The sequence below is a fragment of the Dasypus novemcinctus genome, chromosome 26 (assembly GCF_030445035.2).
Source record: "Dasypus novemcinctus isolate mDasNov1 chromosome 26, mDasNov1.1.hap2, whole genome shotgun sequence".
Classification (NCBI taxonomy): domain Eukaryota; kingdom Metazoa; phylum Chordata; class Mammalia; order Cingulata; family Dasypodidae; genus Dasypus; species Dasypus novemcinctus.
The window spans coordinates 43752577-43824665 of NC_080698.1; the positions used below are offsets into that span (position 1 = coordinate 43752577).

General features: G+C 37.2%; 1 pseudogene; it reads right to left on the reverse strand.

The window, feature by feature from the left end:
- Positions 1-22897: 22897 nt before the first annotated feature.
- On the reverse strand, positions 22898-36133 carry LOC101431072 (bisphosphoglycerate mutase-like; annotated as a pseudogene).
- Between the last annotated feature and the right edge of the window lie 35956 nt (positions 36134-72089).

Genomic DNA, 72089 nt, shown 5'->3' on the forward strand with positions numbered 1-72089 from the left:
ATGCTTTATTGGACAAAACAGACTTCAAATGAAAAAAAAGTTATGAGATACAAAAGGCCATTATATGCTAATAAAAGGGACAATCCACCAAGAAGAAATAACAGTCATAAATATCTATGCCCCAAAACACATAAGACAAACTCTGGCAAAACTGAAGGAAGAAATAGATATCTCTACAATAATCACTGGAGACTTCAACACACCAGTCACATCATTGGATAGAATAACTAGACAGAAGATCAAAAAGGAAACAGAGAACTTCAACAATATGATAAATGAGCTAGACTTAACAGACACTTACAGAATGTTGAACGCAGACTCAGCAGATTATACATTCTTCTCAAGTGCCCATTGATCTTTCTCCAGGATAGACCACATGTTAGGTCACAGTGTAGCTTTCAGTAAACATAAAAGATTGAAATTATACAAAGCACCTTGTCAGATCATAATGAAATGAAACTGGAAATCAATCATAGAAAGGAAAGAGGTAAATTCACAAATGTGTGGAGGCTGAAAAACACACCCTGAAATAATCAGTGGGCCAAAGAAGAAATTGCATATGAATTAGTAAATATATTGAGATGAATGAAAATAACACAACTTATCAAAATGGGATACAGCAAAGACACTCTTGAGAGGGAAACGTATACCCCTAAATGCCAACTTTAAAAAAGCAGAAAGGGCTAAAACCAAAGATCTAACAGAACAATGGAGAAACTAGAAAGAGAACAGCAAATCATTCCCAAAGCAAGCAGAAGGAAAGAAATAATAAAGATTAGAGCAGAAATAAATGAAATTGAGAACAAAAAATAGAGAAAATCAACAAAAGCAAAATCTAGTTCTTGGAGATGAGTGAAGTTAACAACTCCCTAGCTAGACTAACAAAGAAAAAAAAAGGAAAGATGCAAATAAATAAAATAAGAAATGAAAGGGGCTAAGTTACGACTGAGCCACAGAAATAAAAAGGATCATAAAAGGTTATTATGAGAAGCTGTGCACCCAAAACTAGACTACCTAGATGAAATGGACAAATTAATGCACAACCTACACTGATACTATAAGAAATACAAGAACTTAACAAAACAATCACATTTAAAGAGATTGAATTAGAAGGTCAACCACCACACCAGGGAGCCAAGAGTGCCTACAACTGAAAGCAGGAGAATTGCATCCAGCATCCATGTGGAATCTAAGCCCCCTCTTGATATAGATGTGGAGTGGACACAACCATTCTAAGGTCCACAGGATGGAGGAATAGAGTATGGATTAGAGTGGACTTATTGATATTCTATTCATGAACTATTGTGATTAGTAATTAAAGAAAATGTGGCATTGGTGTGGAGAAAGTGACCATGTTGGCTACTGGGGGTAGGGAGTGGGAGGAAGAGATGAGATGTGGGGGTGTTTTCGGGACGTGGAGTTGTCCTGGGTAGTGCTGCAGGGACAGTTACCAGGCATTGTATGTTCTCCCATGCACCACAGGGGGGACTGTGGGAGAGTATGGGCTATGGTGTGGACCATTGACCATGAGGTGCAGCAGTGCTCAGAGATGTATTTACCAAGTGCAATGAATGTCTCATGATGATGGAGGAGGTTGTTGTTATGGGGGGAGGAGTTGGGTGAGGGGGATGGGAGGTATATGGGGACCTCATATTTTTTTAATGTAACATTAAAAAAATAAAGACAAAAAAATGTGCAAAGTGTAAAAAAAAAAAACAAAAAAACTCCAACAACGTCTGGGACCAGATGGCTTCACAGATGATTTCTACCACACATTTCAAGAAGAATTAAGACCAATCCTGTTTAAACTCTTTCAGAAAATTGAAGAGGAGGGAAAATTACCCAGCACATTTCATGAAGTCAATATCATCTTAACACCAAAGCCAGATAAGGACAGTAAGAAAGTTAGAGACCAATTTCCCTAATGAACATAAGTAGCAGTTTGATACGGTTTATGAATACCAAAAATAGATGTTGGATTATGTTTGTAAACTGGTCTGTACCTGGGCATGATTAAATTATGATTAGGGCTGTGATTGGGCCATGTCAGTAGGACATTGAGTCCCCACCCCCTTGGTGGGCAGGGACTCACCTATAAAATTACACAGAAGACCAGAGTTAGTTGGAGTTTTGATGCTGGCATTTTGAGCTGGAGCCTGGGAAATGAACACACAGGAGAACACAGAGGCATAGCAGAAGCCTCAGGGAGAAGACAGAGCCATATGAGTGACAGTCTACAGTTGGCCTTGTGGAGAGATCACAGCAGCTGAGCGCAGGGAGAAATGGAGCCCTGGGAAGAGAGGAACCCAAGAAGTCTGAACTCTTGGCAGCATCAGCATCAGCAGCCATCTTGCCCCAACAGTGGCAATAGACTTTGATAAGGGAAGTAACTTCTACTTTATGTCCTGGTAATTATAAATTTCTACCCAAAAAAAAATACCCTTTATAAAAGCCAACAGATTTCTGGTATTTTGCACCAGCACTCATTTGGCTAACTAATACAACATAGATGCAAAAATTCTCAACAAAATAGTTGCAAATAGAATCCAACAGCATATCAAAAAACTTATACATTATGACCATATAGGATTTATTCCTGGTATGCAAGGGTGGTTCGACATGAGAAAATCAATTAATGTAATACAGCACAATTAAAAAATAGAAGGAAAAAAAATCACATGATCATCTCAATCAAAACAGAAAGGGCATTCAATGAAATCTAGCATTCTTTCTTGTTAAAAACAGTATGAAAATTAGTAATAGAAGAAAAATGTCTTAATATGATAAAAGGCATATATGAAAAACACACAGCCAACTTTGTCCTCAATGGGGAAAGATTGAAAACTTTCCCTCTAAGGTCAGGAACAAGACAAGAATGCCCACTGTCACCACTGTTATTCAGCTTTGTACTAGAAGTTTTGGCTAGAGCAATTAGACAAGAAAAAAATGATAATAAAACACATCCAAAAATAAAAAGAGGAAATAAAACTCTTACTATCTGTAGATGACATGATCCTATATTTAGGAAATTCTGAAATGTCTATGACAAAGTTATTTGAGCTAATAAATCAATTCAGCAAATGGCAGGGTACAAAAGTAGCACACAAAATATCAGTAATGTTTCTGTACACTAGTATTGAACAATTTGAGGAGGAAATAAAGGAAATACTCTCCTTTACAGTAGCAACAAAAATGACTCAAATACCTAGGAATCAATTTAATTGATGAAGTATGGGACTATATGCGGAAAACTATAAACAATGCTAAAAGAAATCAGTGAAAACCTAAACAAATGAAAAGGCATTCTGTGTTCATGAGTTGGAAGACTAAATATCACGATGATGCCAGTCCTATCCAAAGCAAACTAACTTATAGATTCAATACAATACCAATAGAAATACCAAAAGCCTACTTTACAGAAATAGAAAAGGCAATTACCAAATTCATTTGGAAGGGAAAATGCACCTGAATAGCCCAAAGCATTTTAAAACAGAAGAGTGACATGGGAGGAATTTCACTGCCTGACTATGAAACATACTACAGAGCTACAGTGGTCAAAACAGTGTGGTATTGGCATAAGTAGACACAGTGATCAGTGGAATAGAATTGAGAGTCCAGAAATAAACCCTCAACTCTACAGCCAACTGTTTTTTGACAAAACTATCATGTCCATGTTAATGGGACAAAACAGTCTCTTCAATAGATAGTGCTAGGAGAACTGGGTATCCATACCAAAAGAATGAAAAAGGAACCCGATCTCAATCCCAATACAAAAACCAACTCAAAATAGACCAAAGACCTAAATATGAAATCCAAGACAATAAAACTACTAGAAGAAAATGTAGAGAAACATCTTAAAGAGCTTGTGGCAAGTGGTGGTTTCTTGGACCTTACATGCAAAGTAAGTATAACAAAAGAAAAAGTTAGATAAATGGGACCTCCTCAAAATGAAACACTTTTGAACCTCACAGGATTTTGTCAAAAGGGCAAAAAAGCAGCCAAATTCATGGGAGAAAATATTTGGAAATCACATGTCTGAATAAGGGTTTAATATCCATGATATATAAAGAGATGCTACAATTCAACAATAAAAAGACAAATGACATGGTTAAAAAAATGGGCAAAAAACTTGAGTAAATATTTGTCCAAAGATGAAATACAAACAGTGAAAAAACCACTTGAAAAAATATTCAACATCACTAGTAATTAGGGAAATGCAAATCAAAACCACAATGAGATATCTTTTCACACTTATCAGAATGACCACTATTCGAAGGACAGAATTACAAGTATTGGAGAGGATGTGGAGAGATAGGAACACTTATTCACTGTTGGTGGGAACGTAGAATAGTACAGACACTGTGGATGACTGTTTGGCCGTTCCAAAAGAAGCTGAATATAGATTTGCCACATGACCGTGCAATACTATTACTGGGTATGCACCCAGTAGAACTGAGTGCAGTGACATGTACAGTCATCTGCACACCAATATTCCTAGCAGTGTTATTCATTATTGCCAAAAATTGGAAACAATGCAGGTGTCCATCAACAGAGGAAAGGATAAACAAATTGTGGTGTATTCACATGGTGGAATATTATGCAGCTGTAAGAAAATATGAAGTTGTAAAGCATACGACAGCATGGATGAACCTGGAGGACATTATGTTGAGTGAAGCAAGCCAGACAGAAAACAACAAATACTGTATGATTGTGCTACTCTGAACTAAATATATTGTATAATCTCATGGGGCTAATAACTTGTATATGGGTCATTAGAAAATGGAATGAAATTAGAGAATGGAAAGCTGAGGTTTAACTTGTGCAGACTTGGTAAAAATGTGTTAATCTTTGGAAATGGCTAGAAGAAGTGAAAGCCCAATATAATGTTTGTAACCAAGTATATAATGTGAGTATGAAAGTGGTTTAAAGGGAAAGTCTAATGTCATGTATATTAAAAAAGGAAAGCTAAAAAATGTAACATGGAACTGTATAGCATAGTAATACTGCATGTGAAATATGAATACGTGTAAAATTGCATATATAAAACTACTTTTCTTTTAGCTAAACAAATATATGTTAATACTTCAAGATGTTAATATCCATCCAAAAATTACGCTAATTGAAAGAAAGCAGATACAAAGTACTACATATTATATGATGCCATTTTTATAATATGTAAATATAAATCAATCTATAAAAATGAAATTAGACTAGTGGTTATGTAGGGCTGAGGAAGGACTGCTAAGGAGGTGTGGAGTTTTTCATTTTGGAGTAATTAAATTTTTCTAAATTTTTTTTGTGGTGATAAATGCACAACATTGTGATTATACTAAAAGCCATTGATTATACACATTGGCTAGATTGTATGGTATGTGACTATATCTCAATAAAACTGCTTTGTAAATAAATAATTATGCAAGAATAGCCAGAAATAGCAGCTATGTACAGCAGGGGAAGCATAGAGAGATTGAAAGGTGAAGAATTTTGTTTGTCTGTTTTTTGTTTATCATTATTATTATTACTGAAATAATGAAAATGCTCTAATAATAATTGAAGAGAGAAATACACAACTATGTAATTATACCAAATATCATTAATTTTATACTTTGGATGAATTGTATGCTTTATTAATATTTATCAATAAAATTGATTTGTTTAAAACATCAATTTTATTTCTATATAGTAGTAATGAATAATCTGAAAATGAAATTAAGGAAACAATTCTATTTACATAACATCAAAAAAGCAAAATAATTAGCAATAAGAAAAATCACAAGACTTGTACACCGAGAACTACAAAACGTCATTGAAGAAATTAAGAAAGGCCTACATAAATGGTAAAACATCCTAAATTCATGGATTGTACGACCTGCCTTTTTAAGCTGGCAAAACACTGCAAGCTGATCTGCAGATTCATTGTGATTTCAATCAAAATCCCAGATAACTTTTTGAAGAAACTGACAAGCTGATTATGAAATTATATGGAAATTCAAGAGATGCAGAATGGCTCAAATAACAAACTAGGAGGACTCACACTTTCCAATTTTAAAACTCACTACAAACCTACACACATCAAGGTAGTGTGGTACTACCATAAGATATACATATAGATGAATAGAATAGTATTAAATCCAAAATAAACACTTACACTTATAAACAATTGATCATTGGTAAGAATACCAGATAACTCAATAGAGAAAGAAAAACCTTTTTGATAAATAGTGCTGGAACAACTGGATATCCACATGCAAAGGAATGAAGTTGGATACCTACCTCACACCATATACAATAATTAACCCAAAATGGATCCAATGGGAAATCAAAATGAATCATGGGAAAAAGGCATCTGATGAACAGGCAGAACTCAATGCTCACATAAAAATAATGGAGAAAGAGCTGAAAGCTATCTGGAGAAAGAACCAAAAGCTATCTGAGGGACCTGCTTTGGGGGTCAGCAAACCGAGAACAGTGCACAACTCCCAGGAGGGTGACCCTGGAAGAAGAAGCCAAAACAATGAACATGAATTACCCAGGCCCCACAGAGGCTGTGGAGGGCTCTCTTCCCTCACCCCAAAGATATTAAGCAAGGGTAAAATCCCTTGCACCCTGTAGCTAACTGAGAGGGGAACAGGCATCTTCCTCCCTGTCAGCTGTTTCAAGGAAAAAGAAAGGGGAGTTGGGGTGCTTTTCTTTTCTTTAGTGAATTTGGCTGGCAGAACCTACTTTGAATCTCCTCTCTAGAAATTCAACACAGGAAAAGAGGAAAGCCCAGACCAAAACACCTCTGGGAAAGTGTGCTGGTGAGCACTATCTGTTGGATGGTCTCAAAATAGCATGGGCAAATACTGTTCTTGGTACTCTTTCTATTCTACCCCTGGGAGAAAATCTGCACCCCACTAGTGAGTCCCTGGCCCAATTTTGATAATGTAAGTCAGGCAATTTTAAAGATAGAATAAATTGAACCAAATATCAAAGAAGAGCTGTGGAAAGAAATAGAATAAAACATAGGCAAGAGAGAAATTGGCCATCAGAGTAAGTTCACCAACATATTCAGTTGCCTAGACATCAGCTAAAAATAACAAGCCCTACTAAGACACAGGAAGAGATGGCCCAGCCAAAAGAACTAACCAAATATCCTGAAGAGATACAGGATTTAAGACAATCAGTGATAATCACACAACCCTTCTCAATCACTTCAAATAATTTAAAGAAAATATGACTAAAGAAATACAGGATATTAAGAAGACACTGGGTGAGCATGAAGAACAATTTGAACAATTTGAAAGACTGCAAAGAAAAGTAACAGATTGTATGGGAATGAAAGCCATGATGGATGAAATAAAAAATACTTTAGAGGCACCTAAGAGCAGACTTGAATTGCTTGAAAACAAAATTAGTGATTTTGAAGACAGACCTTCTGAACTGGAAAAGACAGGAGAATAGTAAGAGAAGAGAATGGGGGGAAAATGGAGCATAGTGTCAGGAAACTGAATGACAATGAGAAACACACAGACATTCATGATATCAGTGCCCCAGAAGGAGAAGAGAATGAAAAAGGAGCAGAAAAATATTTAAAGAAATAATGACTGAAAACTTCCAAATTCTTATTAAAGACATAAATATCAATATCCAAGAAGGAGATCATATCACAAACAGAATGAACCTGAAAAGACTTACCCTGAGATACCTACTATTCGGAATGACAAACATCAGAGGTAAAAAGAGGATTCTGAAAGCATCAAGAGAAAAGCAAAGCATCACATACAAGGGGTACTCAATAAGATTAAGTCCTGACCTCTCATTAAAAACCGTGGAGACAAGAAGAAAGTGGCATGATGTATTTAGCATACTGAAGGAGAAAAACTGCTGACCAAGAATTCTGTATACAACAAAATTGTCCTTCCAAAATGACAGTGAGTCCAAATTCTTATGAACAAACAAAAACTAACAGAATATGTTACCAAAAGACAAGAATTATAAGAAATACTAAAGGGAGTGTTGTAGCCTGAAAGGAAAAATCAAGGGTGAGATATTTGGAGAAGAATGTAGAAATGAAGATTATTTGGAAAGGTAAACTAAAGAATAAGAAGAAAGACAGTAGAACGATATGACAACAGAGAGCTGAAGGACAAAATGGATGAAGTAAGTAATTCCTAACAGTAATAACACTAAATATTAATGTCTTGAACTCACCAATCAAAAAACTTAGACTGATAAAGTGGATTAAAAACATGAGTCATCTATATGTTGTCTATAAGAGATCCACTTCAGACATAAGGGCACAACCAGGTTAAAAGTGAAAGGTTAGAAAATAAGTAATCCATGCAAATAATAACTAAAAAAGACCTAGAGTAGCAATACTAACATCAGACAAAATAGTTTTCAAATGCATAACTGTTATAAGGGATGAAGAAGGTCATTATAAATTTTAAAAGGGGCAATTCACCAAGAGGAAATAACTATATTTAAATATTTATGCACCTAATCTGAGTGCCCCAAGATATATTCGGCACACACTGGCAAAACTGAAAGGAGAAATAGATGTCTCTACAATAATAGTTGGAGATTTCAATACACCACTCTCAGGATTGGATAAACATCTGGACAGAAGATAAAAAAACAGAGAACTTGAATAATATGATAAATCAACTAGACTTAACGGACATCTATAGAGTATTGCATGCCAAAAGAACAGGATATAAATTCTTTTCAAGTGCTCGTGGATCCTTATCCAGGGTAGACCAAATGTTGGCTCACAAGATAAGACTCAATAAATTTTAAAAGTTTGAAATTATTCAAAACACTTTAATCATAACAGAATGAAGCTGGAAATCAATAATGGACAGAAAAAGGGAAAATTCATATGAAAATTCATAAATATATGGAGATTTATCAACACCCTCTTAAATAATCAGTGGATCAAAGAAGAAATTGCTTGGGAATTCAGTAAATATCTTGAGACAAATGCTGATGCACGCAAGGAGTGCAGTGCCACACTGGGGTGTCCCCCTCATAGGTGAACCCCACGCGCAAGAAGGGCGCCCCGGGAGGAGACCTGCACAGTGCAAAAAAAAAGTGCAGCCTGCCCAGGAATGGCGCCACACACACGGAGAGCTGACACAACAAGATGACCCAAAAAAAACGCGACAGATTCCAGGTACCACTGACAAGAATACAAGCGAACACAGAAAAACACACAGCGAATGGACACAGAGAGCAGACAACTAGGGTGGGGAGGGCGGGGAAGGAGAGAAAAATAAATAAAAAATAAATCTTTAAAAAAAAAACTATGAGACACTGCAAAGGCAGTGTTAAGAAGTAAATTTATAGCCCTCAAAGCTTACATTAAAAAAGAAGAAAGAGCTAAAATTGATTATCTAACTACATACCTGGAGGTACTAGAAAAAGTACAGCAAACTAATCCCAAACCAAGCTAAAGGAAAGAAATGGTAAAGATCAGAGCAGAAAGAAATGAAATAGAGAACAAAAAAATAATGTTGGTTCTTCGAGAAGATCAACAAATTTGACAAACCCTTAGCTAGACTGATAAAGAAAAAAGGGGGAAGATGGAAATAAAATCAGAAATGGGGGGGGCATTACCATTGGCACCATAGAAATAAAAGAGATCATAAGAGGATACTATAAACAACTCTATGTCAAAAAACTAGACAATATTGAGAAGATGGACAGATTCCTAGAAACACACACACCACCTATACTGACCCTAGAAGAAATAGAAGACCTCAACAAACCAATAACACAGGAAGAGATTGAAACAGTCATCAAAACCTCACAAAGATGAAAAGTGTGCGACCAGATGTCTTCACATATGAATTTTACCAATCACTCAAAGATGATCTAATACCAATCTTGCTCAAGCTTTTCTGAAAAACTGAACAGGGAAGAATGCTACCAAATTCATTCTATGAAGCCAACATCACCCTAATACCAAAACCAGAAAAATACACTACAAAAAAAAGTTACAGAACAATATCTATAATGAATATAGATGCAAAATTCCTCAACACATTACTTGAAAACAGAATTCAAAAGCACATTGAAAGAATTATGTAACATGATCAAGTGGGTTTTATCCCAGGTAGGCAAGGATAGTTCAACACAAGAAAATCAATTAGTGTAGTAAACCACATTGATACACTGAAGAAGAAAAATCGTGTGATTCTCTCAATTGATGTAGAAAAGGCTTTTGACAAAATACAGCACCCTTTCTTGGTAAAAGCACTCCAGAAGATAGGAATAGAAGGTAGTTTTCTCAATATGATAAAGTGCACATATGAAAAACCTACAGCTAGCACAGTACTCAATGGTGAAAGATTGAAAGCTTTTCCACTGAGATCAGGAATAAGACAAGGATTCTCACTGTCACCACTGTCATTCAATATTTTGCTAGATATTGTAGCAAGTGGAATTAGGCTAGATAAAGAAATAAAAGACACCCAAATGGGAAAGGAAGAAGTAAAACTTCTACTATTCATTGATGATATAATCCTATGTCTAAAATCTCTTGAAAAATCCATAAGAAAGCTACTAGAACTAATAGACTACTTCGGCAAAGTGGCAGGATATAAGATTAATATGCAAAACTTAATAGCATTTTTAATCCATTTATAATATCAACTAAAACAATAAAATATTTAGGAATAAACTTAACCAAGGACATAAAGGACCTATATTCAGAAAACTATAAAGCATTGTTAAAAGAAATTGAAGAAGATTTAAATAAATGGAAGGACATTCTGTGTTCATGGATTGGAAGACTAAATATCATTAAGATGTCAATTCTATTCAAACTGATTTACAGATTCAATGCAATCCCAATAAAAATCAAAACAGCCTTTTTTGTAGAAGTGGAAAAACCAATTATCAAATTTACCTGGAAGGGTAAGGGGTCCTGAATAGTCAAAAAGATCTTAAAAAACAAGACCAAAAATGAAGGACTCTCAGTTCCTTACTTTAAAGCATATTACCTAGCAGCAGTGGTAAAAACAACATGATACTGGCATAAAGACAGACACATTGACCAATGGAACTTAATGGAGAACTCAGAAATAGACCCTCACATCTACAGTCAAGTGATTTTTGACAAAGCAGTCAAGCCTCCCAGCTGGGCCACAACAGTCTATTCAACTAATGGTGCTGGGAGAACTGGATAGCCATATCCAAAAGAAAGAAAGAAGACCCCTGTCTCACAACTTACACAAAAATTAACTCAAATGGATCAAGGGCATAAATAGAAAAGTGTCAACCATAAAGCTCCTATGAGAAAATGTAGGAAACCATCTTCAAGATCTTGTGATACGTGGTAGCTTCTTAACCTTATACCCAAAGCATGAGCAACAAAAGAAAAAAATAGATAAATGGGACCTCCTCAAAATTAAACACTTTTGCCCATCACAGTACTTTGTTAAAAGGGTGAAAAGGCAGCTGTCTCAATGGGCAAAAATATTTGTCAATCACATATCTGGTTAGGGTTTAGTATCCATTATACACAAAGAGATGATACAACTCAACAATAAAAGACAAACATATGACAACATGGATGAAACTGGATAATATTATATTGAGTGAAGAAGCAAGCCAGACACAAAAGGACAATGCTGTATGATTGCACTATTATGAACTAACAATATTGTGTAAACTCATGGAGTTAATAATTAGGGTATAGGTCACCAGGAAAGAGGAGGAAAGAGAATGGGAAGCTGAGGGTTAATTTGTGCAGAATTGGTAAAAAGGTTGTAAATCTTTGGAAATGAATAGAAATTATGAAAACATATCATGGTGTGAGTAACTAGCAGTGCTATTGTATGGGTATGATGTTGAAAGGGAAACTCTAAGGTCATGTATATGCTGGAAGAAAAGCTAAAAACTGTAATATAGGACTGAATAAAATAGTAAAACCTCATGTAAAACATGAATATTGGACATATTATATATATAAGACTGCTTTTCCAAAATATAAATACAAATATAGTAAAGGAAAAAGAATAGCAGCTCTGTATGGCAGGCATAGAGAGATTGAGAGGTGATGAGTTTTATTTGTTTTTAGTTTATTTTTGTTATTGGAACAATAAAATGTTCTTGGAATGATTGGGGTGATAAATGCACAAATATATGATTATATTGAATACCATATGAGATGTATTACACTGAATACAATATGAAAGGTGCTGAGTGGGGATGGAGGAAAAGGCTAGGGACAGGTTATGGAGTAGAGACATTTGTCTTTCCTTTCTTCAGTGGTGGTGTGTGTCGGCATGGTAAAAACTTTGCAAAGGTGGTAGCATGTTGTATTTCCCCCAAGTCTCTTATTTCTGCTGAAGTTACCATCCATGGATAGAAACTTATTGGGCTATAGTTTTGCACAATTCAACATTAATTGATTTAACAACAAAAAAGGCTGTATGCAGGAAACCATTTTCTATCAATAATATGTTTTCCCTCTCAAAATGAGAAAATGTGAGAAAACTGATTGTGGACAGCCTATGATTTCTCATGCCAGACCTTGGCAAGGAGGTGGGGGTAGTCTTTAGCTAATTTCTAACTCTGAAAGTTTGATGACAGCTTAAATATTTTCAGTTTTAATAAATGCTTGTACAATATTACCACAGTTGGGTGATTCCTTTGAGTGCCATCCTTGACTAGGATTTAGCCAATGAATGACTCAGTACTCAGTGAGTCACTGACTTACTTTCATTTTGAGCCCTTTATGGAAGCAGAAACTTGTAATTAGTTTGTTCGATGATTTGGTTGTTTCCTTGCTCAGTTAAATTTTGTGCAGTGTTCCAAATGCTCTTTGAAGAGTCATAAAATGGAAACATCTCTCCTTCTTTTAGCACTAAATTTCAGCCTCCTCAAAGGGAGACAAAGGATTGAACCAATATAACCAAATAAGAGCATTTTCTAAAACAATGCCTATACATAATATATCATGCAGGTTTTAAGTTTCAAGTAAAACAAACATTCTGACTCAAACTAACATAAAATTTAAGCAAGTTATTATTTCCAAAAATAGGAGATCCAGAGGTAAGGCAAGTACTAGGTATGGCACCAGCTATGATATAATTTTGTTATCAAGGACCCGGGTTGCTCTGCTATCTTCAGCTTTAGCTTTTTTTGAAGGCTGGTCCCTCTTGTGTTTGCAAGATGGCTACCGACAGCATTTCCTACCCTTTAGTCCAATTGAGCCAACAAAGGACACACAAAACCTCAAATGGATAACAATTAGAGGGGGCATTCATGTATTTTGTTGATGTAGACTAATCTGACTCTATCCCTGGACTTAAGGCCACCTCATCCTATGTCATGTTTTTCTGCCTAAACAAGTGTGTTATTTTATAGAGAAGAGGAGAATAGGTGATCAAAAACTCTTGCCATATGTCGTTCAATTCTCCATCTGAAAACAGGGCAAAGGATTTAAGATTTGGACTAGTTGATTTGTAAGATTTTCATATGATGTGTAAAGGAGAAACTATTAAATTTAAGCTTAACCAAATTGAAGTTCAAACTTAATACCAAATTTGAAACTCAGGGGTAATCGAATTAAACCTATTGAGTAATTTCCTTTTATACCTTGGAAGGCAATAAAACATGATATTTTCATTTGTTTGGAATATTTAAGAGACCTGGGTTTAAATATATATTCACACCCCTTAGCTGCATAGCCATTGGCAAAGTACTCAAACCTCAGTTTTCATATCTGTTAAAGGGGAAAATTGTGCCTTAATTCAGTAGACTGACAACTAGCAATTGTCAAACTGCTGGCACACAGTTTTCCAACTTTCTACAACAAAAGATTGAACCAAAAAACAACCAGAGCTACGACAAAGCTTAGTAACCCTTTTGTTAAAATTTGACAGATTTTTGAGTTTTCCAAGGCTTTGTGTAAATTAATCCACAGGAAGCCCATGGGGTTAATTTACTGGAAGAGTGTTTTCCAGTGTTTTCATGAAAGATCTTCTCAGTCTTCCTCACCTAAAGTTCACAATGGGAATGGTTTAATTCATATTACAAGGACATTAAAGCTTGAATTACATGAAACACATCTAGCATTTGCTATATTAATATCAGGGGAGAGCACAGGGAAAGCAAAACTCAACTCAGAAGTGTATGTCATATTGACATTCCTGGGAGGTTTGGAAGCTCAGTTATCAGTGGGAGGTAAAAAGTGGCCAGGCTTCAAATTATGGAATATATTCTTTTAAAAATTGCTTTGTAACCTAGAACAGGATTATAAACAACTATTTTTGTTTTAATCATTCATTCAATTGAAAAGAACATAGCAGAATGATACCCTTTGCTTTATGTATCATAGAGTAAAAGTTTTGAGGCATATAAACTATGTTGGTTTTCTCCCATTCTTTTATAATATAGTTTGGTTAGATTGGTTCAAAACATCTTTGGTTATATGAATGAAATACACTTTTTATTTTTAAATCTGTACTCTCAAATCAGCTTCTGAATAGCAAAATCAAATGGTGGCTTTACGTGGTGGCCTTTCAGCATGCCATTTATTTATGTATTTACACAACCTTTTGAATTCAGCCTGATAAAACTAGGTATTAGTAATTTCTTAAAGCTAGTTAAAGCTTCAGCCAAAGTAGCAATTTGAAAATCTCTCTGATCCACCATCACATCAAAGCTATTTAGTGTAAGTGGTTCTGTTTCTTTTGATACATTGAATATTTTCAGCTAAAGATGAGACTCTAAAAAAAAAAAGGAAGCATCCTGTGATTTAGTGGAAGGAGAGAAGATGTTGAGGCAGGTGTTGAAGAGCAAAATCTCCTCCTGTTCTAGACCCTCAATATAATTAATTATACTCACAAGAATCCAGATAGAACTTCAGCCCTTGGCACCTGCTGCTTTCCATTTGCATTTTGCAGATATATTTCTTTCTCTTGGAATTGCCCTATTTTGTCACCAGTACGACCCGTTACTGGTAGTTAAATATTTATATTCCCCTGCCCTCTGTTATATTGCATAATAATACATGTGTGAACATTGCAGATGATTTGATTAAGTTTTATAGCTGCATATATCAGCTAAATGTCTTCTATATTCCAAAAATTAATATGTGTGAACATGTATCTTTATATGCATATGTGTGTTTGCATGTGTATGTGTCATATTGAAAAATTGAGTGGAAATGGAATATATGAGGAAATTTTAAATTTAAATTAAACATGCCTTTACATACATGATAAAATATGGATGAGCTTTGAAAACCTTATGCTAGGTGAAACAAGCCAGTCACAAAGTACTGCATATCATATGATTCTACTTATATGAAATGCCCAGAAAAACCAGATCTACAGAAACAGAAAGTAGATTAATAGTAGCACAGGCCTGGGAAGATAGGGAAATTTAAGTGATAATTTAGGGGTGAGGGACTTCCTTTTGGGATAATGAAAATCTTCTAAAGTTGGCTGTGATGAAGTTTGTACAAATCTGAACATTAAAAACCACTGAATTCTACACTTCTACACTTCAAATGGTGACTTATATCTCAATAAAGCTGGTTTAAAAATTGCCTAGCTCTATTTCTTTGAACCCATAGATTTCTGTTTGCTAATAAGATTTCTCATTTTATTCAATAAACAGTACTCTGCAGAGATATTCTATAATATGATTATCTGCTTTTGGTGATGTCATTCTCTAGAACTAAGTGATAGTAAAAGCTGGGATCATTTAAAAACTGACTCACTACAAGACCTCAGATAATAATGTTTTCATATGAAACCATACATACACACACCACACACCACATACCACATGCAGGTACACCAATCTAAGTCCATGGAGAAGGAGTCAGAAACTCTGTAATTAATCTCTGGCTGTTACTGAATTATTAAAGTACTACAAGAAGTCTCTCTGAAGGGGGTTTCATTTGGTATAAACGTCATGAGTTGTCTCTGAAATGAGTGGACTTTTCAAATGCACGGAATCACTGCTACATTGCCCACACTAGCATGAGCTGTCCCTGTGTGGTTTGGGGGGCATGGTTACATTTTCTTTGCTTTTAGACAAATGGTTCACATTAGAAATAAAGCTGTTTGAATATTGTTATTGACTTTATTGCCTAATTTTAAATGGATGATTTATTGGCTAAGTTTTCCTCCTTTGCTTACCTTAAAAAAAAAGGCTCTACCTATTTATTGAATCTGATACACAATGAAACATATAAAGACAAATGTGGAGACTGCAAGCATGCTCCAGTGCTTTCAAAGTGCTTTGAAAGTTTTCAGTTCATTTTATCTTCACAGGTTAATCATTGTTACACAAATGGAGAGGGAGCAACAGTAGAAATACAGAACAAGTTAGCCTGACTTTAATTTTTTATCTTTTGGGGAAAAAATGTAAACTCAAATATCCACATAAGCTAGCAGATAATGTCAGTGAGTGAGCTGAGCAGGGAAGCACTATGGTGAACTGAGGAGCATATTTCCTACCTCCAGGAATAGTAACTATGCAGATTCAATCATTTGTTGCTAAGTGAGATAGCCTGCTCTTTTGAGTTTTTAAGCAAAGCTAAAATTTGAGAGTTTTATATGAACTGGGATAAATATTAAGGTATAAGCTATTTTAAACAATATGGCCTACCTTTAAAATTTTTAAAATACTATATAAACCATAAGTAGGCATTTATATTATGAATTTTAATAAATATTTAAATACAATCTAAACTTAAAAATTAACAGTAAATAGAAACAGAACTTTTGAAATTTTAATAGTAATTAAAATTATAATAAATAAAAATTAAAATTAAAAAAAATTTTAAAAATTTGTGAAGTTAAAATTTACTATGCCTGTGGGTGAGATTTCAGGCTTCCCAGGTGATTATTGCAACCTCTCCTATAGGAAGCGCTGTGAGCAGTCAGCAGAAGTTTTACCTAGGGCTTTACTGATTCCTTGAGAAAATGCTTGCTGTTCTTGGTTATTTGGGAGTTCAATGAAGTGTCTTCATACAACTAGGGAAATCTCACCCTCTCATTGTGTGGATGAGAAAACGCATGTTCAAGGAAACAACAACCTGGTAGGAAAAGAAAAAGAAAACAGAGAAAAAAATGAAGACAATTCCATCATTGTTATGGCTCTCTTCAAAAAACAAAAAATGGCAACATGAATTATTCTGTCTTTGGACCAATGTCTCCACATGAGCTCCTACCTCAGGCAAAGTGAAGGCAATCTCATCAATCTAAAATTTCCACAGTATAGTTCAGCCAGTATGTAGTGGAAGAGAAAGCTGAGACTTCTCTCAGGCTATGTAACTACCAAGTGGGAAAGCCATTCAAACCAAAGTTTTCTGACCCAAGAACTTTTTTTCTTCATCCTAAAATCCAGGTTGATTGATTCCTGAATATTAGCAGTGTTGGAAGAGTACGTAGAATTGGGGTCTTAACATGACTTTTCCATGTTCTTAACCTCTTAGAACCTCACTTTCCTTTTTTATAAAAACCAGATTTTTGCATTAACTCATTTTTAAGTTCTCTTCCATATCTAATAAAGGAATTATTATTCAGAATGCTGATATAAACGAGTTAAATATTAGAATGACTGGTACTTTTTATCATCACTGGTTTAAATTGCCTAAAGGATTTAAGGAACACTTTCAAGTAATAAAGCAATTTAGACAGTTTAAATCTACATTTCACGGCTCTGAGGTTTTTTCCTACTGAGGATGCACATTTTGTAAGAAACTGAACACTACAAAAATTCCTGAAGGGAGATTTTATCCAGGCTTATCTGACCCAGATGTGAAAGTGACATGACAGGGGGAAGCTAAATAACATTTTTACCTTGAGGAATAGAAGTAAGGATTAGAGACAGATTAGTAATGTAAGCCAAAGCCAAAAAGGTTTACAAAAAGAAAATTTGCAAGGTCAGAGCCTGGAGGTTATATAATCAATTTACTCCTGGTACACAATTTTGTTGGATATGTTGGCTAATTTTGCCCATTGGTAGATAGCTGCTCTTGTAATTTGCCTTAATCTCAGGTGAAAAACTTCTGATTCCACAAAGATGCATGCATCATATTTCAATTGAAAAACAAAACAAAACAAAACATTTTTCCTACAGAACTTGACTTAATACCTTGATATAAAGAATATTTTCAGTTGACAAAATCTAAGTAGAAGTCTTTGTAGAAGGCTTTGAAACAATTCTGATAGGAAAAAGTGTTATCAAATAGGTTAAAACGAAGGAAATTTTGCCATAATCCCTTGCGTGTTCTGTTTTTGTAGCATGGTAAAGGTTGATCCATATTCTACCAAAATTCAGATCAACAGTCTGTTGTTTACATAGAATTATTTCCTGACTGCTAATCGTAGAAATTTTAAAGCTACATATCAACTTCCTTTTTATAACCTTTGAGCAGGGGTTCTTAACCAGGGGATCTGTGAGCTTGAATTGAAAAAAATCAACTTTTTGTCTTTATTTTCTCTGACCTCTCCCTGAAATCTAGTATTTCTTTCACTAATGAATGTATGCAATAAATAAATTAGTGTTCATTTCACCTGACTGGCAAATAGGTCCATGGAACCAAAAAGGTTAAGAACCCCTGCCTTACCGTGTCAGATTGTCCCTTATAGATCTTGTTTAATAGATGGGAAATAATGCAATCTGTTCATGACGCAGTATATAAAAACATTATGTTTACCCAATAGCTTGAGTATAGGAGAGAATTCAACTACCCTTCTTAAATCCAAGGAAAAATAAAGTGGCCCAGTTTAGGTATAGCATCATCAAACTCTCTAGTTTTATTGCTGATACATCCCCAATCTTTCTATTTATGGAATTTAATTTTAGTAGAGAAAAGGGTAGACAAGCACATCTATTATGCTCTTTTCTAATATATTTATGAACCTGAATGTTGTGGATTGAATCATGCTGCCACAAATGTATATGAACCTTTTGTAAATAGGACCTTTGAAGACGTCATTTGTTAACATGTGCCCAAACTGAATGATGGTTGGTCTTAATCCAATTATGCCTGAGGTCCTCACAAACAAAAGAAACTGGACATAGCGAGGAAGCCATAGGGAGCAGCAGAAGCTGGAAGTCACCAAACATGAAACAGAAAGGGAAGACACCACCATGTGCATTGCCATGTGACAGAAAACCTAGGAAACCCAATGATTGCCAGTCAGCTAAAAAAGACAGAATCCAAGTCTCTGAATTCATGAGCCAATAAATTCATCTTGTTAATCCAATCCATTGTATGGTATTTGTTTAAGCAAGTGGTAAAATGAAACACTGAGCTTTACTAAAAGGGAAGTTTTATGCCATTTTCAGTGTCATGCAAAATCAAACCAGGAAAGTATTTTCTTTTGACAGTTTACTTCAATGAATCTAACCCAGAGAAAAAATTAGTCTAGCTTATCTTATAAAAGTATGCATGGGCCTTGAGGTTTTTGATCATCACTGCTCAAATCCTTACCCCTGTATGACTTTTTCCTCCACTCCTCAGTCCTGGAACTGTATGATAACTTGCTCAGAAATTCTTCTTTCAGGATCTGTCTTTACATAGGAACAACTTGGCAATATTTGTACAACAACCAGAAGGAAGTTCTTTCCTGAGATGTCCAAAGAGACAGAAGGAAGGAAGTAGGATGAGGGCTGAGAAGGTTTGCTCATGCTTAATCTATGCCAAATTTTTAATTAGCTTGCCTGAAAAATTGTGGAAATGGATAGAGCAGATGATAACACATAGTATTAATAACCTGAATAGTTTATAAATGGAATTGTGCCTGTAGGAGGTAGTTTAAGGAGATAAATATAAAAAAGCCAGAATAACAAAATGGTCCTGGTAGTGGATAAAAATTATGGTTATGGTTAGTAGTACAAACACAAGAATACTCTTCTGTGTGCTCAAACAAATGTATGTCAATAGTACATGGTGGTAAGAAAATGATGCATGAAAAAATAAAATTAACATAATTTATGACTAGAGCTAAAAATAAAAAATAAAAAAAAAAACAGACAGAAGGTATGTGGATTGCTGATTAGACAAGTTGAGTAGTAACAGAATGGAATAGGGGTGGAAAAGAACTCAACATAAGTCAAAGAAAGCCATTTGACCAGTCTTTACACTCCAGTAGAAATGGAGTGGGCAGATTGAGATTTCACAGTAAATTATGGAAAAAGAATTTTATTTAAATTTCAGCAAGAGCCATGGCTGTTGACATTGTATGATGACATTGGCAAAATGTAAAATGCCAAGCACTGGTAACTTGGATATTTCTAATATTTCCTGAATTCCTTGTGGATGGCTCCATGGAAACATAAAGATAAAAGAAATATTTTTAAAAGAGTTTAGTACAAAATGCAGAAGTGAGTATATATGAAAGTTTGTTATTAGTATTAATGTTATAGAAATTTCTGGCACTTATGTGAAGTATTAAATATTTTATGAACGTCTTGTGCACATTATCTCATTGTTCCTGGTCAGAAGTCTCATGCCCAGTACTTCATTGGTTTTCAGTCATCTCCATTTTATGGAAGAGTAAGAGTAAGTTGTGACTTGAGGAGTGAATTAGCTTCCTTTCTATACCCTCATTTTACTTTCCACCAGATTTGCTGAAAGTTGCAATAATTCTATAGAATGTGCACCCAAGTCAGATTTCACTTAGTAAAACCATTCAATATTAAGATGAATAGACAACCAAACAAAAATCTTTGAAGAAACCTAGAAAGCAATAGTGGTCGCCAATGTGGGGGATGCTCTTTTACTCAGAGTAGAATCTTATGATTTGGGGAAAATTAGAAGATTCCTTGGAAACTTTCTGAATTTCTTTTCACTGTGAAGAAAACGTGGTCAATCTTGTGATGGATAATTTTCACATTTGCCACTGCATTAAGTAATTGTTACAATATCAGTGATTGAATTATCTTGAAGAGATCCTATTATACTTATAACATATGTAGAAATTTAAATAATTAGTAACTTTTAGAGATTGTTTAAAATTCTATTTTCAAGTCTTTTAGTGAAGGAAATTTTTAATATGGGTCTTTGTAGAAAATTATTTTCCCTTATTACTTCTAAGGAGCCATATTTGCATATTTAAGGTTCTTTCCAAACAAGACTGAGTCCTTCAGAACCCAATGAGCAGAATTCTAGGAAGATGATGATGAAAGTGGTACAGGTTTTTAATCCCTCTGAATCCTGATATAAAAACTTTCTGAGTAATTAGATAACAAAAACAAAATCCCATGATAACATTTACAACAAAGCCAGGTGGAAGGTTTCCCACACATTCCAGTACAAGTGGGCGAGGACAACCATCAGGAGTCACAGGAACCACGTGGTGGTGATGGGGGTGTAGGGAAGCTTTGGGATGACTGATGGATCTGAGAACAGAAAAGCCCCAAAGACCCAACTGCCATTCAGGAGGCCAACATGTGAATAGCATCTGAAACTGGGCAAGCTTTTACCCTCCCCAGGGAAGGATAAATATTTAGGACTGAAAGGCCCAGAGAAATCTGAGATCCTGTGGACTTTAAAAACCTAACTCTAGAACAAGTCCTCAAACTGAAGAGAAACTGCCAGGAATGACATAAAAAATGAGAAGAACAGGACAACAGAGGAAGACAAACAAGGCCTAGACAAAAGTAGGGAGGGGAACATAGCCAGGAAATCCCAGAATGTGAGCTACCAAATTTTTGAAAACTGTCCACATTCAAATGAAGAGTGAGCTATGTGAAGTAAGAAATGATCATCTGAGCCATGCCTTCTCCAAAAGGTTCAGAATAATCAATTCAAATAAAAATAAGTAAGAGAAAAGTATTGAGGTATAATGCCATACAAAGTTATAAGAATAAAATGTAAGGAGCACAATGGCATCCCTACAGACAGTGAACAATGGCAAAAGTACTTGTACTTAGAACATACCATAAGTGCAACATCCTTATTTAATAATGAATTGTGATGTTTTGTGCTATTTTTTGGTTGTAAGTCAAGAAAATGGGCTCAAAAAATTTTCTTCCAAAGAGTATGAAAATATGCTGGCGTAGATTTTATTCAGGTTTATTTTACAGATGTATCTTGCAGTTTGTGTTACTTGAAAATAGCTCATAGATATTGTTAGATTGTTTCTTATCCATGTTGTATTAATAATATTTTATAGATCCTCAAAGTAACTAGTCCTAAGATACAATCCTACATGTCTGTGCTCACTTTGCTCTCATAAACAATGACATGACAGCCTTTCTCTAATTATTAGGTAAGGAAAATTCCATGCTTCGGAGACATTCTCTTAATCCCCAGCTCACAATGGGTGATGGAACTCACCTGAATGCAGTAATCTCTGAAGAAGAAAAACGGCAAAACTCTAAGTGAGAATTGGTATTCTTGAAGAAGGAATTTCATTCATTTCTTGATATTTTGAGATCATTAAGGGAAGTAAATGAAAAACTAGATTAGCCATGCCTCCCACATGGAAAGAATAACTTCAAAATTTCAGATACTAAAGCCTGTCTCTGATTTAAGAAAAGTCTATCTTCTCTCAGAAAATGACACTTGACCAAATCTTCTTTTCTCATTCTAAGCTTTAAACTGCTGCTGTTCTTTCTAAGCTGGCTTCCTCTGTGACAGCTGGAAAGAGAACAAATTCGCCACACTTTGGGCACTGCAGTTTATAAGCACGGTAATAAATGTACATTAAAGAGCACTTTTTTCTAAGTAAAATCATTAAAAAGACAGGGTGTGTTGCCATTTTTAAACCAAGGTTTCTGGTAAGGAGACCTGTCTCTTGGAAAGAATCTGACAGTTTCTGAATGAGGTGATGCTATGTACACTTTTGGAATGGAAAATGGTATTTTCTCTTCCTATTTTTGTGGTGCATACTGAGAGTGCCTTGGTGAAAGTAGGAGACTGAGATGTTGTTTAGCAGAGCACAATTGAGAATACTGGTGTCTCATTGCCCTCAGGGACTTCTTGGTATCTGAAATTTAGAAACATGGGAATTAGCCTTTCAGAGTAATAATTACAGATACATAGAAGAGAAAGAAAAGAAGTCTCTGGAGCTTACAAGGAAGAAACAGCCCCAATGCAGTTGCATTCATATTGTTCTCCTAGCTTTCCCTAAAAATATCAAGGGAAAGAATTTGGTCTAAATTCTCAAATTTATTTTTGTTCCTAAGCTCCAGACACTTCTAGCTACAGTTATTAGATGCCATCATCAGCATCTTGACCACCTATGTGTGGTACAATTTGCATCAATGTTAGTTAGATACTTTGTCTTTCCCTTTATCTATGCCCTTTCCTTGACACTTGGCTGTACCTTCTCATTGTGGATTAAGAGTAATTCCCTATCACTGAGTTTGGTTTCTGGACTTAAGCTAACAGTATGCAACAAAAGTGACAATGTGCCGGTTATAACTGACCAAGACTATTTTTACAAACTATAGGCTATTGCCCAGATCCTACCCCCACCCCACCCCACCCCACTATCTTGAAACTAATCTTGCAGCTGTCTGACTGAAGGGGAAAATAACTGATATACACAGAAAAACAACTCCAGACATCAGCTATTCCAAGTGTCGAGTTTGCTCCCTGCAACTCCCCGCTCCTTGTTCAGGTGGCCTGTTAGTACTTTTCCACTGCCCTTACCCTGACTATAAAACACAACCAATCTCGTCTCCTTTGGAAGTGGGTTCTAGCCTCTCTCCTGCCCTTGAATAAAGTCATCCTTGCTGATTTAACATTGGTTGGTGCATTTTTTTCCCCTTGACATAACTCTAGTTCTCCAGATGACTTGCTTGTTTCTGTTCATCTTCTTTTTCTTTTGCCTTTGCCAAGAGGACATCCCCGGGCTAGTCCATTGTTTTTAGGTGAGGAGGTTTGTGAAGCAGATACCTCAGTCAACCCTCAGGTACATGAACTATCCTAGCCAATATCAGCCTTAATAAGATGAATCCCACAAGTGCATGAGAAATAAATGTTTATTGTTATATGCCACTGGGTTTTGGGTGGGTTGTTACAAAGCAATAGCCAACTGACACATTATCCCTTCTCAAACTTGCCAGTCTTTAGTCAAGATGCCCTCTCTCCCTGGAATGTACCTGCCATAGTTTTTCTCACTCCACATATTTCTGAATAAATGCTACTACCCATCACAACTCAGGATAAATATCACTTCTTCCTGGAAGTTTATCTTATCTCCCAAGAGTGGAATAGATACAACTCATTCTCCTATGACCATATTCACTTCTTTCTATCAGAGTAGTTCAATATAACAGTTAAGGAGTAAGGTCACTGATTAGATGAACTGGGCTTAATACACTTACATAATGATTCAGGGAGCAGATGTGACTCAATCGGTTGACTGCCCACCTCCCATGTGGGAGGTCCTGGGTTCGGTTCCCAGTGTCACCTGAAAAAACAAAAACAAACAATAAGCAAAACAAATGAAAAAAACCAACTCACGAAGCTGATGTGGCTAGGTTGAACACCAGCTTCCCACATATGAGGTCCATAGTTCCTCAAAAAAAAAAATCTTGCCTGTCCTTTGGGGAACAGATGTGGCTCAAGTGGTTGAGCATCTGCTTCCCACACGGGAGGTCCCAGGTTTGGTTCCCAGTGCCTTCTAAAAGAAATGAAAGGAAACAAAACAAAACAAAAAAAGATTCAGGTCATAGATATATGATGTTGTGTACTTTCTTATTTTTATAATGGGAATAATGCCTCGCATGACAGTAGAGATTTTGTGAGGTTTGAATGGGATTATATATGTAAAACGTTTAGTACAGTGTCTTGCATATATTAAAACACTCGCTAATTCCTGGATGTAATTATTTTTAAATTATACGTTAATTTCCTGTTTATACCTAGAACTCCAGCTGCCCAGTTTTTTCCGAATCTATAAAGAGAAGCATCTCTAATAACTATTTCATTACCCTAGGAGAGAGTTCATATAGATAAGACATTTTAAGTGTTTGATTTGCTTCCTTTCTTTTACCAGTTTTTGAAGTAATTATAGAGTTCACTAGCATTTCTCTGCAAAAATGACCAAAGAGACTTTTTTTTTCTTATTGTAGTTTCATTTTTTAAATCAACAATTGGAGAGCATTGATGTCTTTCAGGCGCAGTTATTATTCTTATTGGTCTTCAAATTCCCCATCTTTGGCCATATAAGTTTCTTTAAATTAAGTGGTAAGTTTTTTGCCATGACCCCAGTAGTCTTTGATGATTTCCTTGATTTCTGTTTTAACAAGGTGTTCCAGACTCAATTTGTACACATTCTTTGCCAGACCTTTAATTAGCTGTTTTCTCTAAAGTGGTCCAATTCCTTTTAATTGGAACGCATAATCTAGGTGCTAAGAGATTTTCTAATCTTACCAATAATTTGTTGACAATGAATTCTGGGCCTTTTCAATGGACATAGCTAGTAACATTTTTTTTTTTTTAAGTGTTAGAACAAGTCATTAAAGAGGGCAAATATTTCAATGAGGATGAGACAAAGATAGCAAGGGGGAAGAAATCCAAACTGGGTTTTTGGAAACTGAACGATCTAACTTTGGGATTGGAATAAAATTCAGATAGCATCCTTAGAGGTCCCAGAAATCTCCAAAGTGGCCTCAAGTTTCATTCTATTCTTTCAATTAATTTTTTGAAACTTTTTAAACTAAATATTGAAAAACATTGTCAAAATATTACAACTAACCAAAGTATTTTCCCCAACCCACCCTATTATTATTATTACCTTTATATCATTTATATATGAACATACATAAACAATAAGTGTGTAGTAAAAGTTGTGAATGTACAAAGAAAGCATGCATAACATCATACAGGGGAGCCATAAATCAACTCTCCACCAATATCTTGCATTGTCTTGAGAATTTTGTTACAAATTATGAAAGAATATTGTCAAAATCTTACTACTAATTATAGTCCTTATCTTACATTTGGTGTGTTTTTCCCCCAACCCACCCTATTATTTTTTTTAAATATATTTTTTATGACAGAAGTTGTAAACTTATAAAACAATCATGCACATATGCAGAATTCCCAAACAACACCCTTCCATCAACACACCACACCGTGGTTGAACATTTGTTACAGATAAGATAATATCATCTGATTGTTACCACATCCATAGTGTACATTTGGACCGCAATTTCCATACTGCCCCATTACCAACACAGTACATCTTTGGCATAGATGCAAGAATATTATATTATTACTACTAACCACAGTCAGTAGGTCACTCCAGTTGTATTTTTCCCATGCTTCTCCACATTCCCACCACCCTGCAGTAATGATGTACATTTGCCATAGCTCACAAGGGATACTCCTGTATCTGAAACTTCAACCACTATTCTCATCCATCTCTTCATTTACTGTGCTATTCAGTTCCTAGATGATTCTCTAGCATTCTGTCAGTTGGCATTTACATACCTACACTACCATTTTCAGTCACATCCCCATTTACAAAATAGCTGTTAAGCACTGTTTGTTACCATCCACTCTATACATTTCCACACTTTAACAGTAAAGCTAATTAAAACTTCTACCTACATTAAACATCAGTAGTCCATTTCAGTCCTCCTCTTATCTCCTTTTAGAATCCGCCACCTATCACCAGGTCTTGAAGATATTTTCTTACAATTTCTTCTAGAAGTTTTATGGTTCTTGATTTATTTTTAGGTTTTGATCCATTTTGAGTTAATTTTTGGATAAGGTGTGAGATAGGGGTCCTCTGTCCTTTTAGCTATGGATATCCAGTTCTTTCAGCACCTTTTGTTGAATGGACTGTTCTGCCCAAGCTGTGTGTGTAACAGGCTAGTCAAAAATCACTTGACCATACATGTGAGGGTTTGTTTCTGAACAATCAGTCTGGTTCCATTGGTTTAGGTGTCTGTCTTTATGCCAGTACCATGCTGTTTTTACCACTATAGCTAGGTAATATGATTTAAAATCTGAACATGAGGGTTCACTTTTCCTTTTTATGATGTTTCTAGCTATTCAGGAGCCCTTACCCTTCCAAATAAATTTGATAATCCTATTTTCATTTTTATCAGGATTGCATTGAATCTGTATATTAATTTGACTAAAATTGACATCTTAATGATATTTAGTCTTCCAATCCATGATCATGGAATGTTCTTCCAGCTACTTAGCCCTTTTTAAAATTTCTTTTATAATGAGTTGCTGTTTTCTGAATACAAGTGCTTTCATCATTGGTTAAGTGTATTCCTGACTATTTGAGTTTTATCTGTCACATTTTATTTTCATCATTTTTTGACACTTTTAGTTACTTTTCTTGATGTAATCTTCATTTCTAGACTCTCTTCCAGGCCTCTTTCTCCTGTCTTTTCTTTTTAGGCTCTAGCACATCCTTAGTATTTCCTGAAAATCTGGTCTTTTGCTTAGAAATTCTCTGTTTCTGTTTATCTGTGATTATTCTAATCTCGCCCTCATTTTTGAAAGACAGTCTTGCTGGATATAAGATTCTTGGCTGGAAGTTTTTCTCTTGTAGTATCTTAAATATATCAGGCCACTGTCTTCTTGTCTTCATGGTTTCTGGTGAGAAATCAGCACTTAATCTTATTGGATATCCCTTATGTGTTATGCATTGCTTTTCTCTTGCTGTTCTCAGAATTCTCTCTTTGTCTTTGGCATTTGACATTCTGATTAGTATGTGTCTCAGAGTTGGTCTATTGGGATTTTTTTGAATCAAGGTACATTGTTCTTCTTGGACATGGATATCTATGTCCTGCAATAGTGTTGGAAAATTTTCTACCATTATTTCTTGAAATATTCCTTCTGCCCCTTTTCCCATCTCTTCTTCTGGGACACCCGTGACATGTATGTTTGCACATCTTTTGTTGTCATTTCGTTCTCTGACAACTTGTTCAAAATTTTCCATTCTTTTTCCGTCTGCTCTTTTGTATGTTCACTTTTAGAGGCCATTTCTTCAAGCTTACCAATCCTTTCTTCTTTCTCCTCAAATCTGCTATTATATGATTCCAATGTTTTTTTTAAATTTCATTTATTGCACCTTTCATTCCCATTAGATCTGTTATTTTTCTATGTATGCTTTCAAATTCTTCCTTGTGCTCATCCAGTGTCTTCTTAATATCCTTGATTTCTTTAGCCATCTCATTGAATTTATTAAGGAGATTTGTTTGAACGTCTATGATTAGTTGTCTAAACTCCTTCGTGTCATCCAGAGGCTTACCTTGTTCCTTTAACTGGGAATATCTTCCTGTTTCTTGGTGTGGATTGTAAGTTTTTGTTGGTTTCTTGGCATCTGGCTTACTAGAGTATTTATTCTGGGTGCAATTTTTCTCTTTAGTTTAGAGCTTGCTGCCCTTTCTCCCTTGTTGGTTGTGCAGTAGGAGCCAAGGATATAGTTGGTGCTATAAGCTATGGAGGCTCAAGCTGCCCTCATTGCCCTAGGGACCAATGAAGCTTCTTCCAACTTTGTCCTTTGCAAGGGATAGGACAGAGTTACATTTGTGTGGAATAATCCAGATCATGCAGTCCTAGACTGTAGTTATCCAGAGAGAGTGATGAGGCTTCATGCCCCTTTCTCCCCTGCCTGGGGTGAGGATGCAGCTGCAGGCATGGGCAGCAATCTATGCAGTGTGGTCCAAGATGACTGTAGTTGCTCTGGTAGACTTCCCATTTTCAGTCTGTGCCAGCCAAAAGTACCTACAGTTACCAGAATAGGCTGGTACAGGGCCTGCCATCCTCCTACCTGCCAGAGGTGACACTGAAGCCTAGTCTAGGGCTGCAGGCTGATCTGGGTGAAAGAAACTGGTTCCTATCATCACTGTATTTTCAGTCAGCCTGGCTTCCCCTCATGCTGGGGGTGGAGTCAAAGTGGCGGCTACCTGCCTCTTTCTGACTTGGACAGTTTCATGCCCTAGCTGTTCCCAGGGTAGACCCCAGCCAGCCAAGTCTACCAATCAGCAGACGAAATTGGTGGCCAACTGTCTTCTCCTTCATCTGTTTTTAGGAAATGGAGCTTCCAATTCCAGCCACAGAATAGCTCCTGGGGCAGCTTATGCTACTAAAATAGGATAATCACCATCCTCCATGGCTTGCCTGGTAATTTCCCGGAGAGGCTCTTGCTGGTCCTCCCAGCTTTCTCCCTGCTTGAGGTGGGTCTGGGGCCTAGACGGGAGCTACATTCTGATTTTAATGGAAAGAAACCATTCCCCACCAGCCCTGTGATTTTCAGTCTGTCTCACTTTCCCTTGTGCTAGGCACAGAGTTAAGATGGCAGCTACCAGCTTCTTTCTGTCTTGGACAGGCTCAAAATTTAGATGTTCTAGAATTATGCTTTAGCCTGCTGAATTTACACATCATTAGCTGAAGTTGGTGCCCAACTGTCTCTTCCTCCACCATTTTTGGGAAATGGAACTTTCACTTCCAGTCATGGAACAGTTCCTGAGATGGCTTGTGCCTCCAGTGGAGGATGGGCACCAGCCTCTGGGGCATGGAGCACTCTCCTTATGAGTCTTCTCTGCAGATGGGTAGGCTCTTCCTTCCATTTCCTCAAGGATGTTGCAGGATGCTCTTCTGACCTCCTGGAGCCAGGAGTCCAAACTGGTGCTTCAGCTAGCTCCGGATAGATCTGGGTGTTTACTAACTGCCCTGAGTCAGAAGCTGACTCTAGGAGGTCCTTACTCCACTTACATCTTAGTGGGTGTTCAGAGCTAATAAGTTTTTAAATGATACATCAAATACGAATTTTAAAACTGTCATAAGTATATCCTGTAGTATTTACTTGTATTCCAAGTTCACCAGAGTATCTACAAATTTTCTCATCTATTCCAATTGCAATCTTCCAGACTCTTCAAGTGAAGTCTTTTTTTAACTTAAAGTTCCTTGTTCAGTTATTTAGAAAAGATGAGGTACGTAAGTTCAGGTTGGTGTGACTTCTGGAATAAAGTTGAGAGAAATTGCTTCTAGAAATCCAATCAATTAAAAAAGTCACCTTGTCTAAACAGTATCATGCCCTTGGTTAATTTGTCTCTCAATCTCTTTCCCATTTGAAAGTCTTTGAATAGTCAACTTTATTTTCATGGATTGCTTTCATTCTAAGAATGAAAGACTAATATTTATCCTTTTTTAAGGTTTATTTTGCCACCACTCCTTTTGTTTTAATTTCCTTGGCAGCTCAATTTTACTTCCCCAGGATCTCTACCAAATGGATTTTCCACAGTATACATGATTTGCCTTTAATCTCTTCTCTAAATGATATGTGTTTTACTTGATCAATTCCAAAAAAATATGTCCCTGTGTATCAACCCCATGTGTATCAACCAAAAGGCAGCTTCAGACTTGAGCACTCTGATTGGTGGTAAGTGAGACTAGCAATTTCAAATAGGAAGGAAAACCTTTGTAGCTACAAGGCTGTCATCCTTAATTGTTTGTGAGCTATATAACACTGCCACTTTTTGGATGGGATTTACTAGATTTTCAATCCTATTTCTTTGTTCCTATGGAGAAAATGATTGTCATGTTTATTTGCTTATTTTAGAAATTGAACCCAGTTTAAGTTTTATTTGGGGACTTAATTGGGTGAGGATTGACTTGTAAAAAGCCTCTGGAGTTAAAGACAGTCTCAGACTACTGATAAATTAGAGTCCTTGGACCCAAATTATATTTTAAAAGTTATAATTCCTGGAGCATAACCCATAGGACAATAATCTTTGTTATTTTTCAACTATGAGAATTTTACTCATTGCTTAAGTTAAACCCTTGGCTGAAATTTTGCGTACATTATTTCTTTGATAAATTGTAAGTAAAGCATGATTAGGAAAAACACCAAAGAAAATAGCCATCATTAGATCAGTCTAATTGAACACCCTACTATTGGTGGTGGTATATATTTGGCTTTGAGAGGAATATAAAGACATATTAAAGAGCATTAAAGAGAACAGAGTCCAGAGGGAGAGTGGATATCTGATCATTAATCATCATAATTCAAGGCAAATGTAATGTTAATGGCATTGGAAGGACATAAACTAAATATTAGGAGAATTCAGAAATGGGTACAGTTACTTCAAATGGGGAAGTCAGAGTGTTCTTCAAAAATGAATATTCTTCAATCACCAATTTTTAAAGTATTTTATTAAAGCCAAGATTGGTAACTTGAGAAGTTAAACAATATTTAAAGCACAATGTTTATAAGCACAGTCAAGCCGAAATGATAATTCTGATGTGAAGTTGCATGATGAATGAACCTAGGTATATTGTTCAACAATTATGATTCTTTCTAACAATCTCAAGAATTATGAGGTTTAAAGGAAATGACAGATATGAAGCTCATAGCACAATATAAGCTCTCAAGAAATGACATCTCCTGTTGTTGTTATGATCATTATTTCCTGGCATGAATTGAAAAGTTCCAAGATTGAATATTGTGGAAAAACAGCAAAATCATGAATTGGTTTTGTGACACTTATTTTGGTGAAACTTGAGAATGTACCCCCCACCACTATGAGTGTTATTTTACTGATGACTTTGAAAGCAATATAGTAGTAAATTTACCAGAGTGATAAATATATATAGGCAATATATATTTATATCTATAAAAAAGAAATATCAGATATATTTCTTTTTTACCCCCTTAAACTACATTCTTTCTTACATCATGGATGTCCAAGATTGTCAGAATAATGCAAAGGCGGCTCCCGGTACTATAAATTAACAGAGGGATATAGCAGTATTTTCATGAGTCACTAAGCTATTTTCATATTCATTACATGATTGGCCTAGTTCAATCTGATTTCTCCTTTCTAGAGTTTGAAATATTAGCTACATTCATTTTCCATTCCCTCCCTGAAGAAGCATCAATTATTTGAAAGTTTTCCAAAGATTCCTTGCATATCATCATTTCTGTCATCAGGCAGCTGGTCCAGAACATTAACTTTAGATGTTTCTGTCATGGGCATGATTTAGCACTTAAAATATTGGAAAAGACCGAATTATGGTATTGAAGAGATTCTATTATGTCAAAATTCTCTAACAAAGTGAGCATGGAAGAGAGAACCACATGCTCAGAGGTAGAATTCAACAAAGTGAAAAGAACCACTTTAAACACCAGAAAAACTGTCTTAGATAATAACCATCATTCATCCAGAGTTTACTAGATGCAAGGTACAGTGTTAAATTCTTTATGTGTTAGCTCATTTAAATATGTTTAACTATTACTGATTGAAACACCACATTGATTTCTTATCTGCAGCCTCCTCTAAGCTAAACAAAATAAAAGATTTTTAACTGTGTTAGCACATTCATCACCTCAGATTCCCTGAATCCCTAATATATGTGAGACACTGTATGAGCACGTGATGTGTGCAGAAGGACACTGTTTTCTGCACTCCAAATTAGAAGAGCTGATGCATTTAATATTTAAAATCAGACATGTTTTTGTAATATGGATTATATTCAGACCATAAAACATGAACCTAGTTTTCCTAATTCTCATTTATGTAGAGATTTACATTATGCTATTCATATTAAAAATTCACCACTACTTTAGGATGAGCAGGGATTATTACAATGAAGGAATGGAAGGTACTAGACAAAATATGTGATGGTCAAATTCCTTTTGATATTAATTGATAGTGCCAAGAAAAGTAGTTTGTTCCTTATGTCTTGTCTGGTAGTCTTAAGTAGTGCACAGCCTTCCATAGAAAGAATGTTTTCCAAAAAATCCCAAATGGTGGTTTACTTTTCCTTTTCTTATCACTTAGCTTTCATCTAAATATTTGGAATAGTTCCCCATTGCCTTTGCCAAATGTTCTCCAATTTATCTCCATGCAGCTTCTGGCAGACTGAGTTCCTCACCAAGATTCTTGGTTGGTGGAGAGATCCTTTTTCCATTAATCTAGCTATAAGGATGACTGACAGTCAGAATATCCATATCAGCACTTCTATGTTAGGTTATGTGACTTTGTTAGCACCCCTCTGTTTCTTCCCTGGAATTACAAGGACTGACTAACAAATCAAGAGTTTTATCAACTTAGCCCTGACTGCAGGTCTTAAAGAGGATTGTCATGAAGTCCAGCTATGGATTTAGACTTAAAGTAAGGGTAGGGTCTGTAGCTCAAGGACATTGGATTTTAGACCAGCTGCCCTAATAACCCACATGGAGTAGAAGTACCTCAGGTAGCAGGGGTTAGGCCTATGGAACCTATAAGGCAGTTCCTACAGCTGAGTGGAACAGAAAGAATAGAGTGTGCAAACCACAGAAGGACAAGAAAGGCCAGATGATGATTTCAATCTGGATATCCAATTCCTGTTGTAAGGGATTCATTATTTTCCAAACAATTCATCCAAAGGTTCTGAGCATCTAGTCTCTGATTAGGCAGGCTTCTATGGAGGTAGATTTGTACTTTCATTTAAAAAAAAAAAATACAGGTAATTCTTGTTTTGCACAATCCTAATATGCAATCATTTTTATTACAACAGATTAGTTAATAGCAACAACACAATTCTAATTTCAGTTACACAGTATATTAACTGAATAATTGTAAAATGAACAAATTTCGCTGATAGGTCTCTCTAGTGTATAAATCACTACATAAATAACAGTTGTGCATTATGATCAGTGACCAATCACATCACTGCTTTCAAATTGTTAGTGATTGTTCATTGCCCATTTTATTTAGTTCACACACACAAAGCAAAATGTGCAGTTGTGTTGCCTCCTTATCTCTCAGTGATAAATTCACATAACATTTTCATAAAAATGGGTAACTAAGAAAGAATTGGCCAACAGAGATGAAAGTGCAGCAAAGAAATAAAAACTTATTGCTCAAAACAAAATTCAGATAGAATGCTAATGGTATTCTAGAAGAAATAGCTGATCTTGGGGGTGTTGAACTGCTACCATTCTAGAGACTCTAGATATACAACCCAAGGAACTTAATGACGGTGAAATTATTGGCCTAATTAGGGAAGCGGTTGCAATGAAAATGATAAAGTTGTCCCAGAGGAAATGATGATGGCAAAAACAAACTGAAACAAAAATAACCTCACTCTAAGAGAAAACTTGGAGATACTTCAATGCACTGAAACACAAAAGAAATAAAATGTTGGAAAGTGATACAAACTTAAAGAGGTATAAAAAAATTCTCACCCCATTTTCTAAGTTATACACTGAGAAGTTATAACAAGAATTGTTTAACTTACTCTTGATCAGTTTTTAAAATTTAATTATTTAGTTTGAAATAATTATCGATCCACATGCAGGTGTAAGAAATAATAAGGGGGATCTCTTTACTCAGTTTTCACCAATGGTAATACCTTGCAAAACAATAATAAAATATAGCAACCAATATATTGATATTAATATAATCAAGGTGCAGACATTTTAATCACCATTATAGCCAAACCCACTTCCCTACTGTCCCCACCCCTTCCTCAACTCTTAGCAATAACTAATCTGTTCTACATTCCTATAATCTTGTCATTTCAAGAATGTTATGTAATGGAATCACATGGCATGTAGTCATTTGGAATTAACTTTATAGCTATCTGGAGATTCATACAGGTTACTGTGTGTATTGATAGATTGTTCCTTTGTATTGGTGAGTAGTATTTTATGGCATGAATTGCCCAGTTTATTTAACTATTCACCCACTGAAGGACATCTGGGTTATTTCCACTTTGGGACTGTTACGAATAAAGCTGCTATAAACATTTGTGTATACATGTTTTGTGTAACCATGAGTCTTCATTTCCCTGTGATAAATTCCTAAGTATGCAATTGCTGGGTCATATTGTAGACATATGTTACATTATTTAAAGAAACTACCAAACTTTTCTGAAATGTCTTTGCCATTTTATATTCCAACCAGCTATGTATGAGTAATCCAGCATTCTCTGTTCTAGGTTTATTCTCCCAATCCATGAACATAAAATAGCATTCCATTTATTTAAGATTAATTTGATTTCTTTTATCAACATTTTGTAGTTTCAGAACACAGAACTTGTGCATGTTTTGTTGGATTTGATCCTAAATCTTCCTCTCTTTTTTTTTGAGCAATTACAAATGCTATTTTGTTTTTAATTTTATGATCCTTATGTTCATTGTAGTATAAAGAAATGCAGTGATTTTTAATGTTTATTATTTAAACTGTGATCTTGCTGAATTAGCTTATTATTTTATGATTTTTTATAAATTCTTTGAGATTTTCTATATAGACAATCATATCATCTGCAAATAGGGACAGGTTTATTTCTTCCTTCCCCATCTTTTTTATTTCCTTTTCTTGCCTTATTACACTAGCTAGAATTTCTAGCCCTATTTTGTTTCTTTTATTCAAAGACCTTAAGCTAATATTTATGAAAACACATTCTTTTGCAGCTATTCCTAGCAAGTACTTGGGGAAAAAAAACTTTATTTTCCATTTTTTTTCACTTTTACTTGATCTTCCTATTTTCAAAATGGTGACTTGGAGAGCCTTTTTGTTACCCAGAAACTGGTGAGGCCCAACAGCATGCAGGTTTTTATCCAGTTCCAGGAGAATGGAAACACCAGTGGGAAGAGTTATGTTGCTAATGTCTTCATCTGAAATACACTACAGATGTTTCAGGAGTGCCCTACTGCTATTTCCATAAGCAGATATCAGAGTGGTTTTCTACTTAATACATCAAGAGCAATCTTTTCATTCTAATAAGGAAGGAGTCTTTCTAGAACACTCTTAATCCTTTCAGATCCTGGGAGTTGGACCACAGGCTTGTCACATACTTTATACTTCTGGTCATTGTAGATTTCTTGGTAGTAAGGGTGAGACTAATCAATAGGAGGGAGAATCACATTGCAGCTTCCTCTCCAGAGCCACACTTTTCTTCACCATGATTCAAAGCTATTTTCTCCCTATTGAGACCAATCAAGACTCCATAGTGAGGCTCATTCAAACACGAGGGGTTTTCCACAGGAACCCATTCCTGACTGGGCTCTTCCAGGATCAGCTAGGCTGTGTGGATGGACTGATTTAGGATAAATGGGAACCCAACATCAAGTTCAAGGTTTAGTGCTATCAGTTGCTTCCAACATTTCTGAGCTTCCTCTATTCCTTTATTGTTGTGTTTCTGACTCACCCAGCTACAAAAATGGTTCTCCTTACTTATAAGTTTATACTTGGACATACTGATGGCTGAGCTTCCCTGGTATTTTTAAGTGGGCCAATGTCAATGATAGCAATACATCTGCAAAGAGGCCACCAGTAGCAGCAGCAGCAGCAGCAGCAGCAGCAGCTTCCTGGGGTCTTGGGTCAGGTAGTTCCTCCTAGGACCCATCTCTAGTTCTATTTTAAATAACAGTCATATTCCCAAGGAGAATGAAGTGTTTCTCATTTTCTATTTTGTAGAAGAATTGGTGCTAACTTTCCTTTAAATATTTGGCAGAATTCTCCTGTGAAATCCTACCAACCCACCTCAGCCTAGAAATTTCTTTTTTAGGGAGTTTTAAATTAAATATTAAATATCCTCAATAGCTACAGGTTTTCTAAAGCTATCTATTTCATATTAGATGAGTTATGATAGTGTGCATTTTTTGAGGAATGGGTTCACTTCATCTAAGTTCCTAAATTTATGTTTAGAATTGTTCACAGTATTCCATTATTATCCCTAGATGTCTGCCATGTCTGGTGATAACCTCTAATATTGTAATTTGCATCTTCTCTCTTTTTTTCTTTTTCAGTCTTGCTAGAGATTTCCCAATTTTACTGATCTTTTCAAAGAACTAGCAATTTGTCTTATTGTTTCTATTTTTTGTTTTGATTTATTTCTGCTTTTATATTTATTATCTCCTTCCTTCTGCTTGCTTTGTTTCCTTTTCTCCATTTTTCTGGGCTCTTGAGGTGGGAGTTTAAATAATTGATTTCAGACTTTTTCACTTGTCTAATATAAATATTTAGTGCTATAAATTTCTTTCTCATCACCAATTTAGCTTTGTCCCATAGGTTTTGATGTGTTCTATTTTAATTTTCCATGAATTCAATACATTTTTAAAATTTCCCTTGAAACTTACCCTTTGGCCCATGGATTATTCAGAAATGTGCTATTTATTATCCAAGTGTTTAGAGGTTTTCCTGGTTTCTTTCTGTTACTGACTTTAAGTTTGATTCCATTGTGCTTAGAGAACACACTAAATGATTCCAATTCTTTTTAGTATTGGAGGTTGATTTTTTTCCTAATATAATATCTAAGTATATTTTCTTGGGAACTTGGAAATAATGTGTTTTGAGCTCTTATTGGAGTGTTCTTTAAGCATCTGTGGATTCTGTGGTTGATGGTGTTGTTGAGTACTTATTTACTGATATTCTGTTTGGTTTTCCTATCAATTGTTAAATGAGCATTGCTGAAGTCTCCATATATAATTGTGAATTTTTCCATTTCTCTTATCAAGTCTACCATTTTTTTCATCCCATATTTTGGATCTCTGTCACCTCCCATTACATTCCTGTACTTTCCTTGCTTAAAGCATAATTGTCTTTATTTCCTCCACACACATTTAAAACTACATGAAAGTGTTATAAATTTTGCTTTTACAGTCAAACATAATTTAGAAAACTCAAGAAGACAAAGAAAGCCTATTTTGTTTATCCACATTTTTGCTGCTGTGTTCTCTCAGTTGATTTTCCAGGTTTCCTTCTTTTATAGTTTCCTCTCTGTTCAGAGAAGTTCCTATAGTCAATATTTTAGGACAGGCCTACTGTGACAAATCATCCAAGTTTTCCATCATCATCTGAGAATGTTTTAATTTCCTCTTCAATCCTGAAGGATATTTTTGCTGGGTATACAATGCTGGGTTGATAGTTCTTTTCTTTTAGCATTTAAAAAATGTGCTACTTTCTTCTGGCCTCTAATGAGAAATGCCATCTTTTTTAAATCTTTAAATTTTTATTTTTTTATTTTTTTTAATCGAAGAATGGATGATTTCTTTATTTACCCAATAGTTTTTTTAAAATTATTTATTTATTTTTAAAAATTACATTCAAAAAATATGAGGTCCCATTCAACCCCACCGCCCCCACCCCCCACTCCCCCCACAGCAACACTCTCTCCCATCATCGTGACACATCCATTGCACCTGGTTAAATTTTTATTTTTTTGACAGAAAATCACTTGATTCTAAATTAGTTCACAGATAATAACATCACATCAACTGGGTTAAGGAGTGCACACAAGCACTGGCCAGTCCCCAAATCTGTACCACTTCATTGGACTTCTATACCATAAGAGAACCCTTTTCCATTTTGATTCTGAAGCGAGGCAGCTATTACTGGTAGAGGAGAGGTTTAGCTGTTGCTTTTACATTTTATAATTTCGCTATCACTTACAGTTTTACATTAAATTAGCTTGGTCATTAGAGCAGATTTTTCATTTCTTTATTTTCAACTTCTTGATTAGGCTAAGCCATTAGCAAATCTGCACTCACTGACCCTCTCACAAAGCTTAAGGTCACCCTGATTCTGGGCACACTCCAAAAACTGTGTCATTTCATAATGGTAAGTGCAAAACTGCTGCTGCTGCTATGCTGGCTGGACTCCCTCAGACTCCTGCTAAGTGATGTCAGACCTTGACATCACTCAGCATTACCTGAGGGCTTGGCATTACTCCCTCCAATGAAGCTGCCAGTGATGGCATGGCCCAGTATGTGCCCAACAGCAGAGCCCATAGCCACATTAGCTGCAGTGGTTGCATCAGACTCAGCTGCCGAGGTGCAGTAGCAGGTGAGCCAAGTGCAGATCGAGGGACTGTTGCTGGCAGCTGAACTGCTGGTGCTGGCCTGGAAGCACCTCCCTTTTGAGGTGCCCAGCTGGTTGGAAGGACCATGTGTGAAGTACAGCTCCAGCTTCCACATGGCATGACAACTATGCAGACCTTGGTTTTTTAGAAGGGGGAGGCCAGAAGCTGTCATTTTAATTGTTTTCCTTTATAGATTAGGTATCATTTCTCCCTCAAAGCTTTCAAATAGTTTTGTCTTTAAGAAATTTGACTATCATATGTCTTGGTTTAACTTTATTTGAGTTTATTGCGTGGAAAGTTTACTCATCTTCTTGAATCTGGTTTATATTTATGTTTTATTCCAAATTCTGGAATTTATAGCAATTATTATATTTGTGTACTTTTTCCCCTTTCTTTTCAAGATGCTTAGGACACAATATTAATCCTTTGTTGTACTCCCACAAGTTACTGAGGCTCAGGACATTTTCTTGCGTTAGTGTAGTTTTTCTCTGTTGGTAAATTGGATTGTTGGTATTATTCTATCTTCAAGCCCACTGATTTTTTTCTCTTTCACCTCCATTCTGCTTTTAAACACAACCATTACCCATTAATTTTCTTTAAAATTCTAGTTATTGTGCTTTTCAGTTCTAAAATATCCATTGGTTCTTCCTTATGTCTTCTACAGATTTACTAATACTTTTTATTTCTTTTCTGTGACTTTGTAATTTTTCTTTTGTCTCAAGCATGTTCCCAATTGCTTGTTGAAGCATTTTTGTCATTGCTGCTTTAAAATCTTTGTCAGGTAATTCTAACATTTCTGTCATCTTGATGTTACCCATCTATTAATTTTTTTTTTTCATTCAGTTTGGCATCTTTCTTGTTCTTTGTATGATTATTGATTTTCAGTTGAAACCTGGGCATTTTGGATAGTTTGTCATGAGTGTCTGGATCTTACTTAAATTATCTGGTTTGGCTGGATCTGTTTGACTCTGCTCCAACTAAGGAAGTAAGTGAGGGTGATGCCTTGTTACTGACATGTGAAGTTCAGGTTCCTTACTAAGCTGCCATTGACACTTGAGTTGAGAGGTGTTCCTCATTACTCCTGGATGAGAGTGAATGTTCTAAATTTCAACCAGTCCTCCTCTTAAGTTACCTCAGTGCTGAGGAAGGAAGAAGGGCACCTTTTTCTGCTGGGTCAGGATGAATGTCAAAGATAATTGGCCTTCACAGACTCAACCCTAACTGGGGTTTTTGGGCACATTCTAGGCTCCCCTCTTGGCCTCTAATTGCATAGGTGGGAACAGGTCACACATTTTTCTGTAGTGTTTACTGGAGAAGGCTCTTATTATTGAAAATCTTTCTGTCTTGCTAGATTTCACCTTTTCTGTTCTTTTAGCTAGAAACCACATGCATTTATTAGGTACTTTTTTGTCTACCCATTGGTAATTCCACATTGCTGGCTTCTTCAGCTCCAAGTTTGGGATATATAAGGCAATTGTAAAAACCAGGGAACCTACCATCATGTTTTTCTTGGGTCCTGAGGCACCTGATTGGGCTGCTTTCTTTCCTCTTGAAGTTTATTACAAAGACATAAAATACTTTGGGTCTCAATATTCTAATGTTTTAAATTACAGTGTACTAAACCAATATTAGTTTTATTACTCTTAATAAATTCCCCTATACATTTACGCATGAAAGCAAGCAAGTTTTTACTGTTTCCACAAAAGGTTTTAAAGGGTACAAGACAATTATAATTTTATCCCTTATTTATGGAAGATTGCCTTGTACAGATTCAGCTCATAGTCATTTTTTACATTCTTGCATTGGCAAGTGAATGGCCTCTATTTTACTACTTTGATTTGTACTTTGATTTTCTTTCTTCTTTCTCTTTCTATAAACATGTATTATGTACCAGAGGTTCTATGATGCACTGGAGATATGGAAAGGACTAAAATGCATTTTTACTTCTTAGAATTTATGGCCAAATGGTAGACATAGACCCCTTTCAATAAAAAAATATATATATTGAAAATTCTTGGTCAATTAAAATTTTTTTCTGCAATATTACTTAAATACACAAGAATATAAACTATGATGCAAACTACAACTGTTTTTATGACTTATGAGCAATACAACAAAACATTATCCAAATTAATTCAATGCAGTTTCAGAAAGACATACAAGCCCAAAAGAGGTTTAAGGAAAAAATTAATAGCAATATTAATGGCATTAATTGAGCATTTATCATATTCCCTACACACATTATCTTCTTCAGCTCTCCTAACTGAGACAGGTGACATTATTAACCCCTTTTTCAGATGAGGAAACAGTTCAGTTTGGATATGGATCATACTCCATAAATGTAGAGCATCTTTTAAAATAAAAGTGTTCCTCTACATTCTTTCTGGGTTTGGAGGAAAGTCAACAGTATTTTTGGTGTCAATAAACATTTAGGATTTATTTTCTAAATACTCATGCTTATATGCATAATTTTGAAATCCAGTAATTGACTCTGGTCTGTCTTGCATCTGTCTTATAATCCCCAACCATATACCCCCCACCTCCATCCTAGGTCTTAAAACCTTCCAATTCTCTTCCACCTCCACCCCTTTCAAAGAATAAAGACACTTTTTCAACTGGATTCAATGTGTTGCCTCTCTAAAATGTATGATTTGTAAACCTTGCTTCACATTATAGAATGAATGGATTATTCCCTTTGTAAAACAATTTGAAATATTTGAAGGAACCACATATATCTTAAATCTATCATTTAATATGCCATATTATGTACACCTCCATAATCCCCTTCTGCCAGCCCAGTCTCCTTGTTTTTGTTTTAGATTTTGGAATCAATTATAAATACACCATGCATTCTCCTGTCTTTGAGTCTTTGTTTTCATTATTTACTCTGAAATTTTGTCTCCCATTTTGTCTTTTGCCACCTGTTTCAAATGTCAACTATGTGATGAAGTCTCAAACTAGCAGGTTGAATCTCTATGAATAATGATAATATTCTGTTCCATTATCACCATAAAATTTGTTTTATAGTGCTTGGGGAATATTTGAAGCCAGAAATCATACCTTCCCAAGTTCAAGCACATAGAAGTAGCTCAGTAATTATTTGTGGAATTGGACTGAGGAGTATTTTTGAAAGGTACTTGAGATGTTTATCCCAGACTTATTCTTTTTTTTTTTTTATCCCAGACTTATTCTTATCACTCCACTGATAGCTAATCCTCATTTCTTTAGTACTAAATACATTTCAATTGCTGAATAGACTCCAAAAGTGAGTGATAGTATTAAATTTAATTAAAATGTTCACTCTTCTTTAGTAAAGATATATTATTTTCCTTGAAAAAAATGTATTAGCTAAAGTTGACTTATTTTACCTTATTTCTCATAAAATATGATTCTATTAAACTTCTGGAAGAATTGAAAAGTGATACTGTTAAAGTGTAAATTCATCAAGTATTATATTATTTTGCAATATTTAAGTAATCTGTAAACCCTCCTAATTGAAGAAAGCAAATATTTACATGTCTAATTATTGTAGATTCAGGGATTTTTAAGCACCTGTTGAGCTATTAGAGTCACCAGATGTTGAATATTTTTGTAGAATTTAGTCTAGGAAAGAAATGCCTTAGGCATCACTTATTTATTTGCATATTTTTATTTTCTAAGAAAAAATGACATTTGAGACTTCCAACTGCACAAGATAAATGTCACTAAAAAGCACTGTTGTCCCACTAGGAAGCCTGAAGTTGAAAACATCTGTGATATCATGATACCCACCCTAGTTCTGTATACTAATTTTTGTCAACATCCTTATTCAGAGAAACACTCATATTATACTCTCAGTTCATAATGCAGTGTGAATATCCTTCAATGTTATCTTCATGAGCAAGAATAATCACTTGCAAAGGAGAATTTCTGTGAAAATTCAGACAACACTGAAAAAAGTTGTATTTTTCATTTTCTCAATTCATTCTTGGGTGGATCAGTCTATAACTAATGACCAACATTCCTGAAACAAGAGTTAATCTCATATAAGATCAAATACATTAATGAAGGAAAAAATCACTAAATCATGAGTTCCCAGGATCTATCTCCTTCCAAATGGATGAGTCTGGACAATATTATTTCACTTCTTTGAGAGCTATATCTCCCTCATCTCTAGAGTGGTGTTAATAATACTATCACTTTGTATATCACATAATTTCTATAAGAATCAAATGAGAAGATGGTTTTAATGACATTTAGTGAGGTAAGTTAGAATATTTCCTCCTCACTAAGAAGGATTTATTTGTGTATTATTGTTATATGGAGAAAGGACTTACCCTAATCCCCTGGTTCTATTTTGCAGTATTGTCAGACAAGGCACTCTTTGTGCTCTACATGTTCAGTAAATACTATCCGACTAAATTGTGTATTAGACTGTTCTATCTCTATTAAGATCTCCCATTATTCACAAACTCCCCAAATATTTTCTAAATGTTTTCTAACTCTTGTTCCCTTCCATTAACATGTACTTGCTTTGTACTACTGATAGAGTGATCCTTTTCTACATATAATCATTTGATCATATTCCTATTTTAACATCATGTGTCATTTTGAATTGTAAAAATGTAAGCTCCACTAGGGCAGAAAAATTGTCCTTTGTGATCACCACTAACTCCATATGCCTGCTCAGTCCTAGGCACATTGTAGGCACTCAGTAATTACTGAGTGATTATTGCATGAGTAATTATTGCATGAATGTGTGGATGGAAGGAAGCTTTCCACTAAGACTGTGAATTTGTTTAGAGCAGAACTGGCATTTACTAATGTACATATCCAAGTCACCCAGAAGTATCTGTTGATATAAGCAAATCCTAGGTTAATAATCCTTTCCGGCGATGTATTAGAAGTTCAATAGGCAAATCAATACCTTAGTAAAAAAGCAAGATTTAATAAGGAGTACATTTGGAGCAAGATTTATTGTGTCCAGTGGCCCTATGAGGTAGAATTTTTTCTCTTTCCATAAAGAACCAGGAGTTACTGGGCATTTTTAGTTTGGAAGAGAATTCTCAAAGTAGTCATAGAAAATATAAATATCCATAAAAAATATATATCATGAGACAAAAGTCAGGTTTTTTTTCTATATGGCCTTACCTGAAGAAAGTAGAAGGTGAAAAATTGTTTAATGTGAACCTAGACTTTGTAATGATTATATCTCAAATAATTATCCTGAAGTTAGCGAGTAATATTATTCAGTTAGTAATTGCATGACTACGTGTTTCTCTTTTGTATGTTGTAGGGGGATTGACAGAGTATGAGACAAGATGTTCTCCAAATGTGTTCCTATTAACAAAGAACTCACTATAATTAGATAATCAGGGAAAAAAGTCACAAGTTGAAAATATCTGTTTTGCCTATAAGTTCAGGCAAACACAACAGTACTAAAAAACTTCACAGGATTTCAAACACATTGAAACTTTCAATAGGATTCCCTACGTTCTATTCCTATTATGCATGCACCATTAAGTTGAACTTGACAATTAAACTCATTAAATTTGAATAATACGTATTTAAACATCTCCTGCTAATACCCAGCTCAATGCAACTGTTCAAAACAACATGTTTACAACTTCAAATCTTACTGGTCATTCTTGGAAAACATCTTCAGAGGAATGTTATAAAGTTTTCTCCTCAGCAGTAAAAGTATCTGCCTTTGTGTTATCTAGAATTGCCCTGATGTGAACAAAATCTTTACTTCCCCTTTGCTCTTTGACTCTGACTCTAGGACCTTTCATAAACCACTTTATCTCACAGGGCTTCTTCCCTCATTTTTAAAAGGAAGAGGTGGATTATATAGATCCCAAGTTCCCTTTAGCTCTAAAGCTGTGATTCTGACTTAACATCACTCAAAGTGGTGAATAAATGGCCCTCCAATAGGGGTTCAAATGGAATGGGCAACTGCAAGCAATCACTGGAAGAATTTCCCAGAAGAATATTAATAACCTGATGGAAATATTCCTTTATGGCTGTAGAGGTACTCAAATGATTCTTGAGTCCACCCTCCAGTCTAATAGAGTCTCACTCTACTATTATTATTTTTAACAATGACATAAGTGGAAGCCATTAGCATAGGTTTTTCAGTGCTGTCAGGGTTGCAGAGGGATTTCTTGAGCTGGGCAAAGAAAAAATGACTGACTGGTGTATTTAATTTATTACTTTTATTGACTTCTGCAGTACCAGTACAGTTGTACTCAGAAGACCCATACCAGCTAATAAAATAGGACTTTAGAATTGATGTAGCAAATAAAATGACCAATAAGAATGCCATTGTTATTAAAATGTTGCAACATTATTGATTTAAAATAAATGTATTAGTCAGTTTGCTATGCATTTAGGACTGGACCCAGGCATTGAAAGCAACATTTGGGTTTCAGGTATACATGACAAATGAAAGGCCTCTTACCAGGAGGAGTAATGCAGTTTTATGTGGCGGAATTGCCATGGTGACAGAAATAAATCCTGGAGCTAAATAAGGCTATGAATATCCTGTCTTCTAAGTTCAGCTCACTGTGTTCCATAGAAGAAATTCACAGGAAGCTTACCATGGTTTCTCTTTTAAATAAAAAATTATGGACTTGGTATTTCTCAACTCATATCATTATTGAATCTTTTCTTTTCACTGTAATTGACATAAAGATGTCAGGCTTGTATAAAACAACAGATCTGGTCCCTCCTCTCTCATTTCCACTCAATTTTCTATCTACACATACCCACACAACTCACCCACACATATACACACATATATACAACTTACACCACTGCTTTGCACCAGGAAGTGAACATTCACCTGTTTTTCTGTATGCGCTATAATACAAGCATGGTTTTGAGTGGTCTTTGGAAATACACATGACTTTTACAATGGCATAGTGATATGTTAACCAGTGTCTGTATATGACTACCCAAGTAATAAACTCACATCAAATCAGTAGATTTCACTGTAATTCAGGCAACTCAGTGTCACTTTGTTATGTATGTTTTTATTCACACACATACATGTGTGTGCATGTGTGTGTAGACCATTTGCTTAAATGGTAAAAAATAAATTGGCTAGATCTTGGAATTTTACTCATGGACTTTTTAACATTCAACCAATTAAGGAAGCTTAAATGATAACTTGTTTTTCTTCTCCTTTGGTACCAAATGCTCTTGAATTGACATGTTTTTGGTGAATAAATGCCCATCAGCCATTGATTAATAGGCTAAAATGTGCTTTGAAAGGAAGCCACTGGAATCTCTTTGCTCTCAGAACTAATTTTTGCCTTTCTTAAATAACTGAAAGCATGAAAACACAGACTTGGAGCAGTTCATTGGCCTTTAGGTGTTTCAACATTCTCCCAGGCTAGACATGGTAAAATGATTGCCTCCATGAAATCAAGAACCAAATCTGTCATGTTCAGCACTGTGTCAATAATGCCTGAAACTGAGGTTGACATTTAGTAGATACTCAGTGAATATTTCTGGCATGAATATATTGAGCCAAGCAAGTATTAACAGTTTCAGAGATAGAATTGCTCTTCTAATCACCTGAGTATTCATTGGAAGTAAAAAAGATTGTGGAGACAGTTGGCAAGCAAAGATTGACTAGGCTACCTCTTCCCCCTTATTTCCCATTATCATGTTCTTTGAAAAGATAATAACAGTACCTGCACATAGAATTATTGTGAGAAGTAAAAAGAAAATTACATGTGTTTATAAATATATATCCATCCATATATTTAAGCATGCAGATACACACGTGTGAGTGCATCCACTTGCACACACACAAACACATACACACAAATATTCTACCACATTGTGAATGGTCACTAATTGTCTTCTCTTTCTTTTAAGTATGATTTTTTCCCATTTGACAGATAATAATACATGTCTTACCTCCCTCCCTCACAATTGAATTACTTAAGACATTAATAAAGGATTTCTGTTCTTTTTATTTTTCAATCAGTTCTTGCAAATTTTTGTGTTTATGGCACTAGATTAGAACCAAGAAAGACAGTTCACAGAGCAATCTCTGCCCTTTAAGGAGTTCATCATAATCTAGTTAGTTATTTTAATATTGTTTATCTTGGAGATTACAAAGAATAGTTTAAACTTATAGCAATCTAGTTTGAAATACTGCCAGTTTAGGTACAATTATATACAAATCTCTGTTCTTATACAGCTCTGTCCCTCCCACTTTATGATGTTATTGTCATAAATTACATCTTTATACATTGTGTGTCCATTTCTATAGATTTATAATTATTGTTTTATAAAGTTGTGTTTTGTATAAGATAGGAGAAATGAAAAGTTACAATGGAAAAAATGTATATTTATACTGACTTTTAATTTTTAACCACTATCTTAACTCCACACCTGGCACAAGGGGAAGTGGGTGGAGTGAAAATCACAGTACTGGTGGGGACTGACTTCTTTCCCTTAAGATCAGATTGCAGCTCCAGGCAAGGCCCCAGCCCCACCTCCAGCAGGGAGGAAGCTGGGAGGGATGACCTGCACCAGCCTCTCTGGGAAATTACCAGCCAAGCCATGGAGGCAAGTGATTGTTCTACTCTAGTGGCAGGAGCCACCCCAGGATCTACTCTATGGCTGGAATTGGAAGCTCTATCTCCCAAAAACAGGGAAGGAGGAGATGGTTGGCTGTTGATTTCGGCTACTGATTGGTAAACTCGGCTGGCTAAGATATAACCCCGGGAACAGCTGGGGTGTGAATCTGCCCAAGTTGGAAAGAGGCCAGCAGCCACCATTTTGACACCGCACCCAGCCTGAGGTGAAGCCAGGATGACCAAAAATCATACTAATGGTAGGAACCAGTATCTTTCACCCAGATGATCCTGCAGTCCTAGCCTTGGCTTTAGCCCCACCTCTGGCAGGGAGGAGACTGGTGGGCCCTGCATCAGCCTATCCTGGTAACTGCAGGTACTTGTGGCTGGCACAGACTGAAAATGGCAAGTCTACCAGGGCAACTGCAGTCATCTTGAAACCACCCTGCATAAATTTCTGCCCACATCTGCAGCTGCATCCCCACCCTAGGCAGGGTAGAAAAGGCCATGAAGCCTCATCAGTCTCTCTGGATAACTACAGTCTAGGCCTGCATAACTTGGATTATTACACACAGCTATGACTCTGTCCTACCACTGGCAAAGGAGAAAGTTGGGAAAAGATTCATCAGTTCCTGGGGCAATGAGGCCAGCTTGAGCCTCCACAGCTTACAGCTACTACATGCTTGGCTCCCGCTGCATAACCAGCAAGGGAGAAAAAGTAGGAAGCCCTATACTAAAGAGAAAAACTGCACCCAGAATAAATACTCTAGTAAGCCAGATGCCAAGACACCAACAAAAAATTATAATCCACACCAAGAGACAGGAAAATATGGCCCAGTTAAAGGAGCAAGATAAGTCTTCAGATGACATGAGGGAGTTGAGACAACTAACATAGATGTTCAAACAAATCTCTTTAATAAATTCAATGAGATGACTAAAGAGATTAAGGATATTAAGAACAGACTGGATGAGCACAAAGAAGAATTTGAAAACATACATAGAAAAATAGATCTTATGGGAATGAAAGGTGCAATAAATGAAATTAAAAATAAACTGGAACCATATAATAGCAGATTTGAGGAGGCAGAAGAAAGGATTGGTGAGCTTGAAGAACTGGCCTCTGAAAGTGAACATACAAAAGAACAGATGAAGAAAAGAATGGAAAAATTGAACAAGTTCTCAGGGAACTAAATGACAGCAAAAGGCATGCAAACATATGTGTCATGGGTGTCCCAGAAGGAGAACAGAAGGGAAAAGGGGCAGAAGGAAAACTGCAACTTAATGTTAAAAGAAATTTAAAAAGGCCTAAATAACTGGAACAATGTTCTGTGGTCTTGATTTGGAAGACTAAATATCAATAAGATGTCAATTCTACTCAAATTGATATATAGATTCAATGCAATCCTAATAAAAATTCTACCAGAATTTTAAAAAAATTAAAAACATGATCATGAATTTATTTGGATAGGTAAGGGCTCCTGAATAGCCAGAAACATCACAAAAAGGAAAAGCAAACCCTCATCTCCAGACTTTAAATCACATTACCCAGCTATAGTGGGAAGAACAGCATGGTACTGGCATAAAGACAGCCACATAGACCAATGGAACCAAACTGATTGTTCAGAAACAAACCCTCACATGTATGGTCAAGTGATTTTTGACTAGCTGTCAAACACACACAGCTCAGGCAGAACAGTCCATTCAACAAAAGGTGCTGAAAGAACTGGATATCCATAGTCAAAAAAGGAAAGAGGATCCCTATCTCACACCTCATCCAAAAATTAACTCAAAATGGATCAAAACCTAAAAATAAATCAAGAACCATACACTTCTAGAAGAAATTGTAGGAAAATATCTTCAAGACCTGGTGGTAGGTGGTGGATTCTTACAGGAAATAAGAGGAGGACTGAGCTGGACTACTGATATTTAATGTATATAGAAGTTTTAATTAGCTTTACTGTTAAAGTATGGAAATGTATAGAGTGGATGGTAACACATAGTGAGTAACAGCTAGTGTACAAATGGAGATGTGACTGAAAATGGTAGTGTAGGTATGTCAATACCAATGACAGATAAAACTGTCAGAATGCTAGAGAATCATCTAGGAACTGAATAGCACAGTAAACCAAGAGGTGGATTAGAATAGTGGTTGAAGAAACAGATACAAGAGTGTCCTTTTTTTAGCTAGAGCAAATGTGCATCACTACTATAGGGTGGTGGGAATGTGGAAAAGCTAAGAGAAATATAGCTGGAGTAACCTATTGACTGGTTTGCAGTAATAATAAAATATTATTGCATATATGCAAAAGATGTGCTGTGTTGATAATGAGATAGTATCGAAAATGTGAGGCAAATGTACACTATGGACATAGTAACAATCAAATGAAATTATCTGTAGCAAATGTTGCACCACAGCATGGTGTGTTTTTGGCAGAGTATGTTTGGGAATTCTGCACATGTACATGATTGTTTTATACGTTTACAATTTTTGTCATATAAAACATATTTAAAAATAATAATAGGGTGTGTTGGGGGGAAAACACACCAAATGTAAGGTAAGGACAATGGTTAGTAGTAAGATTTTGACAATATTCTTTCATGAAATTTGTAACAAACATCTCACAACAATGCAAGGTGTTGGTGAAAGGTTGATGTATGGGATCCCTGTATTAGGTTATGCATGATTACTTTGTAAGTTCACACATTTTACTAGACACTTAGTTGTTCATGTATGGTCATATATAAATTATAATCTTGGCCCAGTAGTTAGGGCATCCATCTACCACAGCTTTGTGCTATTTTAACTTAGCCAGTTTTGAAGATGGCCACCTGAATCCTTGGGGTGAATACCTGGTTCTCAAGGTAGTAGGTAGATCTGGGGACCAAGTAATTGTGTTTGTTTATTTTGACATGTTTAGGAGTGACCCAAAGGAACAGCAAAATATGCTTGCCTTTATTGGAGAACTCTCAAGGTAGAAAAGTAGCTAAGTGGAGGATGTTCCTCAAAAACACTGGAAGACAACGAAACAAGCCAATGCCGACTGGGGCAAAAGATTACAGTTGAGACAAACAACTGAACACATCAAATGCCTAGAGAGAAAAGCTGGAGAGAAAGTTATGTTGGAGAATAAAACTTTGGGAAAACTCTTACATGTAATGGGAATCTAGAAAGCCATATGCATTTCTTGGCCAGGGAGATGCTCAGAAAAAACCCAAGAAGACCTTAAGCTTTTACAAACTCCAGCTGGTGTCTAAGCTCAGTTTAAAAATTTAAAATATTGATATCCAAATCACAATCCCAGAGAATCTAATTTAATTGGCTTGGGGAACAGCCTAAACACTGAGCATTTTTTAGAGAAGTTGTAAGGTTCCAGAAAAATCATGTAGAAAACACAGTTTTTTAAAGCTCCCCAGGTGATTCAGTATGCAGACATGGTTGGGAATCACTGTTTAAAAGGCTCTTAATGATAAGTTTTGATGAGGCTATCATACCTGCTGAAGCTTGTTTCTATTTTTAATAAAACCTCTTTGCGGGAAACGAACTTTGGCCCAGTGGTTAGGGCGTCCGTCTACCATATGGGAGGTCCGCGGTTCAAACCCCGGGCCTCCTTGACCCGTGTGGAGCTGGCCATGCGCAGTGCTGATGCACGCAAGGAGTGCCGTGTCACGCAAGGGTGTCCCCCGCATGGGGGAACCCCACGCGCAAGGAGTGCGCCCGTGAGGAAAAGCTGCCCAGCGTGAAAGAAAGTGCAGCCTGCCCAGGAATGGCGCCGCCCACACTTCCCGTGCTGCTGACAACAACAGAAGCGGACATAGAAACAAGACGCAGCAAATAGACACCAAGAACAGACAACCAGGGGAGGCGGGGGAATTAAATAAATAAATAAATCTTAAAAAAAATAAAAAATAAAAAAAATAAAACCTCTTTGGAAGCCTAATGTTGATCTTATAATGATGACCAAAATCATAATGAGTATTTAACATTTATCGGGTCTTTCCAATGGGTCAGGCATACTGCCGACGGCTTTATTTGCTCTCTATCAATTCTCATAGGAACCTTGTGAATTAGTTATTATTATCTGCATTTTACTGACTTAAAATCTTTGAGGCTCAGCAGGATTAAATGACTTAAATAAGGTCATCAGGTAATACATGGTATTGCTTGGCTTTGAACCATCTTAAATTTGGATTAGAGAAATACTGTTTTGTAATCTTGCACGAGACTAAACATTGTTTTAGAGTGCTTAGCAAATAGCAGGGATTACTGACAGGTTGAAAACACAACCCTGATTATTCTGAAAAGAAGCTAATTCGTTTCTTATAAGAAACCCTACACTTGAGCAATGCCCTATTACCCATCAACTAATAGACTCCCTGGAGTATGTTTATCTACTTGAGTGCTGATTTAGAAGGTGACTGTGATAAATAATGAGCTTTGACTTCATGGCAGCAAATATCAATCAATGCCTTCAACAATGCCTCCTAAGGGACTTTGTTACCAGTTTTCAAATTACTTAGATTTCAGAAAGGGAGGGCTAATCAATACTACAAAAAGACAATGCAAGTAATATGTCTTTGTCTTATCCTTAGCAAATACGCATTAAATTTCTGCTTGATGATCTGGAAAATAATGCCTTTTCCATTTGGTAGGCAGCTTCTAGAGAAAGTGGAACAAGTTTTGCCCAAATCAGTGTCCATTTCTTTTTTTGTCTTTTCACTAACCCATCCTGCTGGTTTTACTTGAATGTTCAACTTTTACTTCAGTTTCATCTTAAACTCTTTTAGCTTCCAATATGTGACACTTAATCCAAAGGGGAATGGTACACATGTGTGGGGGATTGGGGATGGGGGTGTTTTCCTCCCATCAACTAATACTGTCTATAAATCTGGACACAAGGTTATTCTTCACTTTGAAGATAATATAATTTCCTCCAACCACTTTTATGAGGTTTAGAAAAAATTGAGTTCTTCCTTTTAATGGCCCATGATTCAGTTCAGAGGAAAGTAAAAAAATATTTTCCTTTTTAGCTGTGATATTTGTGTAATACTAGAACAACAAGGTTAGAAATGTGGTGAGGATCTGAAGAGTAAGTATGATATATCTTCAATGAAGATCCCCTGCCATGGGTCTAAAGAGCTGGATTTTGGTATCTTGGATTGCATAAGAGGCAAGTTATGGCCATTTGACTGTAGGTCAAACAGTCTAAGGAAGCTGAATTTTGATAGGTGCAATTGACTTGTAAGAGAGTGATTTGTTCTCCTTGGTTCTTAGTCATAGATGAGAGTGGAGTCATCACATACTGATATTCCTGATTAGGTTGCCTTAAACTATCAAGAATCTGTCAGAAAAGCAAGCATTTTCTGAGTTTACATATTAGGGATTTTCAGTCAGATCAATGCATTTATGACTTTGTGAAAATCCTTGAATGACATGGAGAAAAGAACTGATTCATAGTTCATTGCGATCTGAACCTTCATAGAAAGGGCCCATGTCCTAGATGGTGGTTAGCCAAGTAAAATAGGCTGCCCAAATGTTAGTTCTGTTCTTTTCAGAAACAACTATGAGAATCTAAAAACCATCATACCAGGAGTCATAAAACTGCCTGCATTTCTAGCTGAGGGAACCCAGGCAAGTCTTTTAACCTCTCAGAGCTCTAGTCATCTGAATTGAGGGGACTCTTTACAGTCTATTTTCAATAGATTATCTTACAAAGAAAAGGGGAAAAGTACTTTACATACAAGTCTTTCCCTCCACTGTTAACTTATAAAAATTATAATGTAACTGATTTTTCCATAAAAAATAATGCCATTGCTTTCAAAAGACAAATGAGTATTAATTTAGTCAGCTAATCTAGAGAAAGCCTTCCGTGAATGCCCAGGGCCAAAATAGTTAATGCCAATTCTTAGCCTCTAGAAAATAGGGTGTTCTTCTTTCTCTCTTATGTTTGAAGAAAGTTTAAGTAATGACTTATTTGGTGACTGTGATGGCTAAGTTCATGTGGCAAGTTGGCTGCGTTACGGTGTCCAGTTGATTTTCAAGCAAGCATTGTACTAATCATTATTGGGAGGCTATTTTGTGAATGAAAATCATCAGTTAGTTAATTGCATATCTTCAATCAGCTAAAGAGATCACCTTCAACAATAAGAGAAATCTCATCCAATAAGTTGAAGGCCTTAAAGGGAGAACTGATGATTTCATTGTCCTAAATGACATTGCAATGATAGATATAGGCCATTTTATATCTTGTCACAACTTACAAAATTGTGTGGGAAAGAGTGTAAACTACAATGTAAACTATAACCCATGCTTAGTGGCAATACTACAAAATGTGTTCGTCATTTGTAACAAATGTACCACACTAATGAAGGATGTTAATATGGGAAAATGTGGGAGAGGTAGGAAGTAGAGCATATGGAAATTCCTTATTATTTTTTTTCATTTTTTAATTGAAGTATATCATTCATACAAATGTCAATTGATAAGATCATGTGGTTTTTCTTTTTGGTTTATTAATGTGGTATATTATGCTGATTGATTTTATTGTGTTGAACCAGTCTTGCATGCCTGGTATAAAACTCACTTGATCATGATGGATAATTCTTTTAATGTGTTCTTGGATTCGATTAATAAGTATTTTATTGACGATTTTTACATCTGTATTCATTAGAGAAATGGGTCTGTAACTTTTTTTTTTTGTAATATCTTTATCTGACTTTGGTATTAGGGTAATACTGGCTTCATAGAATGTTTGGTAGTGTTCCTTCTTGTTGAATGTTTTGGAAGAGCTTGAGTAAGATTGGTGTTAAATCTTCTTTGAATGCTTGGTAGAACTCACCTGTGAAACTATCTGGTCTTGAGCTTTACATTTTGGGGAGCTGTTTGATGACTGCTTCAATTTCTTTATTTGTGATTGGCTTGTTGAGGTCTTCTATTTCTTCTAGTGTGAGTGTAGGCTGTTAGTACATTCCTAGGAATTTTTCCATTTCATTTATATTGTCTAGTTTTTTAGCATAAAGTTGTTCATAATATCCTCTTATGATCTCCCTTATTTCTGTGGGGTCAGTAGTAAGGTTCCCTTTTTCATTTTTTATTTCATTTATTTGCATCTTCTTTCTTTTTTCTTAGTCGGTCTAACGGTTTGTCAATTTTGTTAATCTTGAAGAACCAACTTTTGGTTTTGTTAATTTTCTCTATTGTTTTTTTTTGTCCTCAATTTCATTTATTTCTGCTGTGATCTTTGTTATTTCATTCCTTCTATCTGCTTTAGGATTAGTTTGCTGTCCTTTTTCTAGTTCCTCCAGCTGTGTAGTTAGGATTTTAGCACTTCTTTCTTAATGTAAACATTGAGGGCTATAAATTTTCTTCTCGACACTGCCTTCACAGCATCCTATATGTTCTGATATGTTGTATTCTCATTGTCATTTGTCTCGACATATTTACTGATTTCTCTTGAAAGTTCTTCTTTGACCCACTGATTATTTAAAAGTGTGTTGTTTAATCTCCATATATATGTGAATTTTCCCTTTATTTGCCACCTATTGATTTCCAGCTTTACTCCATTATGATCAGAGAAAGTGTTTTGTGTAATTTCAGTTTTGTTGAATTTATTGAGATCTGCTTTGTGTCCCAACATATGGTCTATCCTGGAGAAAGATCCATGAGCACTTGAAAAGAATGTATATCCTGCTGTTTTGGGGTGCAATGTTCTGTATATGCCTATTAGGTTTAGTCCATTTATCATATTATTCAAGCTCTCTGTTTCTTTATTGATCTTCTGCCCAGATGTTCTATCCAATGCTGAGAGTGATATATTGAAGTCTCCAACTATTATTGCAGAGATGTCTATTTCTCCCTTCAGTTTTGCCAGTGTTTGCCTCATTTTTCTTGGGGTATCCTGGTTAGGTGCATATATGCTTATGATTTTTATTTCTTCCTGGTGAATCATCCCTTTTAATAATATGTAATGTCCTTCCTTGTCTCTAATAACAGTTATGCTTTTTTTTTTTTAAATTATTTTTTTAAATTACATTATGAAAAATATGAGGTTCCATTCAACCCCACCGCCCCCGCCCCCCACTCCCCCCACAGCAACACTCTCTCCCATCATCATGACACATCCATTGCACCTGGTAAGTTCATCTCTGAGCATCACTGCACCCCATAGTCAATGGTCCACATCATAGCCCAGACTCTCTCACGTTCCATCCAGTGGGCCCTGGGGGGATCTATAATGTCCCGTAATTGTCCGTGAAGCACTATCCAGGGCAACTCCACGTCCCGAAAACATCTCCACATCTCATCTCTTCCTCCCGTTCCCCACACCCAGCAGCCACCATGGCTACCGTTCCCACACCCATTCCACATTTTCTCTGTGGACATTGGATTGGTTGTGTCCATTGCACATCTATGTCAAGTGAGGGCTTAGATTCCATTTGGGTACTGGATGCACTCCTCCAGCTTCCAGTTGTAGACACTCTAGGCTCCATGTTGTGGTGGTTGACCTTCTTCAACTCCATGTTAGCTGAGTGGAGTAAGTCCAATAAATCAAAGTGTAGGAGCTGAAGTCTGTTGAGGCTCTGGGCCTGGGTGTCATATTATCAGTCCAGAGATTCAAATCCCCTACATATATCTTAAACCCAGCACCGACTACAATTCCAATAAAGTAGCATGCAAGTCTTGTGAAAAGAGATCCCCTCTGAGTCCAATTCCATCACGCAGAAACACCAGGTCCAAAGAAGGGCTATCTGTCATGGCAGTGAACCCCTTCTGCCATGACCATAGAACCCGTGGGTCTCTTTATCCCTCAAAAGAACCAATACCTGGGGTTGTATCTACCTTATCTGTCTCTTAGACTCTGTTCAGTTGTACATAGGGGTATTCCTTCTGACAACCTCCAGACTCTTTTTTAGAGACTCACAGCCTTATAATCTCATTTCTCCTTTCCATTTCCCCCTTACATTAGGTCAAACAGCTTCCCGAAGTCATGTTATTATATGTAGACAGGTATATTCTGCTGTTCCGCATTGAATCTTTAATTCAAGGTCATTTTATAGTTGCTTCTTCAGCTGGTATGTGGTAGTGATCCCTCGGTGCCAGGGAGGCTCATCCCCGGGTGTCATGTCCCACGCTGGGGGGAATGCATCGCATCTACACGCTGAGTTTGGCTGTGAGAGTGGCCACATTTGAGTAACATGCAGGCTGTCAGGAGGAAACCCCCAGGCACAATGCTACTCTAGTCCTTGTTCTTATTGCAGGTGTATAGGCTCAAAAGTGTAACCATTAGTATCACGAGCCCACTGTTGGGCCCTCCTTCCTTCCTGGTTCTTGCCATTGCACCTGGAGGATTGCCGCTGCTCTCCCAGGGCCCACAACAGTGACCCCCTGGCCAGGAGCCCAGTACCCCCCCAGCTGTTGTTTTTGTTTCCACTATGAGTATATATAGACATTACCATATACCCTGGGCATATGCCCTGTATAACTCCCTGTCAACCATATATATCCTGTCAATAACATCCCATATCAGTATTCCTCCTCTGCCATTGTTGAACCACTCTGTGATCCAAAACTTCCCGTAAAGTGAATCCCAACATAATGTCAGCTTCAGAAGAGTCTTAGATCACTGAAATTCATATATACAATATACAGTATTTCCCCAGATCCACCATAAAACCTTTTCCCTTGCACAGCAATAATCTTTTAACTTATTCATATGATATTTCCTGAAACTGATGTACAGATTCCAACACTATAGTTTTCAAACAAGGTGACATTTGTGCTTACTATGTGGTCCATATTTTAGGCTGTACAGTTTTCTAAATTTTTTAGTTATCCTATGTTTTGTCTTATGGTTTTCATTATTAGTCTGTCGTCCCCTATATGTTTTTGGTGTAATATTAGCTGTTTTATATTCATCCTCGTGTACTCTCACATAACTCCTCTTTTGCCCCCTTATTTACCTTTGTTCCATCCATTCCACATCCATTTTCCCCTCCCCTTAGGGCCCACAACGCCTGCCAATCTAATACCCTGGGAGCCGTCCTTTCTCACGAGAGATACAGTTCTCTCTATTCAACGGCATTAGTCTTCCCCAGGATATGGGTCCACCCCACCCAATGGTAGAACCCACCTTGGCAAAATGAGCCTTCAGCTATTCCCTCCGGAGTCCGTCACGCATCAGACCATACCCCCTGAGCGTCCTAACCAGGTAACCCTCCTACTTATACTTTGATACGTTTTACTCAATATTTAGTTCTCAATGAACTTCTGACACTCTCCCATATTCGTATGTTGCCCCTCCCTCCCACCTATTTCTTGGATAATATTACCCCTCTTCCCATCCCCAGCCCCCCTCAAACCCAGAAAACCCCACCCGAAGGTAACCCCTTGCCCCCATTTTGTCCCTTCTTTGTGCTCATACTTACCGCCAGCTCATCACAGATTCCACCCCTGCAGACATTAACTCACATCCTTCCTCCACCCCCCAATTTCCTGTAAGCCACTTTTCCAGACTCTAGCTCTCTGAGGCAGTTAATTTATTTCATATCATTGAGGTCATATAGTATTTGTCCTTCAATGCCTGGGTTGCTTCACTCAACATAAGATTCTCAAGGTTCATCCATGTTATCACGTGCGATTGTAGTGTATTGGTTCTTACAGCTGAGTAGTATTCCATTGTGTGTATATACCACATTTTATTGATCCACTCATCTGTTGATGGACATTTGGATTGATTCCAACTTTTGGCGATAGTGAACAATGCTGCTATGAACATTGGTGTACATATATCGGTTTGTGTCCTTGTTTTCAGATCTGATGGGTATATACCCAGCAGTGGTATTGCTGGGTCATATGGCAAATCTATGGATAATTTTTTGAGAAACTGCCAAACTGTCCTCCAGAATGGTTGGATCCTTCTGCATTCCCACCAGCAATGGATGAGTGTTCCCCTTTCTTCACATCCTCTCCAGCATTTGTATTCTACTGTTTTTTTCATGGCTGCCAATCTTATGGGAGTAAGATGGTATCTCATTGTAGTTTTGATTTGCATTTCCCTGATAGCTAGAGATTTGGAGCATTTTTTCATGTGCTTTTTAGCCATTTGTATTTCTTCTTTGGAGAAGTGTCTGTTTAAGTCTTTTTCCCATTTTTTAAATGGGTTGTTTATCTTTTTGTTTTCAAGATATATGAGTTCTTTATATATGCAAGTTATAAGTCTCTTATCAGATATATGGTTGCCAAATATTTTCTCCCATTGTGTGGGTTCCCTTTTTACTTTCTTGACAAACTCCTTTGAGGTGCAGAAGGCTTTAATTCTGAGGTAGTCCCATTTATCTATTTGTTCTTTTGCTGCTCGTGCTTTTGGTGTGATATTCATGAAGCCATTTCCTATTACAAGGTCCTGTAGATGTTTCCCTACACTGTTTTCTAAGGTCTTTATGGTCTTGGCTCTTATATTTAGGTCTTTGATCCATCTTGAGTTGATCTTTGTATAAGGTGTGAGATGGTAATCCTCTTTCATTCTTCTACATATGGCTATCCAGTTCTCCAGGCACCATTTGTTGAATAGGCCATTCTCTCCCAGTTGAGAGGGTTTGGTGGCTTTATCGAATATTATATGGCTATATACATGAGGTTCTATATCTGAACTTTCAATTCGATTCCATTGGTCTGTGTGTCTCTCCTTATGCCAGTACCATGCTGTTTTCACTACTGTAGCTTTGTAGTATGTTTTGAAGTCAGGAAGTGTGATTCCTCCTATTTCGTTTTTCTTTTTCAATATGTCTTTGGCTATTCGGGGCCTCTTTCTATTCCAAATAAATTTCATAGTTAGTTTTTCTAGTTCCTTAAAGAAGGCTGTGTTGATTTTTATTGGGATTGCATTGAATGTGTAGATCAGTTTTGGTAGGATAGACATCTTAATAATATTCAGTCTTCCTATCCATGAACAGGGAATATTCTTCCATTTATTTAGGTCTTCTTTGATTTCCTTGAACAATCTTGTGTAGTTCTCGATGTATAAGTTTTTTACCTCTTTAGTTAAATTTATTCCTAAGTATTTGATTTTTTTATTTACTATTGTGAATGGTATTTGTTTCTTGATTTCCTCCTGATCTTGCTCATTATTGGTGTACAGAAATGCTACTGATTTTTGCGCATTGATCTTATAACCTGCGACTTTGCTAAACTCATTTATGAGTTCTAGGAGCTTTGTTGTAGATCTCTCAGGGTTTTCTATATATAGGATCATGTCATCTGCAAATAATGAAATTTTGACTTCTTCCCTTCCAATTTGAATGCCTTTTATATCTGGTTCTTGTCTCAGTGCTCGAGCAAGTACTTCCAAGACAATGTTAAATAGGAGCGGAGACAATGGGCATCCTTGTCTTGTTCCTGAGTTTAGAGGGAAGGATTTCAGGATTTCGCCATTGTAAACAATGTTGGCTTTCGGTTTTTCATATATACTCTTTATCATGTTCAAAAAGTTTCCTTGTATTCCGATCTTTTGGAGTGTTTTTATCAGGAAGGGGTGCTGTATTTTGTCAAATGCCGTTTCTGCATCTATAGATATAATCATGTGGTTTTTTTCTCTCAATCTGTTTATATGGTGTATTACATTGATTGATTTTCTTATGTTGAACCATCCTTGCATACCTGGAATAAATCCCACTTGGTCATGGTGTATAATTTGTTTAATGTGTTGTTGAATACGATTAGCAAGTATTTTGTTAAGTATTTTTGCGTCTAGGTTCATTAGAGAAATTGGTCTGTAATTTTCCTTTCTTGTGGTGTCTTTGTTTGGCTTTGGTACTAGGGTAATGTTGGCATCATAGAAGGAATTAGGCAGTGTTCCTTCTGTTTTGATTTTTTGGAATAGTTTCAATAGGATTGGTGTTAGTTCTTTCCGGAATGTTTTGTAGAATTCACCTGTGAAGCCGTCTGGCCCTGGGCTCTTCTTAGTTGGGAGATTTTTAATGACTGATTCTATCTCTTTTCTTGTGATTGGTTTGTTAAGATCATCAATTTCTTCTTTCGTCAGTATGGGCTGCTTATGAGTTTCTAGGAATTTGTCCATTTCCTCTAAATTGTCATTTTTGTTGGAATATAGTTTTTCAAAGTATCCCATTATGATAGTCTTTATTTCTGTGGGGTCAGTGATGATATCACCTTTCTCATTTCTTATTTTGTGTATTTGCATCTTTTCTCTTTTTTTCTTTGTTAGTCTCGCTAAAGGTTTGTCAATTTTGTTGATCTTCTCAAAAAACCAGCTCTTGGTCTTGTTTATCTTTTCAAGTGCTTTCTTATTTTCTATTTCATTTAGTTCTGCTCTTATCTTTGTTATTTCCTTCCTTCTTCTTCCTGTTGGGTTACTTTCTTGTTGTTTTTCTAATTCCGTCAAAAGTGCAGTTAGTTCTCCAATTTTTGCTCTTTCTTCTTTTTTGATATATGAATTTATGGCTATAAATTTCCCTCTCAGTACCGCTTTTGCTGCATCCCATAAATTTTGGTATGTTGTGTTATCATTATCATTTGTTTCAAGGTAGTCATTGATTTCTTTTGAGATTTCCTCTTTGACCCACTGTTTTTCTAAGAGTGTGCTGTTTAATTTCCAAATTGTCATGTGGAGTCTGGGTCTCTGTCCCTTGCAAATTTCCAGCTTCACTCCACTGTGGTCAGAGATATTGTTTTGTATGATTTCGATCTTTCTGAATTCGTTAAGCCTTTCTTTGTGGCCTAGCATATGGTCAATCTTGGAGAATGTTCCATGTGCGCTTGAGAAAAATGTATATCCTGCTGTGTTTGGGTGTAATGATCTATATATGTCTATTAGATCCAGCTCTTCTAATATACTGTTCAAATGTTTTGTTTCTTTAGTGATTCTCTTTTGAGATGTTCTGTCCAGAGTTGATAGTGGTGTATTAAAATCCCCCACTATAATTGTAGATGCATCTATTCTTTCACTTAGTTTTTCCAGCATTTGCCTCACATATTTAGAGGCGCCCTTGTTAGGAGCATAAATATTTATGATTGTTCGATCTTCTTGACAGATTGTCCCTTTCACTAAAATATAGTATCCTTCTTTGTCTCTCACAATTGTTTTGCATTTAAAGTCTATTTTGTTTGATATTAATATAGCTACTCCTGCCTTTTTTTGGTTGTTGTTTGCTTGTATGATTGTTTTCCAGCCATTCACTTTCAACCTCCATGAGTCTCTGGGTCTAAGATGTGTCTCTTGTAGGCAGCATATAGATGGGTCGTATTTTCTTATCCAGTGTCCCAGTCTGAATCTTTTGATAGGTGAGTTTAGTCTGTTGACATTCAGTGTTATTACGTTAGAGAGTTATTTATGGTAGCCATATTTTGGTTGGATTTGTGTTTGTTATATTTTGTTTGTATTATTTTATTTTCCCCTTCTATTTTTGTCTTTCTTGTTGCTTTTACACTCTCCTCCATCTCTGACTGTCCTGTTTTTTCCTTTCTTCCTGCAGAACTCCCTTAAGAATTTCTTGAAGGGGAGGTTTCTTGTTGATATACTCTTTCAGTTTCTGTTTATCTGTGAATATTTTGAACTCTCCATCATTTTTGAATGCTAGTTTAGCTGGATAGAGTATTCTTGGTTGGAAATTTTTTTCCTTTAGTACCTTGACTATATCATACCACTGCCTTCTTGCCTCCATCGTTTCAGATGAGAAATCAGCACTTAATCTTATGGAGTTTCCCTTGTATGTGATGGTTTTCTTTTCTCTTGCTGCTTTTAGAATTTTTTCTTTGTCTTGAGCATTGGATAATTTGACAAGTATATGTCTTGGGGTGGGCCTGTTGGGGTTTATGACCAGTGGAGTGCGCTGTGCTTCTTGGATATGTACATCTGTCTCTTTCAGTAGATTTGGGAAGTTTTCATTCATTATTTCCTGCAACACTCCTTCTGACCCCTTTCCCTTCTCTTCTCCTTCTGGAATGCCTATAATACGTATGTTTGAGCGTTTTGCGTTATCATTCAGGTCCCTAAATCCTATCTGGATTTTTTTCTACCTTTTTATTGACCACTTCTACTATCTGTTTGATTTCCAATGCACTGTCTTCCACATCACTAATTCTCTGCTCTGCCTCTTCTAGTCTGCTGATATTTGCTGCAAGTGTATTTTTGATTTCTTGAATTGTGGTGTTCATTTCCATCATATCTGTTATTTTTTTGCGCATGTCTGCAATTTCCCCTTCAAGTGTTGTCTTCATGCTGTTAACCTCTTTCATTACTTCATCAAATTTGTCGGTGATAAATGATCTGAGATCTTTCATTGCTTGTGCGAAGTCCTGCCCCCCTTCCTGATTGGATTCAGCCATGTTTTCCTGATTACTGGTTTGGTTTGTAGATTTTTGTTGCTGTCTTGTCAACATTTTTTCTTGATGGGTTTAATCAGTTCCTTAGCTTCTTTGTCTAGTCTTGGAGATTAATTAGCTGTTGTTTTTGCGTAAGTGTTATATCTTCTCTCTGTCGCTTTGTTCTTCTTATTCCAATTTCTTATTGCTAGTTAAGCTCACTTTAAAGGAAAGTATTAGTGCTGGGGAAAGGCAATTGTGTAAGGGAGGAAAAAGTGTGAAGTAGTATTGGTGATATATGTTAACAAAGCAACAATATGAGTTCTGGGAGGATGGAGGTTAGATCATGTAAATTGTGTAGAGTTATAGTAGTAGGAAAGTACCTATAATGAGGTAGACGACTGAATATGGGAGGAATGTGGTACGTACTAAGAGGCTATTGTTTTCGTGAGAGAGGGAAAGAGAAAAGAAAGGTAATAGTTTCAGGGACAAAAACCAGATGGAAAACTAAACAAAGGTATTAGAAATTAAGAGTTAGACAGTTTGTGGATCAAAGAAAGGGAGATGGAATATAGGAGAGATAGCAGATGGTGGAGGATATCAAGTTGTAGGGGAAAGGGGATATTGTAGATAGGTTAAATCTATTCACAGAGAAATGAGGCAGTGGAGGGTGAGGAAACCCAGCAAATGTCAGGTATTTCCTGTAGGACCTATTGTACTGTTAAGATAAAATAGTATAAGAAGAATAATGGGGACAGGAAAGAGACGATTAAAAAAAACAACAACAACAACAAAAATAAAATTAAATTAAATTTAAAAAAAAGAAAAAAAAAACAAAAAACAAAGAACAGAAACCCCACCGCCAGGCTCGGCTGGGCTCGGCTGGGCTCCGGTCCCCCGCCCTCCGCGGCTCGGCTGGGCTCGGCTAGGCTCGGCTGGGCTCGGGTCCCCCGCCCGTCGCGGCTCGGCTGGGCTCGGCTGGGCTCGGCTTTCCCGCCCGCCGCCCGCCGCGGCGCAGCGCGGCTCGCCTCTCCCGCCCGGCGCGGCGCGGCTGGGCTCGGCCAAGCTCGTCTGGGCTCGGCTCCCTCGCCCGCCGCGGCTCGGCTGGGCTCAGCCGGGCCCGGCTGGGCTCGGCTTCCGTGCCCGCCACCCGCCGCGGCGCAGCGCGACTCGGCTCTCCCGCTTGCCGCCCTCCGCGGTGCGGCTGGGCTCGACTGAGCTCGGCTGGGCTCGGCCCCCTCGCCCTCCGCGGCTCAGCTGTGCTCGTCTGGGCTCGGCTTCCCCGCCCGCCGCCCGCCGCGCCGCGGCTAGGCTCGGCTGGGCTCGGCTCCCTTGCCCGCCGCCCGCTGGGGCACAGAGCAGCTCGGCTCTCCTGCCCGCCGCCCGCCACCCGCTGCAGCTTGGCTGGGCTCGGCTCCCTCGCCCGCCGCCCGCCACAGCACAGCGCGGCTTGGCTCTCCCACCCGCCGCCCACTGCGGCGTGGCTCGGATCCCCCGCCTGCTGCCCACCGCGGCCCAGCTAGGCTACCCTGGCTGCCACCTGAAGGGGCTCCGCACGGTGCTAGCTGCCTCGGCTCTGCCTACCCAAGGAGGGAATCCTCCACACTTAGCTGGGATCTCCGTGTATATTTCACAGACGGATCCTCTCTGTTACCTTCCCTCCAAATCGATGTCCAAACACCTTGGGACCAGGAAAAATCCCGAAACAGCCCGGTCCCAAAGAGTCTCCGACACCTCCCAGCCAATTCCCTCCAGGAGCTAGTAACCGGGAAGTTCACTCAGCCGCCATCTTGCCTCCTCTCCGCTTTCCAACAGTTATGCTTTTAAAGTCTGTGTCATCTGATATAAGTATAGCTACCCCAACTTTTTATTTTTGGTTACTGCATGCATGGAATATCTTTTTCCAACCTTTCACTTTCAATTTATTGGTATCCTTGGATGTAAGGTGAGTCTCTTGCATATAGATGGGTTATCTTTTCTTATTCATTTTGCCAGTCTGTGTATTTTGATTGGGGAGTTTAATCCATTAACATTCAATGTTATTACTGTAAAGGCAGTTCTTATTTCATCCATTTTGATCTTTGCATTTCGTCTGTCATTTTATATTTGACACTTTTAGTTACTGCTACCGATACAGTTGTCATTTCTAGACTCTTTCAGGCTTCTCTCTCCTGTCTTTTCTTTTCAGGTTGTAACATTCCCTTTAGTATTTCTTGCAAAGCTGGTCTTTTTGTTCTAAACTCTCTCAGTTTCTGTTTATCTGTAAATATTCTAATCTCACCCTCATTTTTAAAAGATGATCTTACTGGATATAAAATCCTTGGCTGACAGTTTTTCTCCTGCAGTATCTTAAATATATCACACCACTGCCTTCTTGCCTCCATGGTTTCTGATGAGAAATCTGCACTTAATCTTATTCAGTATCACTTATATGCATAGCTCTTCTCTTACTGCTCTCAGAATTCTCTCTTTGTCTCTGGCATTTGACATTTTGATTAGAATGCGTCTTGGAGTTTGTCTGTTTAGATTTATTCAGATGGGAGTACATCGTGCTTCTTGGACATGGATTTCTATGTCCTTCAATAGCTGGGAAATTTTCCACCATTTTTTCTTCAGATATACTTTCTGCCCCTTTTTCCTTCTCTTCTCCTTTTGGGACACCCATAACTTGTATATTTGCACATCTCTTGCTGTCATTTAGTTCCCTGAGATCCTGTTCAATTTTTTTCCATTCTTTTCTTCATCTGTTCTTTTGTTTGTTCACTTCCAGAGGCCATTTCTTCAAGCTCACCAATCCTTTCTTCTGCTTCCTCAAATCTGCTATTATATGATTCCAATGCTTTTTAAAAATTTCATTGATTGCACTTTTCATTCCCACAAGATCTTTTATTTTTCTATGTATGCTTTCAAATTCTTCTTTGTGCTACCAGTGTCTTCTTAATATCCTTAATCTCTTAAGCAATCTCACTGAATTTATTAAGGAGATTTGTTTGAACACTGAGATTAGTTGTCTCAACTCCTTCTTGTCATCTGCAGGTTTATCCTGTTCCTTTAATTGGGCCATCTCTTCCTGTTTCTTGGTGTGTACTGTAATTTTTTGTTGGTGTTTCCACATCTGGCTTGTTAGATGTATTTATTCTGGGTGCAGTTTCTCCCTTTACTTTAGGGATTTCTTATCTTTTCTCCCTTGCTGGTTGTGTAGTAGGAACCAAGGATGTAATTGGTGCTCTAAGCTATGGAGCCTGAAGCAGCCCACATTGCCCCATGAATTGATGATGCCTTTCTCCTCTGTCAGGGGTAGGGACAGAGCTGTAACTGTGTATAATAATTCCAGGTGGGCACAAGACTATCTGTAGTCACCCAGAGACACTGATGAAGCTTCACTCCCCTTCCTCTCCTACCTTAGTTAGGGATGGAGGTATAGTTTTGGTCAGCAATCTATGCTGTGTGGGTCCAAAATGACCACAGTTCCTCCGGTAAACTGATGTATTACCAGACCCTCTCCCTACTGGGAGTAGGAATGGATCCTCTGGAGTGTCTGACAATCTAATCTTTGTGGGTCAAATATGCCTGCAATTGTCCTGAGAGGCTGAGGGAGTACTGTCCCTTTTGCCCTTTAGGGGGTGGAAACAGAACCAAAAATGCTCAGCAGTTCATTTCCATAGGCTGAAAGTACCCTTGTTGCCCAGAGAGGCTGAGGAAGCACCAACCCACTCCTATCCTATTGGGTAGTGGGGGTGGTTCTATGGTTGCTCAAAAGTTTAGTCCCTTTAGGCTAAGAATACCTCTGTTGCCTGGAGAGGTTGAGGGAACACCAGCCCCCTTCTATCCTCTTAAGACATGGGGTTGGATCCACAGGCACCTGACAGTTCAGTCCCTAATGGCTGAGAGTACCCACCATTGTCCAGAGAGCCTGTGGAGACACCAAAGTCCTTCACTCTTATTGGGGGTGGGAGTGGATTCATAGGCATACAATAGTCCAGTCCATGCAGGCTGAAGGTCTGCTGTTGCCTAAAATGGCTGTGGAAGATCAGCCCCTTTCTTTCCTACTGGGGAGTGAGGGTGTGTCCACAAATACCCACCAGACCAGGCTATGTAGTCCAAAAGCACCTACAGTTACCCAAAGAGACTGGGCAAACACAATTCATCTCTTGTCCTATTGGGCATGGAGATGGACCACAGGCACCCAACAGTCAGACTAGTGTAGCCCAAAACTATTGCCCTGAGAGGTTGAGGCAACACCAGCCCCCCCTCTCCTATAGGGGGACAGGTGGAGATGGGCTCAAAGGCACTCAACAAATCTGTGTGGGCTGAAACCTCCTGCCATTGCTCAGAGAGGCAGAGGATATCCAGCTCCTCTCCTATTCTCTTGGGGTGTGTGGATGCAGCCCCAGGTGTCCAACTATTCAGCCTCTGCCAGCAGAGAGCACTTGCACTTCCCTGGAGAGCCTGATGCAGGTCCCGCCAGCTACTTCTACTTCCCTGCTGAGGTGGGGCTGGCGCCTAGGCTAGGGCTGCAGTCCAATCTCAGTGGAAAGAAGCTCGTCCCTAATTTCAGTGGATTTCAGTCAACCATGCTCCCCTTCATGCCGGGGTTGGAGTCAAGATGGCAGCTACTGGACTCTTTCCCATTTGGACAGGCTCAGATCCTAGCTGGCTCTAGGATTATACTTTAGCCAGGCAAGTCCACTAATCAGTAGCTGAGATCAGTGGATATCTGTCTCTTCCTCCATTGTTTATGGGAAATGGAGCTTTTAACTCCAGCCATGGAACAGCTCCTGAGGTGGCTTATGCCCCTAGAATAGGATGGGCACCAGCCTCTGCAGCGTGGCTTGCAGCTTCCCAGAGAGGTGGTGCAAGTATCCCCAGATTCCTCCCTGCCAGAGGTGGGACTGGGTTTAGGCTAGGCCTGCAATCCAACTTGGGTGGAAAGAAGCAGGTCCTTACAAACACTGATTTTCAGTCAGCACCTCTTCGCCTTGTCCCCGGGGCAGAGTCAGAATGGTGGCCACCAGGTTCCTTCAGACCTGGACAGGCTCAAAAAGTTTAGTTGTTCTTCGGATTCTACTTCAGCCCGCTGAATCCACTAGTCAGTAGCTGAAGTCGGTGCCATACCATGTTTTCCTCCAAGTTTTTTTTTTTTTTTACATGTGTGAACTTGGTTTGTTTTTTTTTGTTTTTTGTTTTTTTTCTTTTTTTTGGTCTTTATTTATTTTTTTAATATTACATTCAAAAAATATATGAGGTCTCCATATACCCTCCACTCCCCTCACCCCACTCCTCCCGCCATAACAACAACCTCCTCAATCATCATGAGACATTCACTGCACTTGGTGAATACATCTCTGAGCACCGCTGCACCTCATGGTCAATGGACCACACCATAGCCCATACTCTCCCACAGTCCACCCGGTGGGCCATGGGAGGGCACACAATGTCCAGTAGCTGTCCCTGCTGCACCACCCAGGATAACTCCAAGTTCCAAAAATGCCCCCACATCTCATCTCTTCCTCCCACTCCCTACCTCCAGCAGCCACCATGGCCACTTTCTCCACACCAATGCCACATTATCTTCCATTACTGATCACAATAGTTCATGAATAGAAAAGCAGTAAGTCCACTCTAATCCATACTCTAGTCCTCCAACCTGTGGACCTTGGAATGGTTGTGTTCACTCCACATCTGTATCAAGAGGGGGCTTAGATTCCACATGGATGTTGGATGCAATTCTCCTGCTTTCAGTTGTAGGCACTCTTGGCTCCCTGGTGTAGTGGTTGACTTTCTTCACCTCCATGTTAGATGAGTGGGGTAAGCCCAGTAAACCAGAGTGTAGGAGTGGTGAGTCTTTTGAGGCTCAGGGCCTGGCTATCACATGGTCAGTCCAGAGATTCAGGCCCCCTGGATATACATTAAACCCCAGCACTCACCACAGTTCCAGTAAAAGTAACAGGAGAGACTTGTGAACAAAGACCACATCTGAGTCCAGCTCATCACACAGGAACACAAACTCCAAAGTAGGGCCAACTGAGATGGTACTGAACTCCATCTGCCATGACCATAGAACCTGTGGGTCTCTGTAGCCCTCAGAAGAACTATTACCTGAGGTTGTATCTACTTTATCTATCTCTGGGACTCTGCTCAGGTATGCATAAAGGCAACCCTTCTAATAACCTCCCAGCTCTTTTTGGAGACTCATAGCCATATAAACTCTTTTGTCCTTTCCATTTCCCCCTTTTATTCAGGTCAAAAAGCATTTTTAACTCCTGGCATTATATATAGATTGAGATATTCTGCTGGTCCAAGATGACCCTTTTATTCAAGTCATTTTCTAGTTACATCATCAGCTGGTACTTGGTAGTAATCCCTCGGTGCCAGGGAGGCTTATCCCTAGGAGTCATGTCCCACGCTGGGGGGAGGCAACACATTTACTGGAACTTCAACTCCAAACATGGAATAGTTCCTGAGGTGGCTTGCATGCCATGGCACTGACCTCTGTGGCGTGGAGGGCTCTACTCACAATTCCTCTGTGCAGATGGGTAGTCTCCTCCTTCCACACTGTCAAGGATGTTGCAGGATACTCCTCTGGTCCTGGGTCCTCCAAAAGATGCTTTAGGTAGCTCTGGGTGACCACCAACTGCACAGGAGCTGACTCCAGGAGCTCCTTACTCTCTCATTATTTTTTATGTAACATTTATGTAATCTAAATATCTTTTTTAAAAAGATTAAAAAATATATTTAAAAAAAGAAGTTCTATCTCTATTTCAGCCAATCAGTTTCCCTGGATAATTCATCAAAACCATCAGAGTTCCCAGCAATGGCCTGCCCTATGGAATTCTGACTTGCTAATCCCCATGATTGCCTAAGCAAATTCCTATAACAATTTTCATAATATCTACATATATATGTAGATCACACACACACACACACACACACATTCTGTAGGTTCTGTTTCCCTGGATAACCATGATTAACAGTGTCCTTGAGTCCATTGTTGAATTGACAGCATGACAGCACTCTGGGATCCTTCACACATAAAGCCAAGAAGTCAGGTAGATTGCCTCAGTGTTTCTCTTCTGCTTACAGTTTGAATGCAAATCATAATGCTGGAAGATGGAAAACTTGCACGGAATACCAACACTTTTTGTCACTCCAGAAAATATTTGCATAAAGTGCCAGGAAAATCCTTTTAGAACACTTCGACAGAGGACCCCTTTCAATTCTGAACAAACAGAATGATAGTTTCATTTAACTCTTGTAGGTTAAAAAATTGCTTTGTCCCCTAGAAATCTATAAAGAGGTTGCATTCACTATAATTTTGGATCCAGATACAAATATAAACAATAGTTGAAGCTGTTTCATCCTTAAACAACTTAGGCAACCATTAATTCAGGTACCTTTGTTCTTTGTAACATATCAATTTATTGTCCATTGACCCAACTCTACAAGAATACATAACACTTTTTAGGAATTGTTAGTTTTAAATTACAGCATTATTCAGGCAAATAATATATATTTTTCACCTCATCTTCTCTTGATTCTAACATTAACCACATAAAGGGAATCACAATCCTACCTAATATATTTCTAAAGGTACAGGCAATTTTTATTTATTGAATTTACAATATTAGGCATGTTTTAAATAAGGAGATTTTCCACAAAAGATTTTCACATAAACATCTTCCCAGGGGCATTTGTAGCACATGTGGCCAGAATATTTCAATGTAAAAGCTAAACACTTTACAAAATGGGATTGTAATAACCCTAAAGAAAAGAGATTAGGTTTCTTCTACAGATTTTATACATTCAGGCTAGACTCAATGTTTCTCCAAATGGAGCTTATGGTCCCTCAGCATCAGAAATTCCAAAGTTAGGTTTCTGGGCCTTATTCCATAACCAATGTCAGAATATCTGAGAGCAGGGAGTAGAGAACAACATTTAAACAACTCCCAGATAGCATATAGACTGGTGAGGTTGTTGTGAGAATAGGGATAAGGAGTAAATATGATGGGCAAAGTGAGTAGTGAATGCAAAAGCAGAATAAACAAAAAAAATCTGGTAAACCTCTAGGTAGTTCTGTGACCACTTCAGTGAGCTGAACTAAATTCCTTCACCATTTTATTGTTCTCTTTATTCCTCTATATAAAGTGCAGCTGGGGCTAGAGATATTGCATCCCTTTTTGCCTCTTAAATACTACCTAAACTGCTGTCAGGCATTTTCAGCTTATTTTAGCTATTCTTCTCCCAAATTCTTAATCCTCCCATATGAAGTGGCTCTTACTCCTATTTCCTAAGGGAACAGAGGAAAGGAGTAAAGTGACTTGTTAAAATTCACAGCCATTAGTGCTGGATCAGAAACCCAACTTTTACTTTATTCCTATAGATTTCAACCATACTTTTATGATCAAATATATTTGGGAGGCATCACACATTTAAATTGCTTTTATTGAGGATGTTTAAATTTGTTTTGTTTATAGACCACCCAAACTGGAGATATAAGTATTCAGATTATTGTTGGTGGCTATATGTCAGGGGCAAGGGATAGAATATTGTAGATGATTCTGAGAATCTGTTGCCACAGCTCAAGGATACACAGTGTGTTACTAGAGGGGGGTCTGAATTGTATGCTTCTATCCAAATGTGACATGAATTTCTGGATGTTGTCTTCATGAGAAAGAAATGTCATATCCATGGAGTGATGAAATCCTATGATTTCTGTGCTCATTCTCAATTGAGAAAATGGGGTGAGTGTTTGGATTTCTGGTTAAGTATTATAGCAACTATGTGCAAAGTAAAAAGGAGGAGAATTTATTGACTCACATCGCTTAAAATTTCATGATTAACTGACTTCAGATGTAGTTGGTTCTAGAGCTCAAAGGATGGAATTAGAAGTCTGTTCTCTCTCTTGATTCTAGATTACTTTGCTTCATCTCCAGACAGGGTCTCCCTATGATGTGAAAAAATGCATGCCAGCAAGTCAGATTTGTATCCTCCCACTTGTCAAATTGAAGTAAAAGAGAAATTTCCCATTCCCATTATCTCCAGGAAAATCCCCAAGCCTAACTTGGCAGGATGGTGGGAATATGCAGATTGACCAAGTGTAAATCAAATGTCCACTTCTGTGGCCATAGAGCAGTGGCGACCCAGAACCATCAGACTGAGAGAAAAGTAGGAGAAAGAGGAGGAGGGGGAGAGGAGAAGAAGAGGATGTGATTAATGCTGGGAAAGCAAACGTGACAGGTCATGAGCACAGGGTGCAACAGTTTCTGGTATGGAGTAAAAGCTTGTTCGATAGTAACTTACCATCGTTATTTTCTTGATTATCATCACCATTATTGCTACTAAAAACACAATAGCCACTACTACTAAAAATACTACTTTCAGGGTTCTGCTTGTCTTTCTTAAAGAAATAAACTATTTTAATAAATTAATGAAAGATAAAGTTTTGATTATTGGTTTATAAATG